The 72,089-nt window shown below is 32.2% G+C and overlaps 4 protein-coding genes across 4 annotated transcripts in view; 1 reads left to right on the top strand and 3 right to left on the bottom strand.

The window, feature by feature from the left end:
• LOC137925795 (uncharacterized) overlaps positions 1–2,638 on the bottom strand; it is a 9,199-nt gene extending 6,561 nt beyond the window's left edge. Inside the window, exon 1 of the mRNA XM_068769254.1 lies at positions 2,523–2,638. Within this exon, the coding sequence (XP_068625355.1) occupies positions 2,523–2,638 (116 nt within the window). The remainder of the gene's footprint in view (positions 1–2,522) is intronic.
• A 10,235-nt stretch (positions 2,639–12,873) lies between these two features.
• On the bottom strand, positions 12,874–15,535 carry LOC137925837 (uncharacterized). Its single transcript, XM_068769298.1, has 2 exons — positions 14,968–15,535; positions 12,874–13,193 (listed from the first exon to the last, which is right to left on the bottom strand). The coding sequence occupies exons 1-2, from the start codon at positions 15,533–15,535 to the stop codon at positions 12,874–12,876; spliced, it is 888 nt and encodes a 295-aa protein (XP_068625399.1).
• A 19,877-nt stretch (positions 15,536–35,412) lies between these two features.
• Positions 35,413–56,256, bottom strand: LOC137926078 (uncharacterized). Its single transcript, XM_068769620.1, has 3 exons — positions 55,854–56,256; positions 50,477–50,604; positions 35,413–35,592 (listed from the first exon to the last, which is right to left on the bottom strand). Exons 1-3 carry the CDS (start codon positions 56,254–56,256, stop codon positions 35,413–35,415), a joined length of 711 nt encoding a protein of 236 aa, XP_068625721.1.
• A 14,725-nt stretch (positions 56,257–70,981) lies between these two features.
• On the top strand, positions 70,982–71,749 carry LOC137926062 (uncharacterized). Its single transcript, XM_068769601.1, has one exon. The coding sequence runs from the start codon at positions 70,982–70,984 to the stop codon at positions 71,747–71,749; it is 768 nt and encodes a 255-aa protein (XP_068625702.1).
• The last annotated feature ends 340 nt before the right edge of the window (positions 71,750–72,089 follow it).

The following is a 72,089-nucleotide window of genomic DNA, read 5'->3' as shown; positions in this document are numbered from 1 at the left end:
AATATTAACTTATTACTTTAAATTTAGTAAGGTTGATTATGTAAGGTGATCCACCTTAAAGTACATGGATAGTAATTAATATTATCCGGTTGTGTATGGGCGAGCTATTCGAAATATAATGTTTTTTTTTCCGCAAAAACCTTCAAAATTATTTAAAAAAAAACACAGTGATAGACATGATGTTTATACAAGGTCTTAAAATCAGCTGTATACACCTAATTTTCAATTAAAAAATAATAAATCATATATATATAATCACAAGGTATACCCATACATAATAAATTTCCGCAATCGATTTCAGATATGCCACCGTAGTATTGGAATATTATTGAAAAAAGTATATTATTTTATCCAAGAAATACTCTATATTTATCGTAATGCGTGGAATTAAACACTGTCAATGTTTATTCAGGAAGTTAATTATTGTCGAGAACTAGCATAAATTTATTTTTGTTAAGAGCAACTGTTGAGTTTCTCGTCGGTTCTTTTCATCAGAACTGCCTTTTGAGCCGGTAGTGGTTCACTGTTGGGATAACAATGCCCACATTGAATACTGATAGACGATTCTAAAGTGCTTATAAGAAACAGCCTCTTTGAATAAAAAAATTAAGACGTTGATTTTGATTAGTTTATATTCGATAGAGGCGTTGCATGAAATTTCTTACATTTCTTCCAGCAAGAATATTTTCCGAAGTTGCAGTAGTGCTATTAACCAAGCAGCGACCTATTGAACCTCGATTCGGGTTTTCCGGGACCTAGGTGTTGGAATGTTAAGCGGGTGTTAAGGAAGAGTTACAGCCGAAGCTGAGGTCCTCTTGACTCTAGTCACTCTAAGGAGCGTCCATGTACGTCATGAGTTAGTCATTTAAAAATAGGCAAAAAACCTAACATCATCATTCGAATTTCAAAGATAACCTATCTATTTTTAGAAATAAATGCCTGGTAATTTGCCTAACAATTTTTGCTATTAAAAACTCTCAATGTTTAATATTATCGGTGAAAATAAAATGATGTATCAGCTAATATACAATATTTGTAATATATTAGTGTATATTCCGTTCTTTTATTTGTTAAATACATTACTTTCGTTATGTTGATGTAGCGTTTATTTAAGAACGATTCGTACTACTGGCCACTACGGCCACAATACTTTGTTTCAAATAATTCTTGCGAGTTCAAAATCAGATACGAATAAGGATTTAAATTCGGACACCGCCACTAATTCTACAGTCCTATGCATTTGGGCTAATTTTTAAGGAGCAAATATGTAAACGGGTAGCAGATTTCTAACAACCGCCAAACGCATATATGTATTATATACTGAACATGAACAATTTGATATCATCTGTGCTATTATATTTGTAACTTTATTCTTAGCAGCTTTGTTCAGATTTATTATATACTTGCGTTTCATGTTTCTCAATTAACATGTTATAAATTAGTAATTATTATTAAATTAATAATACAACAAAAGCATATTGTATTATAAAAAGATATATTAAGTGATAATAGTTTTGTAAATAAATGGCTCTATTACTGTAATTTTAAAAATGATAATCAAAAAAAGCATTTTCATGTGTAGTCGAACTCCAGCTTTAAGTTGAATGCTGCTATAATAGAGGATCTCAATCTGTGATTCGTTTGTAACAAACTGGGTTCCATTGGCATTGTTCTCATGAGGTACACGAGTGAACACTAAACAATCTTAAGTCGATAATAAACAATATAGAATAATCTAGTAATTTCATTGGCTATTTTGTTAGTTTGTCGATAGGTGTACTTCTTGTTCAAAAGAGTACTGTCAATCAACTATGGTTAACATTGCGTTTAATACAATTTGCTTATTGAAAAGTAATCAAGTAAAGAGTTGCTCGTTACTTGATTACTTTTCAATAAAAATTTATGGCTGTTCATTACAAGATGGTAAGGTATGTTATATATATTGAATATAATAAATTGAAACTACTTCGATTCTGACGAAAAGACTTGCAATTGTTTTTTATTTAGACGTTATATATTTTTTAGTTATTATGCTACGAATAATTTTATTGTATTATTGAACACAAATATTTTAAAAAATAAAACGTGTAATATAAATATATAATTACAGGTACACAAAATGTTATCTTTAAAAATAATTCTTTTTTTTCCATTTTCACCACACAAACTTCTTTTTTCAAAAAACAAAAATTATTAATCATGTCTGTCTAACCTAACTTGGTTTTGCAACAGTTTTGATTAAAATATTTCAGATAATGAATTTTTGTCTCAAAATTGAACACGATAATTAATTCTGATTTTTAATTTTTTAATTACTACTGACACTATTTTTATGCTGTAAATGTTACTAAACCATATGGATTTGCGTTGTGTCGTTGTTGAGTTAATATTATAACTAAAACCTCTTTTGGTAATCACTCAAAAAAAATACAAAAAAAAAATGTAAGCCCGTGTTCCATTTTCAAAGTAACCCGTTAAGAACCGTTACGATATATTAAAATGTGAGAATTACAAAAACTTACCGTTCTATGGCCACACCGGAAAATAACTCGACTCTGCCATCTTCCTCGGTGCCTGGACCAGGTGCAGCGCTACACGCCACCACGGCGATAATAAGAATTGTAAACAATACCTTCATTTTGTGCGTTATTTATGCTATATATATATGACTGGTCGGTTGATCCTTCCAAAACTGTGGCCAAAGATCAAGTGCGACCCGCCCGGGACACTCACGCTTATATATTCGAACTGGGAAGACGGATCAATTCTGTGATGCTTAGATGCAATAGGTTTGGTTCCGTAAAATACGAGGTGTGCGTTATTTTGATACTTGAAATTAACTTTATTTAATTTTAATATTTATTTGTTATTCATTTTTTTCTTTAATAGAATTAGATAAATGAAATTAATAAAAATTTACGAGTAACCATAGTTTTTTTTACCACATATCTGTTAAATAATATATCATTTATAATAAAATATTATGATATTTTTCAACAAATTAATAATATCAATAGTACACACGATTGTTTAAATGGTGAAATGATTATGAAAATAAAAATTCATTTAAAAATCTATCATATTATATTCTAGTGGATTTAAAAGTATCAAGATGATGAGAACTTCGTTGTAGGTCTCCCATTCATATATATCAAAATATATCGAGCGACTTTGGAGGCGTGACATTTTGATAAAAACGTATCCTATATTTGTCATTACTTAAGATGCTTTTTTTGTATGGAGTCAGTAAATTTGAGGTATACTATTCCACGTATATTCATATATATAAAGTTTGACATGAAATATTTGTTGCCGCATTGAAAAAATTTAAATTTGCTCAATGTAAGTTGGTATCCTATCTGTGTAATGTAATGTTGACTATATATTTTCTAGTGATATGGCGTGACATGTCACTTAAACAAATAAGACATTTAGAGATACTTGAATGTGAAAACAGATGTGCGATCATGAACCAGTTTATTTTGTTACTGTTTCAGAAGGTCACTCTAGTTTTACGTCGTTGCAGTGGATATTGAAATAAAGATGTGGAGGTGATTTCAGAGTTTTGACTTCCTGGGTTTGACTTTGACTTTAAACAAGGATAAGATCACCATTGACTTACTTTGAGTCAAACATAAAACGAACTGTGCACGTATGAAGAATTTTTTTTATAAACCCATCGTGATACTTGGCAAACGAAATGTAATTCATACATTCTGTGCCATCAAACAAATCAAACTTTCACTATGTATTTATTTATTCTTACGTGTGTTTGTGATAGGGACCTTTATTTTGAAATTATATCAGTAACCATCGCGGGCTGTTTCTGACTCAGAACAGAAATAACTTAGATTAGGCTAGGAACGAACTATAATAAATGCTAGAAGGAATTTTGATTAACAAAAACATGGCATTACTTACAGTATTAAGAGCAGCTGAATCAATTCGAATATTAGTAAATAAAAAAATCTTGCAAAAATTTACTGATTATTGTAATTATAATTTTGATACACAACATTGTTAGTTTTATTTCCTGTTGCGTAAATAAACAATGTTGGAGCTCTTCCAACACGAGAACAAACGAAATATAATTGGCTATGAGAAATACATAGATTTGCTTTGAGACATGTATGGACTTTGCAAATACGAGTCGCATTGTAAATTATATTATTTTTCATGAGACACTTCTATAAAGTATAATAAAACTTAAAAAAAGTATTACCGTCAACGTTGCCATTCGATAACCAACCGGTCGGGTACGAAACGATCGTATATCACAGGGTTCCCCAATACTCCGATCAAGTTAGAAGCGTTGCTGGAGATTCTTCCGACACTTCTTTCAGCGCTAACACTTACCAAAGTTGTAGTAGTAATAATAGCGAGCCATCAGCAACTAATCAAGCCGAGGGTCTGCCCTCTGGGGGGCCCTTTTGGCGGAATAATTACCGGCTATTATTGACGAATGACAGTTCAACCCCATTTCCCTTAGTGGAGCCTTTCGGCGTAGTCATTCAACGGAGTGTCCGCCGAAGCGATCTAAAAGCTTCACAGCATTCAATCCGGTAAAACAGTACGCTTCCCTGGGAATTCCCGAGCTTAGCTACCTTGAAAGAGGTCTTACGCAAAACGCCGTTTACGCACTGTCAACTTGAACCTGCGGAATCTTCAAATGCTATTTGGGCCAATGAGAGTCCGATATAAAAAAACGGAGAAATATCTTGAAATTGGTGTACCATTGAGGTATCATGCACAATTATTCAGATAGCTGATATAGTTTACTTCATTCTTCATTACGTATTGACTGACTTTATTTCTTTAATAACTTTATATTTCTTTGAAGTTCGTTTATGATCAGACACTATAAAATAAAGTACAACGACCTCGAGCCTAAGTCGTTGCACTAAGAGTAATATTGAAAGATGTCGATTCAACTTTTCTCATCTCACAAACGTGTCAAGGACGTCCTCCTACTTTCTCTGGAACATAAAGGCGTGTTCACACTTATTAATAAAAAAGCTAGTAATACTTTAGTAAAAACAAACTGTTTTATAATCAGAGATTGCATATTCGGATGTAATTACATAAAACGATATATTGGCTTTTTATGGAAAGCACTTTAGTGGATCTTGGGATGCGAACAAACAAGAGAAGCTTTGTGCTTTATGTGCGAGTGAGACAAAAGACTATACTAGTAACAAAAATAGCTACTTTTTAAATTAATTTATTAGTAAAGCATAGAAGCTATTCGTAATTTATTAACTAGGAAAACAAATTTTTGTGATTTTTGTGTATAATTAGTAATAAATATATCATTTATTATGATCATAAAGTGACCTGACCATGAGTAACTAAAAAAATGTTTACTTACTGAGCCTTATGTTCGAATGCGGACAAATAAGGGTATCAATAGGATAATTATATTTTTTACTAGTAGATAATTTATTTTATTAAATACTTTCTAAACTGATGTCCTTTATATGCCAGTAAAGAATTTTTTATTAAAATAAAAAACGTCCAAAATCTTTTTCACATTTTTTTCCTGGGAATTATTGCCGAAATGTACACCGCCCCTTACAGCAGATCAACAACAGTCCCTGCTCAAGGTCACAATGGACCAAGTCATAGCCAAAGCCTTACTTTCTATTCGAATTCCCCGTGTTTCATCTACGATGATTGTGTTGGAATATAAACATTTGGACTATTTTTCAAATGTTACTTCCCTGGAGAAATCGAGTGTTTATTGACATGTATAAGGGCCTACCTCGGTAAGCTTTTTCGCCGTCTGTTATATTCAAAGTTTACTAGCCAAGTAAAACTATTGTTAGGATTGAAATGTGATGTTTAGCTTATTTACTTAGAAAGTCTTTTAAAACTATCAATTCATATATAACTGAATATATACTTACACACAAGATACACCGAGAAGATCCGCAGAAAACCAAGGTCATTGACCTAGCGCAAAGAATTGTTTGTCTAAAGTGGCAGTGAGTGGCACATCGCTCTGGCAAGTGGCGACCATGACCCGGTAGACGCGGCGTAGGTAGGCCCCCTACTAAGTAAACCGACGATATACTTAAGCTCGCTGGAAGTCAGCGCTTGAAGCGCAAGACCGGTCATCTAGGCGATCTTTGTTGAAAGATACCATGCAGTGGGCGTCTATTACCTGTCAATTACGAGGTACACATTATTATCAGTCCATCAGGCCAAATTGAGTTGAAAAGAAAAGAAAAGTATTGTAAATATTATAGAAAAGCTATTTTGGTACATAAATACTTCGTACTTATGTTGCAAAGTTTTAATAAAAAATATTGTTGTTCTTCTGATTAAGGATTGAACGACGAAAAAAATGCTGTATTGTACAAATAACATAATACATATGATAAATGCATTTATAAATTTTATTGTTTAGTCAATGTGTAGCATTTATTTATAAGACGATTGGTTATAGGTATAAAAGTTTTATAATGGTAAATATCAATTTGATGTAAATTAATGTTAAAAAATCAATGGTAAACGTAATGATAAAAAAGAAATAGTGTTTTATGTAGTAATTTTCGGATATAAAAATTATTTATTGTTTTCTATTTATCTGTACAGAGTTTGTACTGCTAGAAGTTAGGCCTGATCACTTGATACAGGTTGTTCGTGTATAGGTATAAGAGTTTTAAAGATTTTTGCTGTTAATTTTTCTGTACATTCACCCCTTTAAAGTTTTTATACCTTTTTAATCACTTCGTGTATAAAAATGAATCTATCTTTCCATTGGTCACACTATAATTTCATAACAAATTTACTTAATTTAATTTTTGTTTATATTTTCTAATAATTCATAAAAGATTTTTATAGACAAAAAATTTGCTGTGGCTTGCATTTGTAATGTCAATAAATGAAATCGTTGAGCTATAGCTATATTCGATTGGTGCTGGAAGTTGTTAGCCGTTTTGGTTGTTGCAAACAAAAAAATTAATACAAAAATATGAGTACAATCTTCTTCCTCTTTTGTAAATTGCCAGCACATTCTTCTTCATTCATGGATAAATCTTTACCACACTGTCCTTTCAATTGAGGAATGGGTTACCGCTGAATATAAGACGTGCTAAGTCATTTCGGATTTTTTATTAGGTTAAAAAATTCACTAGACTATTGATTATTAAACCTTTAATTCAAATTTTTCTTTCTGTGCTTATTCTTTCCTGTGCGGTTTCAGTTAGTTAAATGTTTATATTTGTTAGTATAATGTATTTTTAAAGGATATATTGATAAACGCATACATACATACATACATACATATATATATATATATATATATATTATATATATATTATTATATTTTTTATTATATTACGTTATTTATAACAGAAATATTATATATGGTTGTCTAGAAGAAATTGCCACATGTGTCATGATAAGTGTAAATATTTTTATATTTTCTAGCGTATACAATAAAGAAATTTAAATAAAATAAATAAATCTCATGACACGGGTATTGTCATCATCATTTAAGCATTTGGAATTCCGCTACAGGACATAGATCTTCGAAGATTTTTAATAGAGACGTTTCTAAGCGATCTGCATCCAGCGTCTGCCGATATATTGATGGATTGACGACCATATTCTTATTTGTCAAACAGTTTAGAATAAAACACATATCAACAATTAATTATAATATTTTATGTTTACACTAAGCATTTTTATAACATAGCAAGGCGCCCACTTAGAACGTGAACAATTTAGTTAGTTAAGGTCGTTGGAAGATGATCGATGCAGACCCCTTCGACCTGGTCCTATTGGATTTCCATGCGAGAGGCTTATGCCCAGCAGGCACATACGAGGGTCAAACTGAAAGTTCTTAGAAAATCAAAAACTAAGCATTCTAGCAAGTTATTAGTTTTATTATAACTTTTCAAAATAGCGTCCATTTACATCAATACATCGCTGCATTCGATGGAACCATTGAGAAAAGCACCTTGCCCACTCGGCCTTAGGGGTCTCTTCGACGGCGTTTTGAAACGCAGCCACTGCTTCTTCGGCGCCCATAAAATGTTTTCCTCGAAGTTTTTCTTTTATTTACGGGAATAAATATAAATCGCAGGGTGCGAGGTCGGGGCTATACGGCGGGTGACCCAGTAATTCCACGTCTGAGGTCGCCAAATAGTCGATCGTTTGCCTGGCGGTGTGCGACGAGGCATTGTCGTGATGAAGGAGGATCCTGCTGCGAGGTCGTTTCTCTCGAACTTTTTCCAAGACAAGTGGCAAACAGTTGTTAGTGTACCACTCTGCATTAACCGTTTTCTGATCCTCTAAGACAACTGTCGCGTAATGACCTGTCTTTCCGAAGAACGAGGCCACCATCTTTTTTCCAACACTTCGACCTCTCTTCACTTTAGTTGGCAACTCTTCGGAAGGAAACACCCACTGAGCAGACTGTCTTTTGGTTTCCGGATCATAACAGTAAATCCAGCTTTCGTCACCCGTTAGTATGTCGAACACAGCATTTGAGTCACCTCCGTTAAATTTTTGGATCATTTCTCGGCACCAATCAACACGGCGGAGTTTTTGAGCCTCGGTCAAATTATGCGGTATCCAGCGGGCACAAAGCTTCCTGACCGCTAAATGTTCATGGAGGATTTTGTGCACTTGACTCATACCTATGCCTAGACTTGTCCGAATCTGCTGATAGGTCACTCTTTTGTCAGTCTCTATCATACGCCCCACAACACTGATATTGTCTTCAGTCGTCGCTGTAGAAGGCCGTCCCTCACGCAAATCATCGGTGAGATTAGTTCGACCACGTTTGAATTCATTAAACCAGTTGTAAACTGTGGCACGAGATGGGGCTTCATCGTGAAAAGCCAATCGAAGTCTATCATAACTTTCTTGTTGACTTATATGACATCGAAAGTCATAAAAAATCATTGCACGAAAATTTTCTCGGCTTGAATTCATTCTGACGTGCACAGACAATTTTCAATTTGCCGCCAAATCGTAAAACAAATGACAAATGAATGAAATGTATACTCAATATTATTGGTAAAGAGTTCTATTTTCAAAATTTTAACTTATTTTTTTAATATAATGCTTTTAAGTTGCCAGTTCTAAAAACTTTCAGTTTGGCCCTCGTATAACAGGTATATATAAACTACAATTGAACACTTGTGTAGACTTACACCTCTTGACTAACATTGTCGTATTATTCCATCGTGGTCATCGTAATAAATGTTTCCGATGATTTATGACGGAATTCGAATGACTTTCAACATCGTATTGCCATTGTCATTCCGATTCAGGTATCCCCTTGAATGAACGAACATACCTTTAAAACTGATCATCGATGCAAGAGTTGTATAGAAGAAACCCATCACGAAACCTGTTTAAAAACAATCGCATTAGTATTGCTTCTTATATTTTATTAAATATGTCTAGCAAAATATTTTGTCATTTTTCGGATAGTTACTGATTTTTTTTATCATAATAATGTCAGGCGATACATGCCAACTGCAAGGTGTAGGCTTCAACCCAAGACCAGCCTAACTATGCCTGTGTCAGGCGACATTCCGTGACATTCGTCCACTTTGTGGGAGGCCGTCGTTTTAGTCCATACACGCCCGCTACGAGGTATAGGCCTCCACCAAAGCTATCTATGGGAGATATACTATAACCGCTACATTATACAGGAGGGGTATGCGGGTGTGGTACGCAGAGGACTTTGCTGCTTATTCTCTGGAAACTTATATGAGAGCAGTGGCAATCCTATAGAATTAATACCCAAAGTGAATTATAGCGGACTGTATCCCGGGAGATATATATATATATATATATATATATATATATATATATATATATATATATATATATATATATATATATATAAATATATACTCGCACTCTGTTCTATCGCTGAAATATAATTAATTTTTATTTTATTATGCATTAAAAACGTATTAAATATTGATGGTTATACTGGCTTGTTCTCGCCTGCTTCACTAGGTCCGTACTACCTTTTTGCTAAAAGCAAAATTAAATATCTTTAAGAGTTCTAGTAAAAAGTATGAATTTTTAATGATATTGGTAAAAATTAAACTTTGACTGAATGTGTTTTAATTTTATGCGGTTAGCAAACAACCTGTCACATAAACATTATAAAGTATTAAATGAATAAATCTCTAATAAATACTTATATATTTGCGGCATTTATATCAACGGTAACGACATTTGGTGGAAAGAGCAGTGTATACTAAATCAAAATCTTGTATCGAATACGGTTCGAAGACATGCAAAATGCTATCAAAAAATGAATAGTCAACATACCTTTAGCAAAAATTATAAAAAAAAGTTTCGGTATATATAACATGGTTTTAACTGCCAGTATTCCTAAAGTTATTGGAAGCATATATTTAGTTAAAGTCTTATATTTATTTTTTCTGTTCCTCTTTTTATATTTCTTCAACATTTTTAAAAACCATTTTGTTAACTTTTCGTTCGGTTTTTTCTTTTTTAATTTTTTTCCGGGTATTTTGTCTTTTTTCGTATTATTCTCTCTTGATTTGGTTTTTGTGATTGTTGTAGATATTTTTCCTGTCGATTTGTAATTAGCGTTATTAAAACAACTATTAACAAATATAATGAACCAATTTATGCTAACCTTTTATTCATTACCTTGTATTCTTCTTCCTTCGTAAGATGCTGGTGTAAATATCAAAGGCAATATCTCATTTTGTCTGTGTCCCGAATTTAAAAAAAATGGCTCTTTTGGTACAGTGTGACCACGAATAGTGTCTGTTTTTACTACACTAAAATTACTGACACTAGTTAGAGTCACCATTTCCGTTTCATTACAAAATTCATTAATTGTTTATACGTAAATAGTTTTAGTTACATATGAACTGACTTTAGAATTACTATATGTATTAGGAGATGATTTCCTTAAAACTCATGACTGCTAACTAAACCACCATGCCTTGTTGACATAGTTTTATTTCGTTTTATCTAGATCACTGTGGGCCATCGAGCATTACGATTTTGTTTATGATACGTGATTTTACCTTAAATTGCCAATTAGAGTCGCTAATGTAGCCTTCATTGGGAGTAATGCTATCGTGTTACAAGTTTAAAGCAATTATTTTATGCTCAATGAGTCTGGTAATGTAACAATTAATTAAGTTAATACTAATCCACGTATGAGAACGTTTTAAAGATTTTCATTTAATTTTTTTTTGTATTATAATTGATATGTATGCGGAGCACCCTCGGATATTTACTCCGTGTGGTGTTTGAGTCCACTTTGAAGATTTGTACCACTCCTGTTCTGGAGTATCATTAAAGATGAGTAATAGTATCCTGTACCGTGATAGTACCATGCCTGGATGCAAAAGGACGATCGTTGATCAGCGAGAGTAAACCAAACTGTTATACTTGATGATCGGCACAGGGGCGACTATGAATTACCCTGACAGCTTCGTTGCTGATTATAGCACAAAGCTGCTACGGGAGCCCAAGTAGTGAAATATTGTTTAAGCTTTGTTTAAGCTCCTTGGAGGAAGACACGATCCACAGCAACAAGGATTATGAGCAAAAAGAAATAAATAATAATATAAATAAATATATGTGTATATATATATATATATATATATATATATATACTCGTTACAACAGTTATGTGGAAAAAATGACCGTTTTGCGATAAGACTGCCTATTAAATATCAATTAAAATAAAATTATTTTACAGAATTTATGACAAATAACGTATTTACGAACGATAAAATGTATTAAATAAAGACCTGATTATAACAATTTTTTTTAATAATCTGCTTAATATGAGAAATATGTTCATGGAGATGTAGTTGTATTTTAAAAAGCAGATTTTAAAGTTAGAGTAAACTAAACTATAATTTTTCAATGAGGTATTATAAAAGGTCTTTAAAAACATTGTAATTATGAGATACGACCGTTTTTTGTAAAAATCAGTATTCTTTCTTTAAACTTTAAACTCTGATATGTTGATCATTGCAATATATCTTCAAGGTTTATATAAAAAAAACCTTAATACCTCTAGAGAAAGCAATTCATACAAACATAAAGTTCTAAGTAAAGAATTTTTTTTTGATAAGTTAACCTAACCTTATGTCGCAAACGATCTATTTTTTTGTGGAAGTCAATATTTCTTCTTTGAACCGCAGAAATCAATCTCATTAATGCCTACGATGAAATGAATCAAAGTGAGCTATTGGGTGTAGCCTTCCATTATTTATAGTTATTTATTTCTTCACGGTCATCGTCTTCTTAATGTTCTATAATTTTGATATTGTTTCACTTTGTTAAGGCGAGGTTTTATCTTAATTTTAAAATGCGTTATTACTATCTTAATTTCTAATATTTTTAATATGCATTTAAACTCAAGGCCTAATAAATAGAAGTAAGGACTTTTGGTCTACCGTTCATGGAGATGTTTTAAATAACGAGCACATATTTAATACCTAAAAATAAATAAATATAAAAAACAAGTAACCAGGTAAAAACGAAACACAATACCAATCTGAAAACGATTATATTTTTGATATATTAGTGTAATAAATAAATATCGGATATCAATGGTAACTACATTAACTAATTCCTACTTTATTTCATTACACATGTAAACTAAATATAAATAACTTAATTGTTAAACGTTCAACGTTACAAATATTTACAATAGCGATTGAAATGTTGTTCTTTTCATTACTTTACTTTAATTAAAAAGTTAGGAAATGAAAGATGAACCGAATGGATGAAAATACAAATAGTTTGATGGACATAGTTATGAGACAGTTGTGGAAATTTTCTATCTAACTAATCTGAAATGGCATCTGCGAACACCCGTCGACCTTATTTATTTTATCAGTAGCCGCCTCCTTTTTGTAATCCCATCACCGCAGCGAACAGGGCAAAGAAGAATCCAGCGAGTCCTGTCGCACCTATTAACAATATTAGGCCTGCTATCATCACTGGTACCAGCGCGAAATATTTCAGCTTGTACGCCAACAGCAATGGCATCATGTACTTGGTCACCTTCTTCGACTTCTTCTTCAGTTTATTTTTAATATGGCTGTAATGCGGGTGTGAATTCTTGTTACCATCTACTTCTCCGACATCGTATTCCCCTTCTTCTTCCTCCTCTTCATCCGGTTCATCTTCTTCGTCCTCAGCTCCTAAGACATCTGGAAATATATTTAAAAACCATGCTTAATCAAAACTTTAATTCTTATTGGTTTAGACATTGCACTAATCAAACTTATTAACTTTTGTTAGCGTCTGAATGTATAACACAAAATTTTTCTTTGAACTTAAGACGTTCACTAAGACAGGAAAAAGATGTCTTTGTTGAGCTTTGCGAAAAAGGCTCTAACCAGAAAAACGATAATGGTGACTTTAATTATGATATTTGTTTCTACTTTTCCAAATAAATAATTAACCAATAGACCAACAAGTATAGCAAGAATCAACAAATCCTTTTCAATTTAAACGTTTTATTTCAGTTAATTTCTTGTGTACACGCCGAGTCAAATAATTTTGATTCAACAATTCAACAATCGTTGAATAATGATATATTGCTTCATAGCACGCACAAACTTGATCATGATATAGTTTACATCGACTCTAGTTTTAATAAGTAATTAATCATAAATGTAGCGCAATGAAGTAATCTTCTATTATAGTATGACATGATATTTTCTCTTGGCAATTTAAATGTGTATAAATTAAAAAAAAAACTTTGAGCTACTTGTAAATGTTTATTTCATAAGATGTTCCGAAAATTGTACAAAGAAAATACATGATTCGTAACAATTAAAACTGATTAATTTCTTGTTATATTTCATATTCATCTTTATTAATAAGGTGATAGTAGACTGCGGAAACAATAAACAGTAGTAATGTTCTGTGCCTCGAATATCATGAGGTTCATTGTATCATGGCGTGACAATGTCATTTCTCCGACCACGCGATACTGTTATAGCTCGTAGATATTTACATTTTGCAGTCCACAAGCGGAAAAGATTATAAGTTGTATTATCGATGAAATTTAGGGTCTCAGGAGAAGGACGACAGCCGGGCGCTCGACGGTGACGTCGTAACTGTGCATAATGATAGAGTGAAATTCACTTGTACACTCCTATTTTCGAAATTGTTTTGAATTAATAGGCAATTTTATTTTTACTGCTTTCGTTTGAAGTCATTCTTTATAAATCTTGATTTAGTAATCATTTTAATAGGTTAATAATGTAGCGTATAGACGGACATACTAATTTGGTTTTGTAACATTTATCTTTTTGGCTCATATTAAAAACGAATGTATGTTTATTGGGTCTTGAGAATTTTTTACAGATATACATGTTTATAGTCCCACGACAGGTAATGATAATAATTACAATATTTCGTCCTTTTATATTGACAGTCAATCTACAATTATTGCAACGTAGTAGAAACAAACAAATCTTAATATTTCATATAAAAGAAGTCATTAATAGATGAATAAATAAGTTAAATATCTACATAATTTGAAATTTGTTTCTTAATAATTTAATTATATTAAATGTCTAAGTTGCAAATTTCGAAGTAAGGGCAAGGTTTTATTTTAGCGCCTTTTTGAATTGTTATATGACGATTATATCACTAACATTATTTATTTATTCATTTTGATTGTAAAAGATATAATATATCTTGTAAAATGGAGCACGGTGACATTATTTAATCAAAAATGTTTATTGTATATCGCTTTGATATGTACCTTTCTTATTCAGAGTTTATTTAAAAATTTTGAATTTTATTTACGTATTTATGTTACTTTGAATGTTAAATACCAGGTAAAAATAACTAAGTGTTGATATTTATAAAAAAAAATATTTAAAAAATTACAGCTAGGGGAAGATATATTGGAAGCTATAGCATTATTAAACAGCCTTAAACCAAATTAATTAAGGATTTTTTACTCACATGATAATGATCTCCTTGACGCAGTTTGCTCTGAAACTTCTTCAGGTTTCTCTAAACTGAGTTCTTCATCTTCATTTAGTGATCTCCCGTGAAACTCTGGATTCCAAATCAATGGTATAGCTCCCGGATGAAAAGTAGCATCAGTAAAAGCGTTGTACGGGGATTCATTCACAACGTTCTCAGTACCTTTCAATTTGGCAATTTGAAGATAATTACCAGGGAAAGGTATTTCTGATTTGTACTTGTCGTTCAAATTATGTGAATGATAAATGTTCCTTTCAACTTGTTGATTTTCTCGGAGAGGTATTGCACGGGGCTTGAATCCATACATGAGGTCGGAAGGTGATCCTTTTAAATCCTTCGTTTTTCGCACGGAACCGATTTTTCTGTCACCATAGTTTGTTGATATAAAAGCTGATGGACTGTTTACAATTACTGATCCATCAATTTTTGATGCACTGGATAAGGACCATGGTTTCGTCAAGTTGTCATCGTAGCCTTCATCAGCCGTCGACAGCGCAACCAAGCATGACATAAATATGAATTGGCTTGATGCTAATCTCTTCATATTGCTGGTTATAATTGTCGCTGTAGAAGCCAGTGAGCTGTCACTGATTACACAATGCCTGACACTTCACTTTCTTCTTTATCGATATTTCGGCCCTCACCCCGTTCCTATCATCATTTTGTTGCAAGCAATCGCGCAAAACTGAATCACTGTTGTTGGACGACGTTATATTTATACACGTGTAAGTATAAACTTGCGTTTTTCCCGACTATTCACGGTCGGACGGTCTCGCGGAACCTGCTATTGCTTGGTTGCAATTCCGATATGGACGAAATGTTGAACAGCCCAAAACAAAAACCGAATGCTTCGCATGAATTTGTGGAAACATTACGCGCCGCTTCTTCCGCTAATGATTCCCGACTCAAATCATACGATCAATTTTCTTGGGAGCTCCTCTGTACTGTTAAAGTAATTTGTCGTGTCGTTACAATTTACAAATTATTTGTTCTCATTGTCTTGTCATGGTACCCACTTAACATAGATATTTTCATTGAAATCTTTACTTAAACGAATTTTAACAATAGATATCTTACATCGACAGAATGAAAAAAAAATTAAGCATATTTTTATCATCCTCTATCAGTATGCTAGATGTTATTAATAGTATACAAATAGCTAAAGATAGTATCATAAAGATACTGTGATAATATAAGAGCACAGTCATTACAGATGTTTAGCGAAGTTAATGTCTATGAAATAATAGTCATAATATGCTTAATTCTGTTATTAAACTTATTAGATGGGTTTAAAATATGCACAACCTATCGTACTAGTCAGAGAAGATATTAGAAAATAAAGCATTTTTGAGTATAAAATTTCAGTTTCGTATGAGACATACAAAATTCGAATATACCAAAAAAATGTAAAGTACGTGGAAAAACAATTTTGTTAAGGATTTAGATAATGAATATAAGTACATGTCGCAAATGACTATTAATTAAACGTGGTCTGTTTGTGTTAATTCTTCTCCTTTAATAATTTCTTTGATTCAACGTAGAATCTTCATACTTATCGTGTGTTTTCTCGTTATTTTTAACTTAAAGGCTACAGGTACATGTAAATAGGTTTAAAACTGATTATTACAAAAAAATATATATCTTTCTATCTTGCCATACATCTGGTGAAAATTTTTGTTATTATTTTCGATGTCTCTAAGACTAAGCAAATAGCAAAAAATGACTTTGAGTTCGCTAGAAGGATTACTGGTATTTAAAGAAGCTTCTTATTTATGCGAATTATTTCGAGTAGTGAAATAATCTTGTTCGCAAAACATTATTTGACTACTATTTGCAAAATTAAAAGTAAATTGATGGAAAGGTTTATTATTCAATAAACGAATACTTAAATGACAAGAGTCCTTGGCAATGATATCGCTTCATTACTTTGATTTCATTTAGGTTATATCTAGTGAAGTGTATGTGTATAAATCTGTTTTGTTAAACTATTAAAAAAGGTATTGTTGTGCAGTTTCGCCCTGCTTCTTCTTTACTACTTTTACACCTTGCGGAGCAGAATAGAGTCATAAATAAAATAGATTAGAAAAAGTTGACAACAAATAAGAGTTCTGTTAAAAGTTCCAATGCTAAATAAATTATTTTTATCTTTATATTTATTTTGTACGATATTATCGTGACATAAGTAACAGTTACATCAGTTGAGGGGATGTTTTATCACGGCAATTGCTTACTGTGGACAAAACTCTAATGTATTAAGGCCGATTAAAGGAAGAGTTGTATTACTTAAAATTTCATATATAACGGAATTTAGGTAGTTATTATATATTCTTTTGAATATCGAAAAAAATAGTTATTTGCTACAATTTAATTTGTTTGATCAGTTGACTATTAAAATAGTGATCTTATCTTTCGATAAACGATATTATGATTGTTACAGTTTGTATTTGTTGACTAAAACTTATTACCTTCTATATGAAAGAAGCCAGAGCAGATAATGTTTATGATTTTGGAGGATAATAAAAAATTATTGAGTTCAGAACTATTATGTCTATAGCCTATATTGTCTGACACTGACAGAATTCTTCTTTTTCATTTCAGTCGTACACTTTTGTCATGTCATGATCATGCCTCGGTGGGTTCTGATGCTTCTGCTGCTCTGGCTATGTGTCGCCAAGGAGTTCGGTGTCTGGCGCATTGAGAGCATTCATTTACCGAATTTTTAGTGACAGTTTTAATGAGATTTGTCCATCTCGTTGAAGAGTGTTCACGAGATTTCTTACCTTCCATTTTGCCTTGCTCTACCAAATGTTCCATTGAGTTCTCATCACAGGTGCTATGTATAAAAAACTTAAGGATTTGTGTTTTCACACCCGACTGTAAATTCCCTTTTATTTTGAGTTCTTTGAATGTAGAAACAGAATTAACCGAGTCTTTTGTTCTCTGATTGCCTAGTTCATAATGATTGAATTCTATTTTACCTTTATTATTGCATTTTTACCTGTTTTATTAATTCGACTGGACGTTGACAGTCGCGGAGGTTTAGTTACAGGGTTTTGTACCAATAATTGATCTTTTTGGTTCTTACGTACAACCAATTATTTCAACGAGTCGACTTTGTAGCTATTTTCAGGAATCGACGGTGCAACCAAGCATGATATAAATATTAATTAATAAATTTTACTTCTAAATTTCGTCTTAAAAAGTTGACAAACCTTCATAGGTCCGAGTATAATAAAGTTTCACAAAATATTTTAGAACTTCCTTTTTTAGTTTTAGAAATGCTTGGAACGTGGTAGGAACTTGTTGACTAATTTCCATTAGTATGATATTGTAATATAGACATTTAAATTTGTTAAATTATTAAAAATAGCAACTTGAATTTCTGGCCAGCTCTGTGCTGGTAGTAGCTTTCTACTTATATTGTTAAAATAACAGACAGTTTAAATGTGCGTGTAAATGCCTACTTGAACTTAAATTTAAAAGTAATATTGAAGATGTGTTAGGATCAAACAATGATAAAAAATATGTCTATAGATAACAATAAATAAAATTAATTTAATACATTTAAAAATGGCCGCAGTGAATAATGAAAGTAAACGTTGTAAAATAAGTACTCCGACTTGCGATCGTAGGTCGCGGATTCGATTCTCGGGATAAAATTTTATATAATTCACACTTTGTGCATTAATTATGTAGAATTTCCATAGCCCAGAAACAAGTTTCCAGATGATGAATACCATTATACCACATTGTATTATTACTTGATTTTGAGTTCTTTACAGGGAGTTCATATTAATAGCAAAATCCGATCCTCGTATTGCAAAAACATATTCGGTCAGACTTTATGTAGAACACAGTTTAATGACTTCCGTAAAAACATAAATTTCGTTCCGTCATGATTTATGTCTACTTACTTACATATTAACTTTTCATCGACCAATAATCCGAGTAATTATATATATTTTTAATTGTATATTGTAATGTCTGATTGTTCATAGTGAGTGGTTGGTATGTGACCTGAAATAATTATAGTAATAAAGTTATTTATTTTAAATGGAAATTTAAAGTGGGTGGAGCAAATAGCTCATGCAACCGATGGCCGTTGGGGCTGAAAGTTTCACGTAAGCTTCCTACTAGGTTGAGGTTCAGGAAAGTCACTAGATAAGGCTGTGCAAGATCGGACAACGTGGCGGTCTTTGGGGGAGGCCTATACCTTGCAGTGGGCGTATATCAGATGACATGAATGAGTGATGTGGTGGTAGTGTTGATAAAAACAGTTATTATATTTCAAATATTAATTCTATATGCAAAAAATATGTGTCTTCATCATTTTCTTTGACAGTCTTTGGACAGAATTGGAAATTGTTTTTTTTTGTTTTTATTAAACTTTCAAGTAAACAACTGCGCACCTATAAAGTTAATTACGTATTAAATCATAGAAAATAAAAAGAATTCAACGAGTTTTTTTATGATATGTTGATAACTTGAAGTAGCCTTCGCCTTATCTACGTATTACTGACAATAGTGATACGTTTCAAAACAAAATTCTACAATTTAATTTTTAAATGTTTCAAAACTGATTACTGCAGATGTTATAATGAAAAAAAATCGTCTCGAAAAAGATGTTTAGTGTGGGTAATTCTGTTGTCTTACAAAGCTGCCTTCTTATATTAATTCCTATTGCTAATCCGATCCTTAAATTTTGCTTTACAGTTATTAAACGTGTACTTAGTTCACGAATTGCATATGTGTACGTATCCCGTACGCACACAGGTATTTTTCAAGATTAGTGCAGCATATTCATATCACATCTCGCCTTCATTATCGCGATAAAATATTCAACTAAACAAATATTTCGGTACAAATCATACAAATTTTCTAATTAGTGCTCTTGTTTCGCGTTGTCAAGACATGCAGTGTAGCCATCGAATGTTTTAAGCTGTATATCCAATGTCGAGAAAATACTTTTAGTCGTTCTTTCATTTTTTATTTTTAATATACCATGTACGACGGGTGGCCAAGGTTCTTTGGCAATCCGATCCGTTTTTAAAATTTTACCTGAAACTATTTTTAAATTTTGGAGAATAATTATTTGTTGCCAGTATTTTTTTATTTGTAATATATATAATAATGAAAATATTTTTATTTAAAAGGATAAAAATTAAATTCGGATATATTTAACAAGAAATACAAATAATCCTTTGAAATATCGCATGTGGCTCGCAAACCGCAGGCTGACCACCCCTGTCGAAAGTCTAAGTGCTAGCTTAATATGGAAAACATTTTTGTTTCACATGGACTTAAGAGTGTAAAGGATTTTTTAGTGATATAACATTAAAAGCTTGGGAAGGAATTGCTTTAAATACTATTGTATGGTCGTTCATGAAAACGACCGCAAAAACAGATTGTGTCTGTTGTGGGGTATTTATAATTTTTAATCATAATAAAAGAAAAAAATAATAAAATTTATAATCAGCACGCGTTTGCGACCATTGTTTAATTTAAACTAAGATAATGAAGGAAATTTAGCTTATAATTTTATTTTAGGTTCAATTAAATCTGACTCTTTTGTTAGTCTCCTCTTGACATACAAGTTGTCACTATAAATAATTCAAGTTTGAAAAATATATGGATAAATGAATATTCCTAATCCACACTGACAAGACAACATTCACAATTTATTCTACATTTTTAATAAATTGTCAATGTAGTAATCTTAATTGGTAAATTCTATTGAATTTAATTAATATTTATTATTAATTAATTTAATTTTAAATTATTTATTCAGGGTATATTTGGGTAAAAGCATCCTGTAATATATTACATGTATATATTTGCAACGCAATTAGCTCACTAGTGTAACAACACCTTTTAATATTTCACAAGCCGTTGAACGATACATGACTTTAATAGCTGATATATTAGACGTATTTGTATATAAATTACATATTTTTTTAATAATTGTATGATTTTGTTTCCTTGTATTACTTTAGATTGATTATTTCAAAGTGAATACTTTATTCATTGAAACAAATCAATTGTGAAAACGATTAATGCTGATTGCTTCCGTTAATAAAAGATGTCTTAAATTTATAGCAAGTGACGAAGCACAAAGTGAAAATTATTCAACTTGTTAAGTTTCGGCAAACTGACGAATGCGCAGTTTTAATAGACAATCGTCGTTGCTTCAGCCGATAGACGCCCGCTGCAAGGCATAGGTCTCCAAGAAAGATGTATTGACATCGTTTTGGGGGATATAAAATAATCGCCATGCTTGGCAAGTAGTTTGGCGATGGCAGTGTGGTATTATGGTACGCAGAGGACGCTACGGCTTATCATCTGGAAACTAGTGAGCAATGGCATTCTCATATAATTAATGAACCAAGTGTGAATTATATAAAATTGAATCCCGGGCATCGAACCCGCGACTTACGATCGAAAGCCTCCGCCCTCTACCGCCGGTCGACCACTGCTCATTACTGCTCACCACTGCTCGTCATATAATTTACTAATTATTCTGTCATTTTTTTAAGAGCAATAAAATTATTCTACTGCATGATAATGACAGATTTTATTATGCCAAACCGGTTAATACTTATATGGAAACACTCCAATAACATATCCTACTCCAAATGTATATTTATCATATATTGTGATTTCTTTGGATATTTACAATACAGTAATCATTATATTTTGTATTTTAAGTTCTACGAAATTTATTTCATTTTTTTCCTTGTTATAACCTTCCATAGAGTATTAGAAATCTTATAAAGAAAGGCGATTGAAATAGGTCGGTCTCAAGATATACCGTTACAAACGGACACATGGATACATTTTTATATAATTTTTATTTGTTTATTTTGCACAAGTTTGGATATTTCAATGTATGTTTTTATGTACCTAGAGATGACGAGGTAAGCTAAATATTTCGTCGTTGATTCAACCTATAGATGCCCACTGTAAGGTATTCTTCATTCTTCGATAAAGGTATCTGTGCAGGGATATATCATAATCGCTACGCTTGACAAACAGGTTGGCGATTGTAGTATATAGTACGCAGAGGACACTGCTGCCCAATCTCAAGAAACTTGTCTGTGAATAGTGGCAATGCAATATGATTATTTTGCAATATTTATATAGGTTTGTATCGTGGACATCGAACCCGCGACTTACAATTGCAAGTCTCACTCCTATACCGCTGAGTTACCATTGCAAGAGCTAAATTTTTACTTGATGGCAAATGAGATTCTTGATCCTCCCATGCTCCCTAGAGCAGCGAACCTACTCGCGTACCCCTGGGACCTAAGGTTTCACAGCAGAGCGCAGAAAGACTAACAGCTGCAATCACCAATCGATGTAAGTCCTTGCGGGCATTCTCCCAAAGGCAATCTAATAAAATTCTTCGCAAATCGCTATAGCTATAGGTAATTTATTTATTACTACATATATGTTAATTACTACATACATATTAGTATTTTGACTAGCTACGTCATTTTTTATGTTATGTATAATGCAATAATGAAATGTAATATAAAAACGTAATCTTTTAACGTATAAAATTCTCGTGTCACGATGTGTGTGATTGAACTCCTTCGAAACGGCTTGACCGATTGTCGTGAATCTTAGCGTACACATCGGCCAGGGCGGAGAATCGGACAACATCTATTTTTCATCCCCCTAAATATTAAGGGTGGTCCACCCCTAATTTTTTTTATGATACAGCATACAAAAATACATGCAACGCAAAATTTTCACCCCTCTACGATCAACACTTATTTTTTATTTGTTAATTAAAAACTTTATTTTTTTTTTGCTTAACAACGTTTGCGGGTGCTGCTAGTAATATATAAGTGTTGTATAGGAGTAGCACCCTACTGGGCTACCCATCTCGGATCGCCGAGGTTCCTCTCCGAGATCAAGTTTCTGCTGGGATTTCTCGGGGAATTGGGTTGGTACGAATAGTCCGTAGTGCAAGACAAGACAAAACAAGTATTGGGTTGTTTACTTAGTTGCTGCAATTTATATTATTTTTACGACAAGAGATAAATAACACCAAATGAAGTATTATTGTGCAAGGCCAGTCTGGTCTAGTTTATCGCCGGCAAGACCCAGGTGGTATATTTACCGCAAAACCGTTTTAACTGTCTCTGACTTTCCAGGATACATTATTACTAAGTATCTACAAAGGTTTTGTCAAATGTATTTTGTAAATTCCTTTATCGGTAATATCTATGCTATTGATATCTGTTTTATTAAAAAAAAAAAAAAAACTTTGAAGCGTTTTGATTCGCTTATTGGGAAGTGATCCTTTCTGAGTTTCAGCAATTTTTAAATATGTTATTAAATACTGTTCACTGTCTTGTGTATACTTAAAAAAACAATTCTTTAATGCCTTCCATGTTCAAAGAGCTCTAAAAATAAAACAATCAACTTAATTACATGATTAGCTGCCCTGATTGAATTCGTAATGTCATATGTTGTTATACTTAGTCTTGCCCTAAATATTGTTACAAAGGAAAACATTTATTACTATAACAATGTTTATATTTTAGTACATTATTTTAAAACATAGAAAAATATAAGAAGCTTATTCAGAGAGGTCCACATTCGCTGTGGTACAGTCCTTTAAACGTAGTGGCCAGTTATCAACAACAACACACATTCTTTAAATGGAAAAATTCTTCGCTCTCAATCGTATAGTTTTTTTTTTTTGGATTTCGAATTATCAAGACGTTTAAAACAAGCCATACTCTGTAAAATGGGCTAAAAATCATAATGCAGTAGAAAGATCAGGACCAGATAACGGCCAGTCTTCAGCTCGGTTCGGAACGTTCGTTTCTAACCAAGATTCGGTAGATAGAGCTTCATAACTCGGCGCCGTCTTGGTGAAAGGACCATCCTTGATTATTGAACATGGTTAACGATACCCTTATGCCGATGTTTTGATACCTTTTTCACAAAAATATGATTCGGTCACTCCTTCATAACTAACACCTTACCAAACCATCACTGAAGACATAATATACACGTTGTACTCTGTTTACTAATTGAAAAAAAAAAAATCTCACCCGGAAACAACACTTTTCTGTAATTTCCTTTTGCTTAAGCACTCTATTGTTTTAGCTTTTGGCTAGACTAAGGACTTTTAGCTTAGAAGCTAAAGTCCTTAGTCTTTTCTTAAAGTACTGCTATTGTCATCTCTCGAGATAAAATCTTTTACTGACACACATTATTTCTTTGAATGCTTGCCCTTACTGCTTTGATCGCTTTTTTCCTACAGACACTACATGGACGGCCAAATTTTTTTCTGTCACAAACGGTGGAGGTTTTATTGTACCAATATATAGTCCAGTACGCAAACATTTGACTAATACTACTGTCTATTTTAATATCATTAATTATTATACAACGTATTGGTGCGAAAATAAAGAAAACACAATGAACAATCGCATAAAAGTGACAGATTCCATATTCAAAAGTAATATTTTATTTTAACTTTAACAGTATTCATGGCCAGACAGTATATTGCTTGTCAGTCTAATATTTGTATTATATATGATACGGAAAATGATTTCAAGTGTCTAATAATAAACGACTACTTGAAAAATAATTTGCGTTTCGCAAACTAAAGTCTCTAGTAATCATATTGCTTTTTTATATTGTTCACAGGCAAAGCATTCGATGCCTGTCTTGCCTGTTACTAAGCGATGACAAGTTTTACAACGGTACTTGCTTGTTTAGAAGATACCTATTCACTTTTGACTTCAAGATTTCCAAGTTACAGCTACCTGAAAACAAGAACGCTGGTAGGTTGTTTCATACCTTGGCTGGTCGCATTATAAAAGTAACAGTAAAACGCTTAGTGAAGGTTGAAAGGGTTTTGACCGTGTAAGGATGTCGGAAATCCGTGCGTATTATATATATATATATATTATAATATGATTATATTTTCATTGTATTCTACTTTTTTATAACATCCTAGCAATTTTTTTCATTTACAATTGACGTGAAATATTGACAGCTATAACATAATAAGGGTTACCTTGTTTGTGTATGATATGTTTTTCTTCACAAACCTTCTTTTCCATATCACCGGACCCACCAAACAAAACGACAATTGCTTTTATTATTTTTATCGGCATATCGAATATTTGCAATCGAGGTGTTCCTGGTCAATTTTCTTCATAATTTTCCGGCAAAAAATGGCAGAGATAGGCAAAGTTATCTTTTATTTCCTCCGAATAAACAAGTACAAATAAGAAAAAAAGATTATACAGGCACGCTAAGAATAGATACAGTTATGTTCTTATAAATATTTTCACTGCTTTGCCAAAAATTGTCAGATATAACCAATATTAAGTTTTACGTCTCCTTAAAAGATGCAATTTTGGACTAATTGTTTTATTCAGCGGGGCGGCGATGTAAATGAAAGAAACTCAAAGAAAATAACTGAATTTATCGCATCGTCTCTTAGTTAGCTTAGCAACAAATTAGGCGATTCATTTTTTATGTACATAATATATAAACGGTTTGGAATCATATATATTTTATAGTCGAAAAGCTGTAATTTTTTTTTAAAGTTTTGTTTAATTTTTATGTTTACACGCTGTGCAAATGTCGATAGGAAAAACAATTGAACATCGCGGAAAGATCGTGCGTATACATAACTCGATCGCGTGCCGAACTCGACGGAAATATTGCTTCCAGAAAATGCAAGTGCATGGATTGTCGTATGTATTAGTAGCTTTTACTGGCGATTATGATTATGAATTCTTAATGATATTTGTTATTGTTTATTTTGCTGTTTTAATATTCTTTATTGTACACGCTACAATACATTTAAATAGTTTCATAATAATAAACAAAAAGTACAACGGGCGGTTTTATAATACGACGCCATCTCTTACAGACAACCATAATATGGAAACAGTAGAAGTATAAATAAGGGGTAGTTAGCTTGTACAAAACATATTTATAAAAACATAAAACGTAAAAAAATCAAACTGATTTGAATCGCGCTTGCCTCGGAAAGAAAGAAAGTAAGAGAGGAAGAGAAAGAAATGAATTAACGGAGAAATAATCATAGGTCTAATGAATAGTTCTTAACTATATTTTTTAAAATAGGTAGTGACAAATTTAGAAATAAAGTAGTAGGTAATAATTAAACTAGACTTAGAATACAATACGATTTTAGTTTTATTTGATTTAAATGTAATGTAAAATTACATCAGACAAAAAACATTAAATAACTATTATTATACTATATTGATTATTTTGGAACATCCCCAGGACACGTATGTTAAAAATAGCCGTATGAAAAATACCAATAAACAACATTGAAATAGGAAAATGGTCGTTCATAAGAAGATACACCTGGCTTACAACTTTAGACACCCAAAGAGTTCTTGAAAATGACTACTGGTTGTGATTTTTATGCTTAAAACTTTACTTTTAGAATACTTTATAAGCACATATGTACAATGTTCAAACCGTATAGATATGCAAATACATTTGAGAATTATGTGTATCATAAGTATCCTTCAAATAAATTGTCGTGTTAGGTGTAAAAACAATTTCTCAATATGTTTATTTAAAAAAAATGAAATACAATTGTGTAGAAATACGTAAATACTGGTAAATAATGTATTATTAAAAGCTCATCGTTGCTATATATATATTTTTTCGCAACTTTCTGACAGAGCTCAAATATCATTACGATGATGATGTTCATCTTTAGAAGCTATCTACAAACCAAGCCATTTTGATGTCTTCATAACAAAAACATTGCTCATCGGACAACAGGCTATCGAAAGGAACAAATAATAATCAGATTGCGTAATTTCTGGGGAATATATCGTTTGGGGTAGGAACATATTCTATTTGCGTATACCTACAGTTTAATTACTTTGGCAAACTATCATACAGTAGAATTCATTTTTGCGCTTTAATATGTAAAACGAATGCCAAGTGACAAAATTGTAAATTGTCTGATGGTAAGTATCAACGAGAAGTGGTAGCCCAGTGGTAGAGGATTGATACTAGCGATCGTAGTCCACGAGTTCGATTCCTAGAATACAATCTTGTATAATTTACACTTTGTTAATTAATTATATAGGATTGCCTCTGCTCACAAACAAGTTTTCAGAGGTTGGGTATCAGCGTCCTTTGCGTACCATAGTACCACACTCCGATCGGCAACCCGCCTGCCAAACGTGGCGATTATGGTATATCACCCCATAGATATAATTGGGGGAGGTCTATGCCTTATAGTTGTTGTCTTTGGGCAGAAACGACGAAGTATTAACTACCTCATAACAATGTGTTTTGATACTAGATTTTCTAATATAACAGTCAAGTCTTCGTTTGTGACCTATTTAACTTGATAAGTAATAATATAACCAACCTACACAACATTGTCGGGAATTATATTAAAGAACAAGACTGTATCAATCGAAACATATCTTGTATTCGTAAAAAAAAAAACTCTAAGAACATCTATCACGCGTGCAAACACAATGCAATATGAAATTTCCGTTGTTTTTGTCAAAAATACCTATTCTTTATACTCCTATTTAAAGTTTTTCTATTCTTATTTTGAATTGCATATTGTAGCTAGTGCCGTATTATGTATTTTTCTTTATAAATATGCTATTTTCTGCCACTATGTATCCTTAAAACTAATCACATAAAAACAGTTTAATTCTTTATAAGTTTTGGAAGTACAGATGTTTTGTTTTTTAAAAAAATATTTATTTATGTAAAAACACTTTTCATATATTTTATGCCTTACGGCGAACTTAAAACCGGAGGCATTCTCGACCAGTTAACTTGTTTCATTATCATATATTAACTTGTAATATAATTAAAGACGAAAATAAAATGAAAAAGTATCAATTTGAGAGGTAAAATAATCACAGGAAAGCACTTTATGTAAAAATAATAATGGCTACTACTTAATATAATTATATATAAATATATCATAATATTTATATTAACAAATCTACTTGTACTATTTATATAAATATAATATTATTTTTCCCGTACACTACTTACTATTTTATTTTAATAATAGTATAGCATGAAGGATAATCTACGAAAAATTAACTGCGGATCTCATTGCATGATTTAATGTTAATAATTAAATTTAGATTACATAAATTTTTGGACAATTTCACATAATTAATGATGTAAAAATAATTATATCAGTGTAGCATTATTGTTAACGTACGTAACGTTACGTAAATTTCAACAACAATCATAGATGGCAGTATTTTCAAGCAGAAAAGTAAGTTTCATCGAACGAAATACGCTTCAGTGTTGCGTCGTAGTACAATAGACATTTCTCTTTCAGTTTATTTGTATTAGAAATAAAAAATAAGAAATATCTTTTAGCGTTTAGTCAGTTAATTATCACTCGAGTACGTATTTCTATCTTTTTAAAGACGAAATTACCGGTACACACTATAAGCAGGCCACTACCATCCGTGCATGTATTTGTTCCTTAAAAATGGATACACATGCAATCCACGTATCACTGACGGTATAAAATCGTGGGAATTCAAATCCGCGAAATCGGAATCGTAAACCGCGAACTTTAGAATTTGAATTCGAACGTGCAATGATAATCATCATAAACAAAATGTATTGTGGTCGTAGTGGCCTGTAATATAAAGCTTTCTTAAGTGACGGTATATGTATAATTATAAATATATTATTTTTAGACTCAATGTTTAATTGCACTACTTTTGGAAAGCGACGATTTTAGACCAGTTTCATATTAGTTAATAATTATTTTTAATACTTTTTACCGTTGTAAGATATTGCTTGTAGGTCACGAAAACAATCCTCTATGGGTAATGGCTTTGACATGGGTTTCAAGAAGATCTAGGTTCAATTTTGTTCGTATCAGTTGTCCTTGTTTAATGTGACCGAAATTCCTTTGCATAACCACTCTTGCGCTACGATGTTCCTTAATCATCGCTATATGGCATGGCTCCGGGAACGTTTTCATGTATCCCCAGCCGTCGCAGGCGTGAAAAATCTTACTAAGTAAAGGTGTATATTATATCTGTTGACGTCAACGCAGCAAGTAAGAGGTAGTGTAAGCTTTTGCAGCTTAAAAAGAAATGATCTTCTGAGTGTTCAGCGAACTAAAAATAAAAACTACCTTCATTTCGCCAGTTGAAGAAAGATGTTCGCAAAAAGGCCAGACTATATAATACTATACGTGTATTAGTGTATAGGGTAACGAGAATGAACGTAAAAGTTCTTCGTAATATATCGCACGTTATTTTTCGGCATTTCAGATCTTACAGGCACTTGTGTATTTTTTACTTTTCATATAATTGATTCTTTTTCCAATAGTCATAATATTGATTAAGTCTATGTTTTCTTTTTCTTTTTTTCAGCCGATGGACGCCCACTGCAAGGTAAAGGCCTCCGCCAAAGATCGTCACGATGACCGGTCCTGCGCTGCCAGTATCTACTTCCGTGAAATTAAATATCTCGTTGGTCCACTTAGCCTTTGACCACGCCTCGTCTACGGGCTCGTGGTCATCAGTCTGTTCTTTAAAATATTGCTTATCTGATCTCATAAATTACTTGTTGATAGACCACTGTATTAGAAAATATTCGTGAAGAGATACCTCGTATTATAAGATGGTTACCCCCGCGATTGTTATAAGTATTACTGAATTAATGTAACGAGTGACGAATTTTAATTTATATGTCTTTTTTCATTCTTGTGGTTAGTACAAATATAAACATGAGTGGTATCTAGTGCTTCTATCAAGTATTGTAAATATTAATTATAATAATAACAAAATGTAAAGTAAAATATTTTACCTGAATATACTACAAAAATATGTAAAAATATCATATTGTATATTTACGATCTGTTATACGTATATTTAGTAAACAATGTTACATTAGAAGCCAGAGGGTTTAAGGGTATTAAGCCTGCACAACAATCTCATTATACAGACTTACCGCTGCAGTAGCGGCTTGCGTCAGCATTATGCAATGTTTTCTGATGTGAAAATATTACTATACTATATGTACTCCATTAATTGATGAATACATTTTTAAGTCATTTATTGTCGTCCAGTTTTAAATCTAGTGTATGAAATGATGAAAATAAGCGGTGACCGCCATGAGTTTTTAATAATTTATTTTTTAATCGTTAAATGCTTCGTGGTTGGCATTTGATCTATTGCTACAGAGAATTTATGTACAAATGTCATTGTAATTTCTTATGAATTTCGCAAGTAAATAATTACTACGTATGTGTACTGAAAATAGGTAAATTAATTATATTTATGGCCCTCACTGCCGAAGCGAGCCGATTATTTTTGATAATATGAATAAGCCCGGTCTAGAATACGTCACCGAACTATCCTTCTGGATATGGTTTTTCATACGTGGACATTATAAGTGTCCAGTCAGGAGCTGCTTCAAGAACAGAAGAATGTTTTTGTTTGTTATAATTATATGATGCATTATACTAAATAGCAATATATACCAGAAAATAAAATCGTACTGGATAAATCTTCCATTGATTACCAAAAAAAAAAAAACCGGTAGGAAGGGGCCTGAATCTAGCGTTTTGATGACCGTCTAATGTCTATGCCAATTATAAAAATAAGTAGCTAATGAAGTATTTATAACGAAATTATTATTCTTATTTAGCTTAACGTCAGAGCAATGGAGAGGGCTATGATCGGAGTTTACGAGATCGAATTAAAAATGAGGAGATCCGCAAAAAGGTCCCATCGCTGTCGATGACCGTTGGGGCTGAAAGTTTACTGATAGTAACCATAAGCCGGTAGACGCGGGGTGGGTGGGTCTCTAGCTAGGAGGATCGAAGACATAGTTGATGTCGCGGGACGTTACTTTATACGGACAGCGCAGGACTGGTCATATGCCTTTCAGTGGGCATCCGTCGGCTGAAAAAGAAGACGAAGATTGGAAAACAGACAAACCCATCTTTATTTTTTATTAAGTGCTTTTGTGGTTTTCTTTTTGATAAGCATAGCTTTTAAACTAGGTAGGCGTTAATATCTACGACCCAGATCTAAACTGGTGTAGATATTACGGGAACATTTGTATTGTAATGTCTTGTATTTTATTTATTACTAGTGCTCGAGACTTCGTCTTCTTGGAATTTAACATTAACATTTTTTTATTTAAAAATTATTCTAAAATAGAAGTAGCTTAAGTTACCAGTATAAGTCCCGTCAAATTCGGGCTAGCCGTTTCAGAGATTAGCAGCCGGAACAAACACACAGACAAAGAAAAAAAATATTTTTAATATATGCACCATATTTATGTTCATATGTAGTAAAAAGCGGTGATTTTAATATTATAGACACTCAAACTTTATTTAATTTTATAGTTGTTTATTGTACATACATGTAAATACAATTGTACTGTATTCATTATATCTATTGTACTTGTATTGTATACATAAAACCTATTCAATGAAGTTTAATTAGTATAATATTGTTTAGTTTTAAATTACTTTGTGTCATTTAAACTTTTATTCATATTATTATCTACACACACATTCAAAATAACCTCTTGTGTACGTCATGTGAGAATGCCAAAATAGAAAAATTTGACAGAAACTAGAATCAAATTGAGAATTCCAAACGCACCTTGATCTGAGGATAGTTCGCGACTAATTTAAACGTGTTCATTTTTTTAGTCAATATATTAATATCTTATTCGTAGCAGAGCAATTCATTCTCAAGCTTTATTTTTACTAAAAAATCATTTACAATGTAATTTAAAAGCAACTATTACATACGTTTTTGTTTGATATATTTCTTAAATTTCTTCTTATTCTTTTTTAGTTGATGGCCTATTGCAAGGCACAAGACTCCCTTAAAGATAGCCACGCCGGTCTTGCGCAGTCCGCATTCAGCGATTTATCGCTAATTAAGTTATTGGTCCACCTAATATAGGCCTGCCCACATCGCGTCTTCTGGCTACCGTCGTCACTCTAGAGCCTTTTGGTCCCAACGGCCATCAGTTGTCGGATGTGCTCCGTGTACTGCCATTTCAGAAGAGCAATTCTTCGAGCTACGTCGGTGAAGTAGGTTTTTTTTCGCCGCGAAATTCCGAGTATTCTTAAATTTAATTCAATATAATTCAAAGAATTTACTCATCAGCTTATTGTAATACCGTAAACACTTGTCTACAAATTATTTATTAATTAAAGCCTATTAAGACTTATATAGTATATTCAAGATGAGTGTTCAATATTACTGAATAATTATATAACGGAATATATTTCTAAGAATAATTTTATAAGAATATTATCAATATAACTAAGTTATATTAGGGTATTATGACATAACCATGAACCTGTATAGAAAGGTTGTGTGGTCATCCATCAAATAAAATGACGCAAAGAATATTTCGCAACACGTTCTGAAAGCAACCTTTATATAGAGCGATAAGATAATGATAGTTTTTATATTATACATACCTTTATATTTCCGATCGAAGAGGTAGTGATTGGTTACTTAAGTAAATGACTCCTACTTAAATCAAAAAGTATGTTTGCGAGTTATTATTTTTAGTGATGTCCTATATATAGTTAGTGTGAGCCCTTTTACATTATACTATTCGATCTCATATTCACGAATCAGGAATTAGTTATAATCCCGAGTTTATTTCGGAGATATTGTGGGTATTTCAATACGAAACAACTTGTATCGAGCTTCTTTCGACAAGATCTTGTATCCATCTGTTATTTGATATATAAATACATGTAATAAATAAATCAGGGTGTTGAAATATACCTTTATATAATGTTTATAAAGCATCACAATTGTTCACGTCAATACACGCATAATTTTATCATGTACGTATTCATTTGAATTTTAAATTTCATGTTAATGGGGTCGACGTCGACATTGTGTCCCGTCCGATTTATTTAACGCTTGTTACTGGTCTGATAAGAGCATAATCAGTCGGTTTTATGTGATAATTTTCACTATATCTTTATAATGCTGGTTAGATAAATTCATTCACAAACTGTATTTACATTTAATAATTATTTGCATTGTTGTAAGATTTTAATTAGTTGTTCGATAAACCTTTTACATTATTAGTGATGGTAGTATTTTCATGAATAAACAACAAACATCAGATAGTTCATGGTTGTCATCATCAGATAGCCCTCTGCAAGGCAAAGGCTTCCCACAAAGATGGTAACGATTACATGCTGATTAACGGTCTCATGCTGTCCATATCCTTGCTGGAACTTCTCGAGACCATAACTATGTACCTATGTTTGTGGCTACGCCGCGTCTACTGGCTTTTATTCTTCTTCTTCTCAGCCGAACGCCCACTGCCTTCCCCAAATGTCTCCGTGATGACCAGTCTTGCCCTGTCCGCATTCAGCGATCTCTTGCGAATTAAGTCCGAGAGTGTTCGTCAGTCCACTTAGTGAGGTGCTTACCCACTATACGTCTGCCGGCTCTTTGTCGCCAATTGACGACTTTTCGGCCGCAACAAATACTGGCTTTAAATATTGCTTGATACTTTGAAGGTATTATTACAAGGGAGATGTTATCAAACATTTATTAGTACTGTAACGTTGTACTTTTATAATAAACTGAAATTTAATGAAATATTATAGGAGGAATGTTATAAATAAACAGATAAAAGATTACAAACGAAAATTTTTAATAAATTATTAAAGCGCATACACAAATCAGTTTTATAAAAGATATTGTTTTAATATAAAGTACTTTTAATTGTCCACCATTTTTGGACAATGATATTATTTTAATAATAAATTAACTTACAAAATCTAAACATTATTATATATTTAGTATGGATTTCTTAGACAAAATTGATGTGAAGTATTGTTAAGCGACTTTTGGCTATAAAATCATACGAAGTGTATGTATAATATTGTGACCATATAAGTGAATTTAAATGAATGGTAGCAATCGATATTGGACCTTGAATTCTAAAGTGGGGCTACAGACCTGCCCTGACCCGGTCCAGACTGGACCCGGACAGACGACCTTCTTAAGATCGTCAACTGACTTTAGACGCAGGCCACTTTCTACTGTTCCTAATTAAAATCTAAAGTAGGCCTATCTCCAGCAGTGGAAGTCCTAGGGCTGAACTGATAAAGATATAAATTTGGATAATTCCATGTTATTGGCTGTTTTATTTAACAAATCAAATCGCTTAACAATACATCGTTCTAAAACAACATATCAAAATTTAATATGTACTGTTTATCTTGCTTAGTTTGAACTGCATAGCAAGATAAATTGACATTCACATATATTGTAATGCAATATTAGCTTTGTTATATGTTGTATAAACATAATCTTAATTTAAGTAACATTTACTTAACATAAAGCCTTTTAAATATATCAAAAAAGTAAATAAAAAACTATTATTGTTTTTGACAATAAAAATGTTACAATGTACTTAATGATATAGGAAATAATATATTGCCTATATACATTAGTTTTAATTAGAAACAGTTTATCTGTTATAAAAATTTTAAAGAGAAACTTTCAGCAATTCCCAAAATAAGGAGCGTGCATCGACAGAAAGTTATATTGTTATATAAATGTTTGTTTCTGAATATCAATATCAAATCGGTTATTGAAAATAAAGCGAAGAAATGAAAATACTAAATATCACTTGCCAAGTACAATCATCAATACTTTTTTGAGTTGATTTATTATTGATTGCACTTGTAATTCAAATTCAAACGCAGATTTAAATTTGGGTGTTAAAATCGACCAAAACAATCAAACACCATGGCGGCATTATTTGAATGCTAGCGTTCGAAGTCCAGTTGGCGTTCAAATATTAATTCAACTCAGCAATATAACTGTATAGCTGACCGTAGTGGCCAGCAATTTCAGCGTCTCATTTAAAAACTATATTGATGTAAAAATTTATAGCCTTGTATCAAGTATCGGAATTAAGCCTAGATTCCACTGATTAAATCTTTATCTCGTACAAAATCAGAATCCTAGACACATCCTTTGAAATAATTTAGATATTAATATTAAAATAAATATAAAAATAAATTTAACGTGTTAATAATCTGTAGTAATTTTAAATTATTACATAACATGTAATTATAAATACGTAACAATATTAAAATTATTTAAGCTACATTTAACACCCTCATTTATTGTCAGCCACAATTTTGCAATATATTGCAACAATTGTTATCAGATTTAAAATATTTAACGTTATTAAAAAGGATCTGCTTTACATTACTATCAAGGAATCGGTATGAATTTTTTAGAAGTTTACCGTCACGTATACCAACGGATTTGTATGGTCAAATGTGTGTATGGAATTGTATTAAAACATACATGGACAATTTGTATGACAAGTATTTTTCAAAGAATATGTTATTACTAAAATCTAATCAGTCTTATAGGCCGAGTAAGCTAGGTCTGATACGTCGTTGTATGACCTTCGGTCCCATCCGCCGCTACCTCCACCGCCGCCGGACGACCAGCCGTGACTTTCGTGACCACCTCCACTGTTCTTCTGTGCTATTATCTTCTTAAGTGCGATGATTCCAGCTAGAAGAAGCGCGATCTGGAAAACGGATTTTTTTATAAATTACCATTCTTGTGATTTCAACAATAGGTTGTCCACACCTGGTATTTAGTTTGTTATTGTACCTCGATTATCTTTCTTGATGAGGGCTTTCTCTATATAATATTAAAAAAAAATATTTCAGAGTATTCTATTTATTTATGGCATAATGACACGTGTTATTTGACTAGTAACATATGCAGATGAGAGTCCATATATCATTTTACTAAATTAATTCATTTCATTCATTCATAAAAGTAAGGACAACTTGAATATTTTCAATTGACACTTTTTATTATCATAGAATATAAACATAGTAAAAATAGCGAACTACTTCACGAGAGAATAAAGGCGAGAAAAAATCACAAACATGTACATTTTTACACCGTAATTAAAGAACTTTGTCGCCCTTGACACTGAGATAGAATGCTTCTGAATAGAATCGAATGAATAGAGTTGATTTCATTGTTTAGTCGACGATAGATCGAAAATAGATTAAAGGGAAATGTTGATCAATACATCTACATTTTGCCATTATTAAAGTTTTATTATACATTTTAATAAAACAATAACAAAGGTTAATGAACTTTTATAGTTTAAATAAAGAATTACACAATTATAGTAGATAATAAACAAGTTTTAATTGCCTGTAGGTAACTGTAAATGACAACAAAATTATCTCAGACTCTGATATAGAAACGAGGAAACATTATATCAGAACGGGAAAACCAAACATTAGATATTTCGAAATCAAGTGTTATCTAGAACAACCAGGTGTTCTTATATTTTAATTCGTTCATTTAAAATTCTTGTATTAAACTTTATAAGGCAATCACAGGGTTATCATTAGTTGGATATGACACATTGTGTTTATTTTGGTATCGTATAGCTAAACAAATAAAAAATTGAAAGTCAATGTTCAAATAATTATTGTTAAATTACTTATATCATAAAATGTGTAGTAAACACAAATTAAACAATAAATATATATTCCTAAGTAATAAAGTTCAGAACAAAAATGGCTAAACAACATACATTGCAGCGTATACGAAATAACCTAAAAACATCATGTTGCACGTGGCGTCGTTGAGTATTCATTCAATATCAAGTGAAGTAAATCCCGTGCGGCTTAAAAATAATGGAAAATAAGCCGCACGAGATTTACTTTAAGCGAAATTGAAACAATCTGTTTTCTTTCTTCAAGTTTTAAAATGCGCGGGAAAGTCGATGACGGCCGATGCTCACGACCGACGCGAGTGAAGGCGGGAACAATACTGTCAGATGGACGTTAAATAGTTTCTGAACGATAAATAAAAAAAAAACGGCCAAAAGCAACGTTTTATCAGCCAATGGGGCTTCGCAACTGCAGTGAACATTGTTTTTAAACTGTTTGCTATGTGACTACACGATTTGTAAAATAGTTGATGGCCTTGCTTCACTATTACGTCAGATATTGGTTTCGATCCGTACAGAGTATAAATATTCTTGTTGTATATTAACATTTTTACATAGCTTAGTGTGATTTTTTATTGTTATAATGTTTGAAAACTCTGGAATATCGAATTCTAGAATAATTTTTTAAATTAATAAAATTCGTAAATAGAAATATAATTTAAAATGAATTTTTTTTCTTTTTCATTTTAAATAAACGTGGATGAGGTTGACCGACGACATAGTTAATGTCTTAAAAAAGTCGCTGAATACTGGCAGTGCAAGGTCGTGGCATTCTTTGGGAAAGGTTTATGCCTTGTACTGGTTTTTTATCGATAGATATGATGATGATGATGATGTAAAGCATATACACCTTCTACTGGCTACAGCGACGACATAGCCAAGTCACGGGAAGTGGAAGGGTCTATGATGATTTAATACTTTTAATTCATAAACCGTAAATCTTTTCGATTCACTTCTTATTTGAGTTCTTTAAGGAAGTCAAAAGGAAACACGATTTCCGAACGATCACAGTCTATACATATTAAAATATTGCTATCGTATCGAATTACCAGTAGACATATTTATATGAGTGAAGGACAAGTGTTACTTAATATTCTCAACGAGACGCAAGCAGCGAGCGTATTATATATATACATATAACATTTCTCTAAGCTGTGTACAATGTCGTTAAATAGTAGTCGTTTCAGCTTATAAGCGCCCCCCGAAAGGAATAGGCCTCCCCCAAAAATATTTACACGGGATATATCGGAATCGTCACGCTTAGCAGGAGGCTTGGCGACTCAGTGTTACTGTAGTACACAGAGGACGCTGCTGCCCATCCTTTGGAAACTTGTTTGTGAGTAGCTGCAATTCTATATAATTAATGCACGAATTGTGAATTATATACGATTGTATCCCGGGAATCGAACCCGGGATCTGCTGTCGCAAGTCTCAGTCCTCTATAGCTGGTCTGCCAATGCTCAATGATTGTCGCACTAGTCTTTAAATGCGAAACAGTAATTCTAAATTTAAATTTACATATTCAGAGTATGAATTTTTAGTGAATCTTTCTATACCATACATTATGTAGCACGAGGTTTCTTTCACTATTATCAGTTGCTTATTAGCATATTGTTTTAACTACAAAGGTCATCATGGTAAATATCGCTGGTAATGCTTCAAGAACGTTTAACTAAAGTACAATATTCTTCTACAGACTTTAATTGTTCTTTATACGATATACTATTTTTTTACTTTATGTTCTTTTAGTTGACTGCATTCGTTTTATAAAAGTTTGTTTAGTACGATAAAATTATATTTGTACAAAGTTTATAGGTATGTCTTGTAGATTGTAAGGTAGTTTGATTAACTGGATACGTCTAGGATTATTACTGTGTTACAGTTATAGAACGCCATACCATTCGAAATACTGGTGGCGAAAATGATAATTATATAAATATGAATTACAAAGCCTTTGTACAGAGCATTTTTTTATTTTCATTCATGATTTGTGGTAAAATTAATACGTTCTTTACTATGAGAGTAAGGCTTTATTTGTCTAATCAGCTTATGATAAATAAATTATCTGTTTATTGTATGAGCGTCTTTTAAATTATTGAACATAATAAGTTGATACATACCACCAAATCATTATTAAAAGATTACGGTATATTTTTAATTATTTTTTACTGTTTGTATGTAATAAATCATCATTTTTACAAGACAAAAAAGTAAAAGCGTTCAAATGTTAAATTGTACGGGACAATCACATACAGCTCATTACATGAGTATTCAAAGAATACATACGTATTCTTTCATAAAGTGTTTAGTGTTTAAATCACATCTAAAATATATTACAATACGAAATTCTAAGAAATATTTTCATGAAATATGAGTCTTACTGATATTGTATTCCGTACATAATAAAATTATGCGGGATCAATAGGTTGGTCCCAGATGGATTTATCAAAGTATATGGTTTATTGCTTACTAGAAAATGGCGCATCTGTTTCGAACAGAATAAATATAAATATAATAAAAATAGTTGCGCATTTAAAGCGAAGGTTCCAAAACCGATACTTGAGTAGCTGACGGAATCATAACGACAGCTGGAGTTTATTATTTATTGTTTTTATATTAATAGTATATGTAGGTAATTATATACATATATATAATGATATATTTACATATAATTATATTACGAATAGGCATTTTATATGAGTTTTAATGTGTTTTTCCCCTTTCTCAATTTAACTTTATTATTCTATTTCTGGTATTTTATGATATTACCTAGTTTCACCTACCTTATCAATTTATCTCTGCATCCCCAAAACGGCACTGGCTAAGAATCCCTTCGGTACTAACTTCACCGTTACACGAATTTGTATAAAAAGTTTTTTAAATAAATGTATAAATATGTCAAATTCGCCGGGGAAATCGACGAGAAAATGCACGATAACTTAATATCACCTAGTCTCGAGCACAAACCGTAGACATTAGACAGAGATTCTAACTTGTTTAACCTAAGTAAAGGTTAACTTTGTAAAAGCGCGATGGGCAAGAATCATAGCTACTTTCTATCAATGGTTACATTCTTAATTTAAATACACAAGTAATATCATTTTAAGAAAAAAACTATCGAAGTATTAGCGATTATAACTATACTAAATCAATTTTATTAAAAAAAATGCTTTTAATGTTAAGGAGATAATAAAGTTTTTATTTTTAATATCGTGTCTAATGTTTTTATTACATTATTGATGACATTACATTATTGATATGATTATAATATTTATCTGATCATATATCACGACCGACTTCTAACTATTGCATCCAGCGTCTTCCGACGATCTTAACATGGTAGTCGGTCTACCAAGCGGGTCGACATATTACGCTATGCTTGTCGTTCCGTTTTGTTAATACCGGGACCTTAAAGCCTTTTCGGCAATCTATTCTGCATGCTGCAAAGCAGGGGTGGCCAACCCACGGCTCGTGAGTCACATGCGGCTTATTAAAGGATTATTTGTGGCTTGCGATAAATATAACCGAGTTCACTTTTCATTTTTATGTAGTTATATTTTAAAATTGATTTCGCTTCATAAATTCCAATTTTTTTAAGATACTGTATGTATTATTTAATTTCAATGCATATATTAATTATTTAATAGCTTAAATGTGTTCTATTATTCTCTATGTCACGCCATAATTTGATCTATTTAATATTTTTTTAAGTTAGGTTAGGGTACATATTACTTGGTAGAAAATTTTGAAAGAAAAAGAAATATAGAAGAATAGGTAAAATTATATTATAACTTTTTTTGGAGATTGACAGTTCACGCGTTTGATTGTTAGTTTTGAACTTAACATATTTGACAGTTCGAACGACCCATATTACATGTGTTTAACAACTGCTTTGATCAGCATTTATTTCGTATTTAAAACTTTTTTCTTTTCAGAATGCGGTGGGCATTTAATTTGTAGCAAAAATTATTAAAATTCTTTAGCAAATATAATCACATAGGTTAAATATAATAATGAATGCATAGTTTAATTTAATCGTAATACAAAATATTAAATAAATCAAGTCGTAATTAGCATGCCATTTGCATATGCAGATGTAGAAAAGGAATTCTAAATGCTTAGACGTAGAGAAATGATCGGTTCTGAAGATAAATTGAATGTTTTAGAACACGCGAAAGTAGACGTTAATTACATTTAATGAAGAGCATTATTTGCAATAATCGATTCGCAATAAATATGCAGCAGGCAATATCAACGAGCGCAACATAATTTTACTATTTATTTACGTTCTTTAATCACGAATATATAGTATTATTTGAATTTAGCGTATGCATCTTTTATGCTATCGGTCTTATTGGAAATATGCAGTGACTTTGACATCTACTCCTGGATATAATCATCCTTCATAGATACCCTATAAAAAAAATTGGAAGCCACCTGCATCTAGTGTCTTTGGACGATCATATAATATTTTAGTACAAATTGAAAATATTAAGTGTATCACTTTTAAAACCTTTTAAGCTGTTCAATAGATGTTATCTAATAAACGGGTAATGATTTACCAAATACAGTGGTACCTCGACATACGAGTTTAATTCGTTCCGCAACCTTGCTCGTATCTTGAATTACTCGTATCTCGAAGCAAATTTCCCCATACAAAACAATTGAACTACCATTAATCCGTTCCAACCTCCAAAATGTCACCCCAGTTATTTTTGTTACGTGGTTTTGAACAATAAAAACGTGTTTATAAATAACAAATATTTATTGCACAAAAACAAAAAAGAGAATGTAAAGAAATAAATTAGATATCCTCACTGGTCTTTGCCTTTTTCGCTACATTTTTCTCGCTTTCACCTATAGGCCGTTTAGTAAAAAACATGTTCAAGGAGGTTTGTTTCTTCCTCCCTCTCAGAATGTTCCGGAAATGAATTAGGCAAGTGTCATTAAAAAGGACAGATGCGACTGTTGCAACTTTTTCTGGATGTTTTTTTTCCCACGAACTGTGAAACTCTCTCCCACATTCCTAAGATCTCCTTTATCTCACTTGTAGAAATAACCTCCTCCTCTGACTCCTCAAAACCAATTTCTTGCATAACCTCAGAATGCTGCTATGACTGTAACTCTTGTATCTTGTGTTACTACCGAACCAAACTCGTATCTCGAATTTCGCTCGTAACTCAAAGCAAAAAATCACTTGCATGTCGGCTCGTATCTCGAAATACTCGTATGTTGGGGCACTCGTATGTCGAGGTACCACTGTATAAACATATATAACTAATTTTAATACCCGGTATCTGATTTGGCACGTCAGAAATATTAAGGTTTCATAAATATAGCCTTTTACCCATGTACGTGCCGATTCTCGTAACGCATGGCATGCGGGTTAGAATTTATTGGATGAATACCGGTTCTATTGAAATTCTATGGACTAAGTCTTTATAAAGTAGGTGACGAGTTACGTCTGAAACGATAATAAAAATTATTTATATAGCAATATATTTAACTAATCTGTACATAAAATTTACATGTGTACATTAAATTATATTTTTATATTTTTAGAGATAGTGGTTAAAACCAATTCATATTATCAATTATTAAATTCCCCGATGAAAGATTTTTGCAAGGAGCCTTAATAGAGGCTGGTTTTTGCGAGAAATTTTATTATCATATTAAAGATCTTTAATATAATGAGATAAAAGTCGAGAAAATTTTTATTTATATTTAATTCATAATTTTATGTTACTAATTCTTGATAGATTAAAACTATTATATTTTTTTAATTTTAAAATCGGCAAATATTAGTTAATAATTTTTAATTTCTGAAACTTTACGAAAGTTTAAAACACTGTATTAGTATAGATAGTAATATGTCACCTTTGTATTTCCATTGTATACGTTGATAAGTTCAAGCAGTGGTAGCCCAGCGGTAGAAGACCGTGATTCGCGATCGCGGGTCACAGTCCGGTCTTGTTTTTACGGGGTTTAACAATAATCGCCACGTTTGGCATGCGGGTTGGCGATCGTATTATAAAAAACAGAGTACGCTAATTCCAATTCTCTGGAAACTTTTTTGTGAGCAGTGGCAATCCTTTATAATTATACGGAAATCTAAATTATGAAAAATTTAATCCGAGGAATCGAACCCGTGACCTACTGCTTGTTATAAATGGTGTACGAAATATTATTTTAGATATATATTATCAAATTATTTACTTCTATAACTTTTATACTCGTTCGTAGAATTGCGTCGTATTAAAATATTTCACAAGGAATTATCAATTTCTTTGAAAAAATTAAGAATGTTAAATCCTAATCCTATCCTAGAATCAGCTCCTGATTGGACATTTATGAAAAGACATATGAGAAACTATAAAGAATGCTTAAGGATATGGACGTTGGAATATGTAAGAACTTTTTGTTTTTTGCAAAAAATATATCATGCCACTAAGTTAAAAAACTTAGAGGAATAATTACGAATAACATCTCTGTACATCGAAAAACTATAGCAAAAAAGTTGACGGATTTAGGTGAACAGGTTACAAAAGCATAATACATTGTTATAAACATTTCGAATGTAAGGTTGCAAGAAGGCCTCACACGACAGGGCGACAGCTCTGAGCATCATACTAGGCACCCCTCTCTCTGCAATGTGAGAGACCTAATATCTCCAACATGAAATCCATAGAAAGCTAAGAAATTACGTCTCTAGGCTACAGAAACGGTATTGTTGAATAATGGCATCTCAAATTCAAAGGTCACTCTGATTACCGTATGACCTTCTAATATTGCGTGTTTGTAGGAGAGAATAAATCTTCATTCGTCAGTAATTTTTGGTAGAAAGTTAATGTGACCCAGTAATCTTCAATGATCTTTGTTGATTGCATCTTGATTAGGCCAATGACTCTTATTTTGAACTTCATTTATATCTTTAGTCTTCGTTATAATAAATATAGTATTAATTGTCAAATTATTTTGACATTGAAAATTATTGGTGTATTTGGGAAAGTTCACCTGTATTTTCTTTTTCAAAGGACGTTTCGGTCTTAACAGAAATATCTAATAGATTCAGGCGTTACTTTACGGAAGTCCATCCTAAGTAAGAAAAGGACTAATATATAGCTACTTCCGCTATGCATCAGTAGTCGTGCAATAAATTGCACCGCCCGCTGATAAATGCTAAACGTTTTGAGCTGCCACCCGATGTAATTTGGTTAATTTGATGTACAAACGCGTCTGTTCAGTTACCCATGCTGATCTTAAATATCTAATAGATTCAGGCGTTACTTTGCTGAAGTCCATCCTAAGTAAGAATGCGATGATAATGCATTTATCAGCGGGCTGGCGGGCGGTGCACTTTATTGCACGACTACTGCTACATAGCGGAAGTAGCTAAATATTAGTCCTTTTCTTATTTAACAGAAGTACTAGAAAGGAAAAAATGTTCTCGACCCTGTTAACAGTTAAAATATGTTTAATTAATACAGGCTTTCTGCCAGACATAAAACAAAAAATTTAAATCTTATATGTCGGCAATAGGAATGTGAAACGGAAGTTATTAAAGACATTTGAATAAATCGTAATGAAGAAATTGCAGAATATTTGTAAACAATAAAGTATTAGCGGAACGGAAGCGTAGACCAAAGGCCTGAGGTTTTTGAGGCCAAAAGGTTTTAAGAGACCACGGACTAGTAAACGCAGCCTTAGCAGATTATCCACCAACAAGGTAGACAGATGACTTTGTTCATAAGGTGCTGGACGCAGGCCGATCCTATTAGAAATCTGTGGGCCAATCTTATGTCGTATAGTGACGATGGTGAAAGTGTTAGTTCTTTTGAAATTATTCTCAATTCTCAGTAAATTTTAGTTAAACTGAAACTTGTTCTAGGTAAATAGACGTGTCAAGGGTGTAGCTTAGTATAGAAGCAAAACTTGTAAGGTCTTGAACATATGACCGACATTGAACCCGTTTTGCTGCAACATTTATACATTTCTCCTCAAGATATGCATCTAAAAGACAGGTATTTTTACGAATAATTAACAGTCTTAACAAGGGTAATTATAATTACAAAATTTTACATGTAATCTAATAAAAAAATTGAAATATTCAAAACTTTTTAAGAACGGTTATGAAGATCAAAGGATGTTTATACATATGTTCTGATGGAATTAATGATTCAAATTTCTATTCACTTGTATTTTTAATCCTATTAATCACTATTTACAAATCGTCTCACGATATCGGTTGATCTATTAAAATTATACGTAAAAAACAATCCTCGTCTACAGCCCCATTAGCGCAAAAACCTTTACGTCAATACTCGCCAACACGAGTGCGACATTCTCATTATTGTACCACATTTCTTGTCACTCTTAAACTGTGTCATACATCATCGGAAAATCAATGTCATTGGCATTAAGAACGTGAATGCATATATCATGCAATATACATACATATAAGTGTTGGTATATATTTACGTATAAGTAAAATATATCTTTTAGTATTTTCTTAAAACTTTAATTTAAAAATGTCTTCGAATGTCTATATCTAGGTTTGTACCTATTATTAAATTATTCAAAATTATTTCTCGGAAATCGGAAGTTTATTCTATCGTAACTGTCTTAATGTTTTAGTACTTTAAATGAATTAATAAGGTCCTCGAGCAGTACACACATTGTAATATATAATTTATTGTTATGTAACATTCTGATGTGTGTACTTATACTACAATAAATGTAGGTAAAATCTAAATATTAAATAAAATTAGATGCATCTGCATGTTTAATAAATAATAAATAAAACAAAAATAGCTCTTATCAAGAAATTTGGCAATAGCGTATTAATTTATGATGATTCAATTAAATTATTTTTCTTCTAAACTGATCTTAACTATAAACCATTTATTACAAAGGTTGATCTACAATCGCACGGACAAAGCCAGAGGTAAAAGCTAGTCTATGGAATAGAGTACATTTGTTTCCGTAGTACAGTGAGTCTTGTTTTTGCTGTAGATCATTAGTGACCTGTCTCCTTTGTATATGTGGGATTGAGTTGTTAGTGTCTACATCGTCTTGAGTGAGAGATTTTTTCCACGAAATGTCTATCGAATTAATGTCAAGTGCACTTTTGTTGGCATCTTCACTATAACTTAGAAAGTAACTTAAGTTAGAAAGCATTTAAATGGGAAACTCGAGTCAATTTATTTATTGTTGAGTCAATAAACAGTATTTTATGTAGACAATTAGACAATGCGTATAAGAGGTTGAGAAACATAACATGAACAAATTGAAATTGAAATTGCGAAAAAAATTCCCGCCTTATATTTAACCAAATTTATCGTAAAACACGAAACCGTGTGACTGCACTGTTATAGCTTCTGCAATAATAGAGTTGTTGACATATAGGCATCTCTAGTTCAACCCTCTCACGAAAATTTTAAAATTTAGGAAAATTAGGTTGCAAAGTTTGGGACAAGACATAATATAAAACAGGTACGAATATTACATCATCTCAAATAACTTTGTTTTCTACACAAATGGTATGATATTTAGATTACCTAAAGTTTCAATATAATATCGTCTGAAGTTTGTGCAGTGAAGACCACAGAGTGGCTAGCGTAGTGATAGTTGTTCACCCACAACGTGGACAGATGATCTTTTTAAGGTTATTCGCGACGAATGATTGCACGCTGCTTATAACCAGTGTTATTGAATATAAATTTAAATTAAAAGCGTGATATAGATAACAAGAAAATAAATAAGATATTAACAATAAATAATTTGTTAAACAAATGTACAGAGTGAGCTAAAAGGATAATAAAGCTAAAGAATATATAAATAAAAATAATAAATTTTAAATTTTAGAAACCCACAGGGAAGGCGAAGGAAGTGAGACTATGAATGGAAGGAAAGTATGTAAAGGAAGAAAAGACATCGAGGAGGACGAAATATAAGTATGGAACTAAAAAAAAGGAAAATTAATGTGAAAAAATTGTTACGTAAATAAAGACCCTATCCATCCATGATAGGGATTGAACACAAGGCCCAAAATTGGGGTCCTTAAAAATAAAAAAAGTATTATTAGAAATCTACGTGGGATGCTAATGTCCAGCAGTGGGCATCAGCTGTAAGACGTTATGCTTAATGCTGTTGATGATGATGAAACCGTCGCTCGTCTTATGACGAGAAATTTATAAGACCAACAATAAGAGGCTTGTGTTCCAACTATGAGAACAATACAAAGCCAACTATATGATTTTATCATCGCCAGTTATATACTTAATTAGATTAAAGTGTTTACATTGAAAGCGAAATGTCGTACAGGTAAGATCGTGACTTCAGTGTTCTAGAAATAAAATGGGACGCGGTTGTTTCTACCTGTAATTGCATTTTCTTTAAAGTACAGTCAGTAGGAAAATATAATATCTTTTATACATTTATTTAACCTTTAAATGTGGAAATGAAACAGCGTTTATCCTACATTTAACTTTTTTTAAGTTAGTGGGGGAAACGTTTCGCATTTTTTTTAAATGAATTGTTATTATGTTACTATTTGACACTATGTGCTTATAATGGTATGTTTATTTAAACGCTTTTTAAACTGTCGGTTAGGTTATAAGTTTATTATGTTTGCGCGCATCGATGGTAAATATAGAATCTTTAATAAGATCGGTCTAGACAGCTTTTTACAAGAGATCCATAACTATTTGCCTGTTTCTTTATCTTCCATGAATATCTTTAAGTCATTTTTGTGTCACTGTTGTTAGCGAAAAAAATATTATTCAAGTTAATTACATTCTGTTTTTAAACTGATGAAGTATAATTCACACAGAATAAATTAAAAAAAAACTACGTCGTACATATAAACATAAATACTTGTTTCTCTCGATCATGTCATAACTTAAGAACGACTTAATCGATTTCATTAATTTTATTTATAGGTTTCTTAATACTATTTGGAGAGTTTTATGGATAGAAAATAGAAAATTGCGAAGAAAATTAAAACGAATCAGAACTAATTTAACAGTTCGCTTTGAACTTCGCCTTTTCTTTATTCTTCATTATTTGTCACTCATAAAGTTTATATACTTATTTAAAATTTAATCAACAAATAAACTGATCTAGTGAAATATTTTGAATAATTTATTTTAATTTTTTATACTGGCCGTACATAGTTATCGGAACAATTAGTACGAGATATAATCGTAGCGAATATAGCAAAACAAAAGCTGAGATCTACGAAAATATTTAACGCTCTACGAAAGTTTCTCTGCATACGTTACTTCGCGGGTATCTTGACATCCAACCGGCGTTGATAAGTGCAGCGGACCCCGCACGACCGCCTTATCATTTCCCAAGTGTGTCAAAAGGCTTAGCTTCTGCCCCGCGTGCATACTTGACATCATTCGCATACACGAGGCCATTACCCGCTCTGTGTCGTTTTGATACACTACGAGGCGAATTAAATTTTTCACGCTCTTATGACTTGTTAAAGCTATACAACACTTAATCGTAGATTTTTGTTGTCATTATGCTCTTTATTTTTTCAAGTATCACATAATTATTAAAACAATGTTTATCTATAGACTAAGAACATTTGAATACTTATTAAAAAATTTGAAAGGTCCGCGTCTTGATATGGTGAACTTTTACTCAATCAATATTATTTTCCAAACTCACAGTCATTAAAAAAACTGTGGAGTGGCCCATGTTTTGGATTTCTCTACGACGTCTATTTAAAAATAAGGAGATCCACAGATGATTGAAAATTACCGATATAGCCTAGTGAATTGACTGATTGAAGTGACATGGGGCTGGACTACACGTAGCGCACAGAACGGATTGCTATTGGGCCCTTAGGGTTCTGGAGTAAAGACCAGTGTAGAACGTCTGCCCATAAAATGGACATAGGACCTGGTTACAACCGATCTTATTAAATCTATGGGTTCTCCGATGTCCTATGTCAAATAGTGGATATCCCATGGCTGATTTAAAAAAGGATGATAATGAGATGAGTATTTCTATTGATTAGACGTGTCGGTCTTTGTTCGTATAGTTCATTTAGTTCTCTGCAAGTAGAGTTTGTACAAAACTGAAAGTATGCGAAAAATCACGGTAAAGTTTTAGCAAATAAAACACCATATTAAAGAGACATCCGTCGTTAAATCCACTCACGTATCATAAGAACGTAGGTCGTTTGAGTAATCTTGACATAAATCAAAACATTGAAAATGTAAACCGTTATCCTATTAGATGATTCTCACGTTGTTCTTGGTACGTTGGAATTATACTATATCACTCATCCATGAAATGTTTAAAACCTTACCACGTCCTATATATGCATCTATTGTGGCAGGTGAATCAACGTTGAAAGAATTTCATTCGCTGAATAATTGCCCCGAAATTAGAAATAATTTTAATTGCCTTATTAGTGTAGTTGACATTAAGAAAATGTAAGACGAGAAACGATTTTAATAGAAACGTTTGGGAAATTAAAAATTATTTTTTAACCATTTTATCTTTAATAACACAAAGCAATTTGAAAGACAGCCGCGTTATGCACTTGAATTGTCATTGAATAAATATAAAAACTGTTTTAATCATAGATAAGAAATTCCTTTTAGCAACAGTGTAAAGGATTTTTTAAATGATAATAAAAACTTGGAAATAAATTTCTCTGACTATTGTTTTATAGATATTTATTAAAGTGATCACAATAAATACAGTTTGGTTTTCTCAGATTATAGCCACGTATTTAAAGTTGAAAGGTGCAATTTACGGGCAGCATTTGATTATAGTTTTTTCGTCAAATATGAATGGGCTCTTTTTGCAATTTTTTCAAAAATGAGCAAAGTGAGTAGTAAAATAAAATAAAAATACACTAGCGTAAAAGCTAAAAAATTACCCTTTGGAAAAATTATTTTATTAATAAATAATTCCAAAGTTCTGATATATATCTAGAAATAAGTTTAACGTTTTTAACTTTTAATTGCTTATAAACTTATGCCAATGCCTTCGTGTTAAAATACAATTAATAGCATATGTTTACTTAAAACCCCGGCATGCAATTTAAGTCTTGAATTGCATGCAACATTTTTTGCGTTAGTTTTATTGCAAATTTTAAGACCATAAAAAACAGTTTCCTGTATATATTATGTTTGTAATTAAAAGTTTTAACAAGTATCCGATTCGTCGAACTTTGTTCCGGCTAGCTTAATGACTCCTCATTCATAAAGTTATTTAGGTTCTACAAATTTACTAAAAATTATTTAGTTCAATTTTACATGATTATTATATGGTTATTGATACAGGCAATTTGGCTGATATTCTTGTTAATATTTTTTAACACGCATGCGTCATTTTTATTCGTATTATCACAAAATTTATCGTCGTATTATCACAAAAATCATAAAAATAGTTTTAGCTGTGCTCTTATTATAAATAATAGTTGCATGAATTTGTTTTATTTTTATGTATCTTTATAATTTTGTTTTAATTTTAACTTATGTCTCGATTAGTTGGCAGTCAAACCTAAATAAAAATCACTATTGTGTACTATCTGTCCCTGTAGACTGTACTGCCAGAAGTTATTGGCCTGTCGCATTTCAAAAATACAAATAAATGTAATATATTTAAGAGGGATCACTTTATACACGGTTATTGGAAAGAGATGTAAAAGCTTTCAAGAATTCTGCGGATTAATAAGCTGTATATTCATCCCTTTCAAAATTTTCACGCCTTTAACCAATTACAGTGTTGTAGTTTTCAAGATAACAATTGTATTTCATATATTTTGTTTACGAAATGTGCTAATGTGTTAAATAAACGGATGATAAATAAACTTAAAGGAACCTTTGATTAAAATTTAAAGGTAAGAAAGTATTCTGCTTCAGATGCGAAATAAAAGGCTTTAAAAAATTTAAGAAATTACCTTGGACACTATCAATGCCTTCCCTGCCAAAATAAAGAGTCCAGCGATGGCCAATGGTATCATGGCTGCGAGTTTCATCGCTCCGCCCATCATCATCATACCCATCATCTTCTTCATCTTGCCTCGACCTGAAAATGTTTTATGAATCAATTAAAATAATTTCAAATTTGTTGATAGAGTTCTTGACAGCTTAATCCGTCTACGGCTTTTTAAGCCGGATTGTATAATTTATAAAAAACGCGAGTGTAAAATTACACACAGAATAAAGCGATATCATTAAATATGTGTTAAATTTACACATTTATAAGTAGAATCTGTCTTCTATTTCTAGTAGGTATGAAAATAATAATATCTTATATATATGTTTATAGAAGTATATATATGTAGACATGTGTGTGTATAACAGAAATTATTAATTTTTTGTTGGTTATAGGCAAAGCATTTGGTTTCTGTTTCGCCTGATGTCAAGCAGCGACGAGGTCTACAATGGTACGTGCTTGTCTAGAATATATCTATTCACACTTGTCTTGAAGACTACCAAGTTACAACTAATATACATATTTATGTAAACATGCTTTTGTACATCTTCCTCTTTGTCAAGCTTTTTTATATTTTCTAGACGGTTTGTTTTAAAAAAAGTTAAGAATTATGAAAAAATTGAAAATAAAATAAACATTGTGCATCTGATAGTTCGCTTTTAATTTCGCACTATGCAAATTTAGAAGTGTCGCACTTTATTAATAAATAAATATTTAATTTATTCACCTAAAAAAATTAAAACTTATTTTTACGGATTTCATCAGTTTTTTTGTTTTCTGTTTCCAATGTTTCCACTGTTTTGTAGCATGTATGATGACAGGTGGATGAATTAAAAAGAAGGTGTTGGACGTTTATATATCATATTTCTTACAGGGTACCTATAAACTACGCCTACATATATATTCCGTTTTATGAATAATGATTGCGTGAATCTAAGAAGTAATATCTTTTAATCTGGTTACACTTGCAATATTAGTCTAGTGGTAAAGGAGTATGACTAGGGCGCTTCGGTTGCAGGTTTTATTCCCAGATGCCATTCAATGTTATAAATAACTAGCTGATCCCGAAAACGTTGATTTGAAAAAAATTAAAGGGTTGATGGTAGAGTGGTGAAAATTTAGGGTTGTATGTTTTTTTAATGCCACGTTATAAAAAAATACAAACAAAAAACTACGTCAAAAATTAAAAAAAAATAAATTAAGAGTGTATAACCCTTATCACTTAGGGGTATGGAAAGTAGATAGTAGCCGATTCTCAGACCTACTGAATACGCATATAAAATTTGGTAAAAATCGGTCAAGCCGTTTCAGAGGAGTACGGTAACTAACATTGTGACATGGAAATTATATATATTAGATTAGCTACCACCGGCTATGAATCTGCTGAGAAGAGCCAGGCGGAAACTCAGCAGTTGCTCTTTTTATGTGAAATTTTTCAGTTTTCGATAGGATATTAAAATATAAACCATTTAAATGTTTGATCAGTGGTAGCTCAGCGGTAGACGACAGACATGCGATCGTAGGTCGCGGGTTCGGTTCTGGGGTACAATCGTATACAATTCATACTTTGTGTATTAATTATTTAACATTTCCACTGCTCAAATACGTTTACAGGGGATGGGCAGCAGCGTCCTCTGCGTGCCGTAATACAATATGATGATATAATAGTACAATATGTACAATATGTGATCGCCAACCCATATAATAGAGGTATATTCCTCCATAGACATCTACGAGGGTGGCCGTCTAAGTATGTCGTGGAATTTTATTATATATGCGTATACTCTATTATTGCGTATTTATTACAAGTAATGAAGAGAAACATCCACCAACAGTGGCATATCTTAAGAAGTAAATTCGAAAATATATATGAAATAAGCTAAACAGTGGAGCACTCGCGTTACCCTAAGATTAGACTAGACCCCCGGACACCTAGTTTTTATGATAAAGACATTTGACTATATACATGATATTATTTATTTTAAGATAAATAGCAGTATATGTATGGATATTACTAAAAATAGAGATAAGCTCGTTTTAGCTTTCTTATTTTTCATAAAACATTGTACGATGTTACAATATATTACTATGTAACATTAATTGTCATGCTATAAATTTCAGAAGTTTATTAAAGTGACGTGAACTTGCTAGAAATCGCTAAGCTAGAATCTAAGCTAAGAAGTGAATCGCTTTACTACTGTATTGAAGATGTTTTTAAATTGATTACAAAAGAAACCAATATGAGTTTTATGTGTACTCTTCGCAAATTAGGGCGCGTTTGGAACACTGGTAGCTTTGAATTGAAGTATGTCATTACAGGAGAGTTCAAAGAGATACTAGTTTCCTAATAATAATATAAATATTTTTTAATTATTTGTCTTTTTATTTTTTTAATCCGTCACACGAATTTAAGAAAAGACCGTTTATAAAATCGGTTTACATATCATTCTGTAAAATTTAAAGCTTCTGTTACGTGCAAAAATTGATTTAAAGATTTTAATTCCAAAATAATATTAGGCTTCGCTTATATTTTTGTCCTAAAAATATATAATACAGCTTTCTTTTACTTTGTCAAAACTTTGGGAATTAATGAATATAGTAATCTATCTAAATGGCATTCACTAATTTACGTATAACGTTTGTGTATATATCTGCCACTTAGTCTATATGTGGTTTGTATTAAAACCTTTTCGATAAATTTAAATCGAAAATAATTTAAAAAAAGAACACAAAATTTCAAAGCATAATATGGAGAAATGAAAAAATAAACGCGATCTATATATAATAGCAAAATCAAGTACGACTCGCTAATCATTTATCTAAAAAGGCAATTTCATGTGTTATTTTCTATCTAACATGAATAAATGATGCACCCATATATCACCGCGGAGAAGAACCGTTAGTGAAGGGTATAACTTCAAGTATGGTAAGCCATTAAAACTTTCTACATTGAACGAATGACTACTTTTGGAATCAAAAACATATTGAACACTTACATTGGAGAGCGCTTCAAATGTACATCCATCATTTAAAAAACCTTGTCTATCATTAAACACAAATTATTTAGTTAAAAATTTATTTAATTGTAATAGTTTGGTTCGATTAAATCGTTGGATATATCGAATGCGACAAATGACATCCGTTATAAAGAGCATTGTCATTTAATTTTATGGGATTTTCAGTATCTATCGTGACTATGCGACAACGTTTTAAATTATGAGAAAATTCGCTGTTAGAAATGAACCAGTGAGTCTATGATTACCGTGGAATAAGACCATCGAAGACAATATCACAGACACACTTTGCGGCCATTTTACACAATGGGTGCTCATTTAGTTTTTCCTTTCGAAATAGTCTTGTGGTTTTTACTGCGTTTATCTACAGTTGATGATGGAATGAATTGATATTTTATAATAATGGATTCATACTTGTACACTTTTATTGTGGTTGAACAATGTAAAAATATAAGGTAACGATATTCAAAATGAAGGAGTTTTTAATCGCTCTAATAAAACGCCAATCTAATTTTTCGATATCAAACGTTATTTATATATCAAATATGATTTTGATAAAGTGGCCACAAAGAAAACCTGTCTGTGTTTGTTATGGGCTCTTCTCTGATCAGGAAATATTTTCAATCTTTGATTCTAGCTTATATCAAATTAAACTTAAAGAATAAATCTGATGACTTATTCAAGTCAACACTGAATGATTCTATGTATAAATAATGTATGTTTATGTAAAAGTTACGTTTTAAAAATATTGTTCCTGTTTACAAAAGAAAAAAAGGTTTTATCTTATCATAGTTTTAATCATAATATATAAGTTGTTAAAAGGCGATTGTAAGGTTGTCCACACATTTATACATAAGTCATGAATGGGCTTTAAGATTCAATTACTGGAAGTCGAGGCGAGAGAAACATTTATGAAACTGGGGAGAGCAAGATCATTTATAATTCAACTTGGTCAATAGAACTATTGCCTAGCTTTCACTGAAGTTCCTTTTAAGCTGCGATGCGAAAACTGGGAGATTTGTGCATTTAAGTTATGCATTGGTAAATTATATGTCTTCGATATCATGCTTTAGTCCATAGATGCCCACTGTCAGTCATAGGTGTTCCTCAAAGACATAGGGGGATATACCATAATGTATGGCAGAGAGTTAGCTATCTTAGTGTGGTATTAAGGTAAAAAGAGAATGCTGCTGCTCGTACTCTGGAAACTTGTTTGAGAGTAGTGGCAATCCCAAATAATAAATGCACAAAGTATGAATTATCCCGGAAATCGAATCAGCGACCTACGATCGCGAGTCTCAGTCGCTAGACTACTGCTGCCTTCGTTATATTTATTTACAAATCTCAAAAAGTATAAATTTATTGAAATAACAGGAATATACAAACTTCTTAGGTGTCCGAGGTTCCCGATTAGTCAGTCTGACTAAGCTAATCTAAATTGTGATACTCAAAATATCTACTCAGGAGTACTTAGTTACGTAGGTTATGAATCTAGTATATGTTTACGTTAAGCCTAGATTAAGTTAAAAATTATAATAGATAGTATGACAGTGAGAATTAGACGAAAAGAGAAATAATTGTCTGAAATAATATCCAAATATCAAAAAGCACAATTTAAAAATTAAACTGTGCTTAAAAGTGTAGTCTTACGCGCTAATACTTACTACGATTATAGTATTTTTTTTAATTAAAAATTATAGGTTGTAAATAGTTAAAAATGCTACGAAATTATATCAAAATTTACGTATATGATTCATTGAATCAAGTGTGTATTATACAGGCTGATTAGTAATAGACGTATAGCTCATTTGTTGTCTATTAATATTATATATGGTTCAATCTAAACAAAACTTATTGTTTTCAGAAATAATAAATAATGTTAGCATGACATGGTAAGAAAAATCGTTTTCAAAATTCGAATATTTGTATAAAACGAAGTAAAATTAATACATATTTACTATAAAGGCATAAACTGAAGGCATTGTGCTGCCAGAAGTTGTTAGCCTGTCGCTTAACATATTTCAGAGTAATTGCTTTATTACAGATGAAAGGAAATAGATGTAAAAGCTTTTAAGCTTTTTGCTGACAATTAAGTTGTGTATACATTCGCCCTTTTATAGCTGGTACTAATATAACCGATCTTTCAATGTATAAAGGTTAAAATTTTAAAACTTAATACAGAATTATTAAAGCAAATATAATTACGCTGAAAATAAATTGCCTTTTTATAGTGATTGATTAAGCAGTTTAAAAGAGAATGTTTTACTTACCGTTGCGTTTAAAATAAAGATGTGATAAGGAATTCAAATTTCCAGAATGACTTACCCTCTTCAACACCTCGGTTGAGCTCTTCACCCGTCATAGTTGGCAGTGAAAACTGTATTGTTCTTGAGTTGGCGAAGGACGCAATTTTATCCCATAACATTGCTGAAAGCATTTCGTTCTTACTACCTAACCCCCTTGGTAGATTAGTGTCTATCTCATTTTCATTAATAGGTGTTATCTTCGACCCTGTAGCCTTTACAATATCGATGCCGTTGTATATTGGAATTGATTCCATTGTCGCAGCACGATCAAAGAACACAATCGCTTTTTTCTTTAGACACGGAAGCATCCCTTCTCCTCGTTGACAATCTTCATATATGTTCATAATATATTTCAACCCTAGGTCACATTTTACTTCTAATACACCCATTAGCAGAACAACGATGAAAATTGTTCTAATCATTTTGTTCTGTTCTTCCTCGCGGATTGGGTTAGTAAAAAAGACTGTAGGTCCGCACGTGAGCGCCCACCGTATTTATAGCCTATGTAGTCTATAGAGTCGTGCCTCTTGGATCGGGGGTACGGTTTCTACGGTGACTGTACACTGAAGCAGGTACGAATGTCTCGGTACTTCTAATGCAACTGTTAGGTAAGCCGTTGTACCGCTTACTACAAGTGTGTAAGACCCCTTTACTTCGTTGGTTTGTGTGAGTGAGTGGTGAAATGGGAAATTGTCATTGTAGTTGTGTAAATGTTTATCAGATTGCTCGATTCGTTAAACGGTGAAGGTATGCATGATCTTTGATATGGTAATTTGAATAAAATCAATTAAATGAATGTACATAGTTTTTTACGTCTTACACATTGATGACAAAGGAACGGATATCTGCAACAAAACTATATTATAGAACAGCAAATTTAGTAATACAACCTCTTATTATTATTACGTAATGGGTTTTATTGTCATTCAATTGTTTTTAAATTTTCAAATTGAAGCAATTTTGTTTTTATATTCTGAAAAATTAGTAAGCATTAGAACATATCATTTAAACACTTTTTTGTAAATAGTAATAAAAAATTCTCATTATTTGTAAAATATCGAATGAAAATAATATATAATTTAAAAATATTTAAAGAAAAACCTAACCAGTACTTACATTATTAGAACCATTTTTGAATGTTTTATATAATCAGTTGCTTAAGTTATAAATATAATTGTAAACAAAATAAATATATTTTGTCAATTAATTCAACAAATGAAAACCCAATGAAAAATTTTCTGGCAAATAGTTAAAAGTCGATTGTTTTACTCATTGCTTACATATACTCATTGCAAAAGTTTGATTTGGTGATTAAAATAGGTGAAGAATTAACTGCGTTTGCCGTTAGAGCTGAGTATGGTAAAAATATTCATGATCTATCAGCAACCGCATCTCCAGAATATATTCGATATAAAAAAAATTATGTTCGCCAAGCGTGGTGAGAATTGATTCATACCATGGGTTATAGTAGATCATTAAATCTTTATGGAATGCCTATGTCTATATTTGGACGTCCAACACTTGAAATGATGACGACATGAATATTTATTGTGATTACTTATCTTCGAGCTAATCGGTGATAAATATTTTTGTATCATTAAAATGGAGTCGGGTGATAAAGACGACCGAATTGCTCAAATAGCATCACACAAAGAAGGTATGAAGTTATTGTTAGAAATACAACATGAGCTTTGTTAAGAAAAAAAAAATTCAAATTTTCTTCGTGTAATTTGAATTGATTAAGGAATTTCAAATTTTTCTAGTTCCATTGCATTAATGATATATAGGATTTTAACGTATACAATGCAATTAAAAAACGTAACGTTTGGTATTTTGTTATTTTTATATCCTGTCATCGTTCACTGCACTTCCTCCCTCTATGACTTATATACTATATCTTCACACGATAACAATATGATAGTTTTAACCCTTAATAGCCTAGAGTTTCAATTTTGATGCAATTCTTTTAAACCGAATGTTCACATTACTATTGGACTTTTTTATAGGTTGGCTGTACGAACGAAATTAAAAAAAAATCTATTTTTTCGTTCATCTAGACCCACAAGCAAACACAGTAATATTAAAAAAGAAATCACGTTCGTTAATCAGGCTATTAAGGGTTAAGTATATATTATGCTCTACAAATAATTTATAGGGAAAAACAAAGTCTGCCGGGCCTGCTAGCGTGTATATAAAATCATCACAGTAATACAAAATATATGTATACAAGTACAATATACACATCCGAAGTACGAATTATAATAAAATGTTATTTAATACTATACGCATTTCCTATCTACATTGAAAATTGTATCTAATCAATAGGTCCATGCAACAACAACTTTGCATGTATTCGACACGGAATTAATACGTAATTAATAAATGTGTTTTAATTGGACGATGGTTAACGCTTCCGTGTGCTTTACCGAATGAGTTTGACAGTTACAAGACTGTGATTATTATGATTGGAAAATAAAAATCGCATTCTGTGTGCGACAGTTTCTATTTTAGTATTTAATGAGTTTATTGCCTGAATGCTAGGCTAGCCTGAGTTGATTTTTTTTATTTTTATTTTTATGTTACTCTTATAATTCTCTTCCATCAAATGGGAGGGATCAGATTACAATAATACAATAGATATACTATTTACACTTACGTATAATCAAAGAAGACAAATTTTTTCTGCAATAGGTTTTACGTATATGATTTAGGTTATTTACAACGCTTTGGTAAGGATTGATGTTAATTCTATATCTTAGTGTCATTAAGGGGCTGTTTGATTTTTATTTTTATGTTTATTAGTTTTCTTTTTCCGCTTCACTTAAAGGGTTAAAAGTTTTTTTTTCTTTCACACGCTTTCATACCTTTACGGTCAATAGGAAGAGACTTTTTGTATAAAAGATAATTTTTTCAGTTTGCTTTTTAATTGCGTATTACCTAGTAACCTAATTACATAGTAACCTATTCTATTTCTTATTTTCCTAGATTAATCGGCTCTTAACGTCTTTAGTACCAAGGAGCGCCGTCGCGCTCCTATAGGTAATCATGAAAAATGCCAGCGTCGCTATAGCGCTCCTTTTGATAGATCACTTTTGGCGCGCACGTGTGTAAAAAAGGACTCCACGGTTTTTGAGTAGAGAGACACGTTTGTAAACAAATCTTGTTCATTTTCATCATATTTTATTGTAATTTCTTTGTCAATAAACATGTTTTTTTATTTTATTTACTTTCTGTGTTTTTTCTATCATAGTATAAAATCTTCTGAAAAGAATATTAAAAAATTATGAATGCATTATAACGGAAATCATGAATATTTTTCTTGTTCATGTAAATTATCTATAAAAATGCACTTTTTTACTGGCGTCTTTTAGCGTATATTTTTTAAATTTACTTGGCACTAACAGGATTAAGCTCCACTTTATTATTTTATATAATATCTTCACTTGGTCTAATTGTATTGTTTTAATAGTAAGTACTTATGTTAACTTATTATATATATTACTTTTCTTCTTCTCTTTGCTTGCTTCCCACTCTACTGTGGAAAACCTTACGGCTTCTCTATTTACTTAATTTTATTCAGTAACCCAATCTAACTTTTAACAGTACAATTTAAATCTATTACTTTTTTTATTTCTGCTATGTGTGCATGACATCTATTCAGGGTTAAACAGGGCAACGATGGAAGTGATACTACAATCACAAGGAGAAAGTTTGGGACCCGCGGTTTGGCTATCATCACCAGGGATAGTATTAGCCTATGACATTTCTTTCGAACCACTGTATCAATGATATACAGGATGGAATTTTTTAACGCCACCTGGAGGAAAAGTACTGTATATACTGGAGATGGACAATTTTACTCAAAGGAAACAATCCTTTATTTTTAAAATGAAACAGAACTGCATTCACAGAGTTTCGAAACGCGTAAAATTCGAAAAAATAACACCTTGCACTTTTACGGCATCGTTCGATAGGGACAATCATAAGGATCACATCTCTCTGACAAACATGTTAAATTAAACACAAGAAAAACCTTTAAAACTAAACTTATAAATTTAACAGGATAAGATAAAACATTTTTACCCAGCGTTGGGTTTAAAAAAATTCACCTTGTATATATCTCATTTAATAATGCACTTTTAAAATACTCAAATTATATCGCTTCTACATTAAAAATATTTTTATAACATAATTATGTCTTAAGTTTCATGCAATAAATATACAATATGACTATTTAAAATAAATATATAAAATAACATATTTTTTACAGGCTAAATTGGTAGTGTTAGGTAAACTTACTCAAGAAAATGACGTTAATATCTTTTGCATGACGTATACGTTCGTAAGAACTCTTAGATACTTGTAATAAATAGTTAGAAATTATCTATCTAGTATCTATATACTGCTGTGATTTTATTTTAATTTTCTAATTATGTTAGTATGGAGATCTATTGAATATTTGATTTGGATAACACTGAGTTAATGTCGAAGTTGTAGACAATCATATGTACATTATATGGTCACGTATATATATATATATATATATATATATATATATATATATATATATATATATATATATATATATATATATATATATATATATACACATATGTATGTATATATATATATATATATATGAATATATGTTTTTTTTTTTTTTATAGAGGTTTAAAAATACGTTTACGTATCATAAGGCCTGATGTTGGTGCCCCGTATGTCGGACTCGATCTAGATCAATACCGACCAAAAACAATCCTCTCTCTTCGGTATCCCTGGTCCCCACGGCATGGCCGTTAGGCATTACTTCGCGGGGGGGATTTAGCCGCAGCTTTCTCTGATGGAGTGGCTGTTCAGGCCAACTTCCTCCGCTCTTGCTCTATTTTACGCAACTCCTTTAGCACCGTCGTACAGTACGCGCTCGTAAGTTCCCAGGCCGAAGGCGAGGATAGCATTGTAGCTATCAGAGTTTCAGGATAGATTTTGCATCCTACACCTTCTTCCCAAGACCTCCTGGCTTCGTTAAATCGGGGGCAGACGAAAAAGACATGCTCTGCATCTTCAATCATTCCGACACAATTAGGACAGTCAGGGGAATCTTCGTATTTGAACCTATGGAGATACGCTCGATAACAGCCGTGGCCGGATATCATCTGAGTCAGGTAGTAGTTCAACTCTCCATGATCTCGGTTCACCCATGACTCTAGGTTTGGTATAAGCTTACGCGTCCATTTTCCTTTCGTCGACTTATCCCAGGACGATTGCCACTGTTGCAAGCTTTTCAGTCTTCCCCGAATTCTAAGTTCAGCTGAAGTTGGGTCTGATTTGCTTTTTTTGCTACGGTACAGATCAGTTCTTTCGTCTGCAAGAAGCGCAACAGGAACCATACCTGCTATCACGCATGCTGCATCCTCCGATACTGTACGAAAGGCGCTAGCTACCCGTAGAGTGCTGACTCTATAAACAGAGGCGATTTTCCGTCGGGACTCCTGTTTGCTCAGTGCGTCGGACCATATGGGTACTCCGTACATAAGCACTGACGTAGTCACCGACGCTAATAACTTCCTTCTGTTTTGCTTGGGACCTCCGACATTAGGCATGAGTCGGCAGAGTTTAGCTGTCACCAGAGACGCTTTCGCTGCTGCTCTCTCAGCCTGATCTTTAAAGTTTAGCCTATGGTCGATCATTACTCCTAGGTACCGTATAGCTGGTTGAGTTGCGATTTCACAGCTGCCGACATTGAGTGTGATGGTCTCCGCAACTCTCCTGCCAGTAATGAGCACTGCTTCCGTCTTCTGCTCAGCCAGTTCTAGTCCGACTGACCTCATCCACAGGGTGATTACTTGGAAGGATCTTTCAAATGCCCACTTCACTTCCTCCACGTGTTTCGCTACTATAACGACTGCTAGATCATCAGCGAATGCGACGAGTTTAGTTTCGCTGGGTAGATGTTTCTTTAGGAGTCCATCGTACATAGCGTTCCACAAAAGTGGCCCTAGTACTGACCCCTGTGGGACGCCTCCGGTGACTTTGTACTCCTCCGTCCCGATTTCCGTAGTGTATATGAGGACCCTATCAGAGAAGTAACTAGCGACTATTTTACGTAGGTATAGAGGTACATTCAGTGAGCTAAGTGCCCCCATGATGACCTCCCATTTTGCTGAGTTAAAGGCGTTTTTAATGTCCAAGGTGGCAACCAGGCAGTATTTTATCGAGCCTCTCTTCCATCTTTTCCCAGACACTGCTAGTTTTGCTATATTGACTACTTGCTCTATAGCGTCCAGCGTAGACCGGCCTTTTCTGAACCCATACTGTGAGTTAGCTAGGTGGGGTTCAACTGCTGCTTCGATCCTGCTGTGGATAATACGTTCTAGTATTTTCCCCGCAGTATCCAGCATACAGAGGGGCCGGTATGATGATGGCTCGTCTGGTGGCTTCTTACCTTTAGGGAGAAGTACCAGTCTCTGTCGTTTCCACGCGGTAGGAAAGGTGCCTTCCAGTAAGCAGCCATTGTAGGCCTCCAAGAAGACTCCTGGTGTTGCTACAATAGCTACAATAATTGTATTGTATATGAATATATGTATATACATATGTATGCATGTATGTATATACATATACATATGTACGAGTATATAGTATATATATACATAAATGTGTATATATATATATATACACATTTATGTACTATATATATTTTTATAAGTATGTTTGTGTATATATATGTGTATATAGTAATGTATGTAAACCATAAACAGACTTCTTCATGTCTATCATCTTCATCCAAAGGTTGTCTGGTAGACAGACTGGTAGAACAATAAGACCGCTTCTTGTAACTCTACATAAATATCACACGTAGATTTATTGTTTAAATATTGCATAAACATACATTTTACTTGTCTATGGTGTACAATAAAGTGCAATTAATTATTAATATAATAAATAAACAATAATAACATGTTACTATTATTTGTAGAGTTTGACTAAATAGTATCAACGATTTGTTAAAGAGATTTGCCATCAGTAAAGTGTTGTTACCAGGTGATTGTTTATAGCCATTAAACCTTCAAAGAGCTGAATGCGTTGTTCATTAGTCAGCAAAAGCCTTAAAGGCTTTAACACCTAATTCAAATCAATATGTATGAGGAAATCTTTAAAATAAGTATTTTGTCCATAAGAATACGGGAGGCAAATAACGTAGGACCAAACAATTTTTTTTTTCATTCGACTTTTAAAAATATTATTTATTATTTCTGTAACCATTAATTTATAATTTTCTGCATTAACCGACAGAAAGTTATCTAAACAATCATGCCTTTAAAGTTTTCAGACTTATTTCCCATCATCCTGTATACACGTCAAGCTATTTAGATAAGAAACTGTTTGTTGAAAACTTAAATGTTCACATTCAAATGTTAATTTAACTCAATTAGAATACTAAATAATGTTCAAAAATGTACGGTAATGCATGCGTTATTAACCCAGAAATTACGTAGCAAATTCAACCTTGGGCTATTATAATAAGAGATACAGATTTAACAACATCGTGCCTAAAGTTCGTAATTGTATTTTCAATTGCGGATCGTGTAATGTACAAGTGTTTTTAATTTCTCCAACATATGTATGAATGTTTCAACAGCGCTTTCTCTGGTAAGATGATACTTAGATGTAATTGCGGGTACTACCGTCTATATAAACAGATTTACTGCGTTTTTAGATAAGAACACCAGACGAGATAAAAGCAAAAGCCTATGTCAGGTATACAGGCAATTTTTAACACTATTTCTGACATAATTTTGTGTAATTATGTTTAGAACAAAAGGTTTTTTTAACACCTTTGCGTTTGAATGCAAATAACTATAACAATAAAAACTATATAACTATAACATAAAAAAGATGCAAAAAATATTTCCTTATTCTTTACAACACTTTTTGCAGATAGATTGTTGCTCCACTAAGCACTTTCCGCATGTATGTTTTATACAATGGGAAAAAATTTCAGTTGTTACTTGAGCAACATTTTCCTTAGCACTTTTTTTCTCTTCTTGAAAAGGAAGTGATTTTACATAAGGCTGCTGAAAATATAGCTGTATTTGTTGTTTATCATGCCTTTCTTTACACTCAGCTGCAAGTTATTCTCCTAGCTAAGACAAAAAATCTTTCCGTGAAATATTATTACCTGTTCTTTCTTTGTAGAGAACTCTTGCGTTTATTCCAATTTATTCAATAGCACTTACACGTCACACTATATTTTATCATTTTGAATTTTTTTGCTCATTTGCACGTACATACAAAATACCTGTATATTCATCCAATTTATCTCGGAACAAACTCTATTCTCTTTTCATAACTCTTTGTGCTTTCAATTCCGTGCATTTCATAATGATAAGATATGGTTGTCAAATAGTAAATGAAATGCTGTGTTTACCAGTAACCAGTTGGACCAGATACATCTTTGAAAATAGCAAGGTATGAGGTCTTCCAGCACAGGAACCTATTTCGGTTTTTTCTTCAAATTATACTATCAATAGCAATTTTAATATACTCCTGTTCATTATTTTCTTCACTGTTGTGTTCAGAATCTGTTATCGTCCTCATTCTCTTTCGTCTTCTAATTACACTAAAAATATTTTCCACTTTTTCTTCAGTATTTGACAAGTAATTTTCATATTCGCTATCGATTTCATAGATACTTTAAAAAAATTCATCCGGCTCATCTCTCGAAATCTCACTATCTCCTCTTTCAGGTTATGAGAGTTCGTCAATTTCAGAGCATTCTTCACGCATTTTATTTATTTCTTGCAATAACTGTTTAAATTCTGGACATCCTTAGAAATAGATACAAATTAGACTAAACTAAAAAAATAACGATTAAGTTAGACAATGTTGTAAAATCGTTAAGGTGTCAAAAGACACTTGTTGAAATAGGTATATCATGTACATATATATAGATACAAAGCAAACTAGAGGCAAATGATAACGCTAAATAAATATAATAATTATTATACGAAAAGTCAAAACATTAACTGAGAAAAAAATATTACACTTTGAAATTCATTTCAAGTTAAAATTTGAAAAGGTGTCTTTTGAGATTTTCTGAAGGAATAGAGTTTAGAGAATGTTTCCCTATCTAATCTATAATAAGACTTTTCTATTCTATTACCGATCTCGTTACACTGGATTGCTTTTCCATATTACATTTCCCGGTACATGCATTTTTAAACCGACTTACTCTTTTCAATTATTACTTTGATTTTATTTTGAAATGCGTTTTAGTTTTGAATGGTATAAAAGTAAGACAAAATTTTTTGGAAAAAGGTTGTTATTACTATTTTTTTAGTAATTCCTAAATTTATATTGTCTGCGTACCATAATACTATACCAATACCATAAGGGGATCACCAGCCAAGATTATGATATATGGGGGACATAGATATCATTAGTGCTTTTCAGTTGGCGTCCATGGGTTGAAAAGACGAAGATGAATAACCATTTACTTTTCCGTTTTCCAATTCTTTTTCATTTTTAATTAGGGTATAACAAATGGCAGATATGACTATCTCAAGTGTTAAAATAAAATCACTCCGTGGTTTATATTTACAAGTAAAATTTAATATCTATAATCATTATTTCTAAACATAAAAAAACAATAACGGAATAATATTTTATGAAAATAATTAAAGTTGTACTTGTGATGTTTATTACATTTGGACGACATTACACGCTCTACAAATAATTTAAAAACATTATACCGTGATCTTCGCCTTGCTTTGTGTAAGTTTAACTACAGAGATTTGCTGAACCGTGATTAAGTCGTGAACAAGTGTGTCTTGCTTGTTTATACCATTGTTTAAAAATTACACTAAATGATCCATTGTAATTCTCTCTCGTTGTAAATAGTGTATTACTTAGACTTAACTATGATAAAAAAAGGATATATTATACGCTACAAATACAGCCTTTATGTAATTTATATAAATATGAACTCAAGCAGAGGTAGCGCAGTGGTAGTGGACTGAAACTTGCGATCGTAGGTCACGTGTTCGATTTTCGGAAAACAATCTTATATAATAAACAAGTTATGCATTAATTATAAAGAATTGCTACTGCACATAAACAGGTTTCTAGATGATTCTGCGATCGCCAACTAGCCTGTCAATCATGGCAATTATGGTAACTCCCTATAGATATCTCCATTTGGAGGCTTATAAAATAAGAAAACGATAAACTGATAAAAAAGTAAAAGATGTATAGAAAGTAAAATTGTAAACAAAACATTAGTATAAATAAAATTAAATGTGATACCAACTGCGATCATATCTATAAATTTAATTTTAGTAAAAATGGTTTAAGCACTAAGTAAGTAGTGGAAAAAATTAAAAACCCAATGCATGTGATATTTGAGAAGTAATGAGAAGGATTAAAGGTGATGAAAATAAAGAAACTAAAAATGGGTGATTATGCAAGATCATATGAAGTATGTTAGAAGACCGAATGAATGCTCTTAAAAGACTGAGATAGTAGTAAAGAAATAAAAAGTAGGACCTGAAATAATTAAGCACAAATTGTAAGTTCCCTGACCCTAAATGAGAAAGGGAAGAACGTGAGGCCCTAATAAAAGGGGCCATTAAAGAAGTTATTCTGAATAATATATAAGTAAAAATGTTAATAAAAATAAAAAGCACAGTATTAAGTAATCATTAAAATTTTCGTCAGTCAAACTACTTGCGAGGTATCAAGATATAAACAAGCGTGACATTAATAAAAAAAAAGATAACTTAGAAGTTGTGTTGGAGGTTTTACCATAAGCAATTATCCACAAAAAGGTTTTTTAACATTAATAATCTTATATTCTTTATGTTAGTCTTTTATTATATTTAATTTGTTACTGACTAGTATATTAACACTGTACAAGTTTAATTAGATAAATTTTAATAACACATTATTTATGCACCATAATTTAAGATCTTATATAATAATGCAGCCACGTGATAAATATATGAAATAAAAATTAACTCGTACCGCCTAAATTTCGTTTATAAAAATTTAACAAAACCTTCATGGTTCTAAGTTTGCAAATATATCATAAAATTCCACAAGACATCGTAGACTTTTATTTGTATTAAATCTGAAATTAAAAGTACATTATTAAATAAATCCTATTTACATTAAAAAGTTCTTAGTTAAACTTGGTTTCTTGACTTATTTATACATTTTTTTTTACGATTGATATTATAATGCACACTGCAGCTGTTGAGCTTTAGGCCAGATTTTCTCATCAGATCAGCATTCGGGACCGGTGGTAGCTTGCTATATGTAATGTTATAATAATCGAAGAATAAAAATGTAAATGCCTACTTAAATAAACAAATTTGAATTTGAAATTATGCATGGTCTTAAACGTGGGTGTGTCTATTTATATAAATTAATGAACCAACTGTTCAGATATATGCCTGTGTATTTTATTACAAATTTATCATCTTTGTTTCAGAAATAAAAACATCACAATGCTGACTAGAATGAAAATAAGAGAGAACACTTTCAGAAACCTGTAATCAGTTAACAAGCGTGTGTCGTTTAATTATTGTTGCTAAGCCGACGTTGCCGTCTCTGGCACGTGAATGATTAATGTTTACCTTATTACTCATACAGTCAGTGATTATGTGTAAAATTATCAACGTTTTTGGTCTAATTAGACGTTGTCTGTGTAGAAATCTGTCGAAATATATGGCGTTTAAGCACACATATATATTTACTTGTTTAGCACACGCAGCAATCTTTTTATTTTTTGGCTGAAATGTTAGCAGATAAAAAAGTTTGGTTGGTAATATACGAATAGATTTAAAAAAAACCTAAAACAAGTATTTGTTTAAAATTCAATATCTGTATAAATTTTTACACCTACTCCCAATCAGCCCATATAGGATGATCACTCAGAAGTAGGATACCATTATTAAATTTTACTCTTGTAATTTGACAGGCCAATACTAGAAGGTATTTTATTACAAGAGTTTCTCGGGGATAATTGTTCATATACTTATATCGGAAACAATCTTTGAGGATATAGCGGTGACTTCTTCTAGAACAGACTTGTTCTTTTTTTCAAGAACTGTTAGTATTACTCGAACTTTGTAAACAATGAGGCAAATATATATTCTTTTGAATAGGCTTTGCATTGGATCGCAGTATCGTATTAGGTTACGCAGATTACGTTGCTGCCCAAACTCTAGAAAATTGTTTGTAAGCAATGGCAATCCTATATAATTAATGCACGAAATATATATAGTCTTATATATATCCCGTGAATCGAACCCGTGACCTACAATTGATCGTCGTGCTAATGTAAATAAGTACTGCGATATAGTCAACAAAAAGAAGAGAGCCAAGTCAAACTTTAGCTCCAAGTTCATCTTTACAGATCAATAATATCATTAGCTACGGCATCTTGAAACCATTGGTTTCAAAAAATAATGTATCTTTAATTTATCTATTTAATAAAAATATTAAAATATAGAAGCTCAGGATTTCTCTACGAGATCGAATCAAGAACGGGATGTCCGATGATGAACAAAAGTCACCGACATGGCCCACCGGATCTACAAGTTGAAGTGCCCGTGGGCAAAGAACAGATGGTCGCTGGAACCTCAAGGTTCTGGCGTGGACACCAAGGACAGTCAAGCGAAGCGTAAGACGTACACTAATAAGATTGCTGATCTTGTTAGACATCGAATCTTCACTAATAAACATCATCACTGCTACCAAGAGGTGATGAATATATTTGTAAAGAAATCGTCATATCTTAGCCCAAATCTAAAACATTAATCCAAAAGATGACAGTCAGTTAATTTATTTTTGACAAAATTGTTTCTTTTATATTCATATCTAAAAGTTAGCTCAATGCGTATTTGAAGGTCAAAATTAGCAGTCAGTTATCACAGCTGCTAATGAAATAAGGTGATATTAAAGTTTAACTATCCTAAAATATTAAGAGGAATATATTTATAATGTAGTCGCAATGAACTCGTTGGTCAATCCATTGAGAGTAGATAACACGTTCCTTTTATGTTGCAGGCATTATTTGGATTCTGGTAATAAGCAAAAAAACTTATTTATTAAAGTTTGTACTAAATAGGTAATAAATAAATATACGTTATATTTTTTGCATACTTGATTTATGTCATTGATATTTTTTTACATTTTATTTGAAATTTAAGATCCAAAGTGGTCTTATAACTGATCGTCAAATTGAAAACAAAAATCTTATAATGAAATTGTTCTTGTGTTGAAATGAGTATAAAATTGAATAAAGAAAATTTTCTTTTTTTTTTGACGCCCACTGTGCAGCCAGTATCCAACGACTTCCCGCGATCTTGACTATATCTTCGGTCAAACTAGTCGTGGGCCAAAACTGTCGTCGTCATCGTTTTAGCCCGTAGACGCCCACTACAATGCCTAGATCTCCCTTAAAGGTATCTATGGGGGATATAACATAAGTGCCACGCTTTACAGGCGGATGGACGATCGCAAATAGATATTATGGTACGCAGTGACAATCCTATATAATTAATGCATAAACTATATATGTAGAAGACTGTATCCCACATTCTTCTACTGCTGGACAACCACTCCTTGAGAAAATTGGCACACAATAAAAATCAGTAGGTACCTAAAGGTAAATAAAGGGGTAATATTCTTACCAGTTCAGTATATTATCTGTAAATCCTATAAAGATTATACTAGATGTATCTATATCACGTATAAAGAATACGTAATATCTATGCCTTTGAAAAGCGAATAATTCACTATAGATATTATCATAATTACACAGAAATATATCGCATAGAGATACTCAAAAACATATCAATGTACTTTGCATCCACAGTATGGATACTATAAATAGATAAAATTTATTTATTCATCATTGGAACTTTTAACAGCACACTTATTGATGGTTAACTTTTTATAATTTTGATTCTACTCTGCTTCGAAAGATGTTATAGTTGTGGAAAAGAAGCAGGAAGAAAGTCCATTAGATAAAGCATGTACTGTCGCAAAATGGTATCTAAATTTATGACCTTGCCATACATAGCGACTATCATGCACGACTATGGCATTTTATAATTAGTTTCATATAAAAGATCTGTTTATTTAATTTGCTAATATAAGATCGCAATGATTTCATATTTCTTCTTTTTACTGATTAGTCTTAATTTTCCAATCGTTATTATTTTTAAATGGGATTGGTTGTAGTCCAGCGGCAGAGGAGTGAGACTTGCAACCGTAGGTCATGGGTTCAATTCCTGGGATATAATCACACTTTGTGCGTTGATTATATAAGATTGCCACAGCTCACAAACAAGTTTACAGAGGAGCGTCTTCTGCATACCATGATACCACACTGCAATCGCCAACCTGCTTGTCAAGAGTGGCAATTATGATATATCCTCCGTAGGTACCCTTGGGAGAGGACTTGCAATGGGACAGCATGGGCTGAAACGACGACGAAATATTTTAAAATAAAATCCGATATAATATAACAACATAATACAGAAGAGTTATGCTTACATAGTTTTTCAAATAGTTGTCAAAGCATCTTTAATAACACATGATTTTAAATTCTATAAATTATTTTGTTATTTTTATTTTCACAAAGGAATTATTTTATCGTGTCATTATTATTCCGAAGACATATACTATAAAGGGGTGAATATAACCTTCAATAGCTGTCAATTTGTGTTTGGTACAAATCAATGAATTCTTGTTCATTATCTCTCCGTGAAGACTCTACTGTCAGAAGTTTGAAGACTGTCGCATGAAAGCCAGGTCTAAGTAAATAAATAAATTCCGCAGAAAGTATCAGAAAAGTCGTAAAGCGTATTATCGACCCTGACATTGACCAACCGAATGGCCAACAGCGCCCGCGACACACACCACCAACATCACAAACATGCACATGCACGCCTCAGTGCACGACCATACGATGCAACGATTGCACGCTCTAAAAGATTTATAGATAAATGCGGTTCCCGGTGAAAATAGATAAATGCCAGTGCGCATGTGTTTTCTACACATTTCAATAGGCGCAACCGCACAGACTGGACCCTAGTCCGGTGTTCAAATTCCACAAGCGTTGGCGGTAATCCATTCAAAATGCTGTGCCGCGCTAGCATTGTCCTGTGCTTGTGTGCAACCCTCGCCGCATCCTCCACCGACACCTTCGGAGCGGGCCTGAAGATTCTGCGAAGAATGTACGAGAGCTGCGAAAATTCGCAGGAGATGTTTAAGTGTTTCAAGATCCAAGCGGCAAAGTTGGCGGAGAGGGCCGCTCGGATGGAGTCACTGCCGCTGATGGACGGGGTCTCATTAGTTAAGAGACAGGAGGAAAACCGCGCTTACCCGTCTTCTCTACCGGAAGGTGATTTGAACGCGCTGACTTCGGACGAAGTTGACAAATGTCTTCAACAAGCGACCTCGAAGCTCTTGGAGACTCATCGAGTGATTATATCCCCGCAGAGCATAGGCGACGATGTTGGAAGATCCTTCAGTCAAGCTAGGGGCAAACTGAAGAAAATGATCGGGCCTATAATGGCGGGTGTTGCAATCAAGGGTGGTTTCCTCGCTATGGCATTCCAAGCGATTGCTCTCATAGCAGGAAAAGCTCTTCTTATTGGCAAGATTGCTCTATTACTGTCTGCGATAATTGGGTTAAAGAAATTGGTAGCAGGCGGTGAGTCTCATGAGAAGACGACATACGAGATTGTAAAGCATCCACAAGTGTCCCAAAGCCACACGTATTCATCATCGCATTACGGAAGCGACTTCGATACAACTGGCCCAGGAGGTCACTATAGAAGAAGCGTTGAAGATGAAGCGGCGGCGCAGGATAGAGCTTACCGTGCCTATGCGCAGAAACAGTAAATTTTGTCTAGTGATCAAAATGGCTTACGACTCTTTATAACATTAGCAGCATTCATTAATTCTGCGCATGATGTACACAAAACTTAACAGTTTTGGAATCAGCAAATGGAATTATAAAACTTGAGACCAAATAAAAAAATTAACGACACATTATTTATTTTAGGCATTTTTATTTAAAGCTTAATTTATATTGTTACTGTAACATTAGTATAATTCACTTAATTGCACTGATATTTATAAGTAATTTGTAAATAAGTTTTATTTAATTGTAGCATGATATTAAAGTCATGTAGATTTATATTTTAGTATGAATTTTTTGATGGTAATATTTGTAGTATAT

Source organism: Battus philenor, unplaced genomic scaffold, assembly GCF_028537555.1.
Source record: "Battus philenor isolate CCGP_79_NKW_IND1 unplaced genomic scaffold, ilBatPhil1.0.hap1 SCAF_28, whole genome shotgun sequence".
Classification (NCBI taxonomy): domain Eukaryota; kingdom Metazoa; phylum Arthropoda; class Insecta; order Lepidoptera; family Papilionidae; genus Battus; species Battus philenor.
The sequence above is the reverse complement of the archived record's forward strand: the minus strand, read 5'-3'. Positions and strand labels throughout refer to the sequence as shown.

Excerpts from the sequence above, each read along its gene's own strand:
- LOC137926078 (XM_068769620.1), bottom strand. The coding sequence starts at position 56,256 with ATGATTAGAACAATTTTCATCGTTGTTCTGCTAATGGGTGTATTAGAA. Across the intron at positions 50,605-55,853 it reads CAACCGAGGTGTTGAAGAGG|GTCGAGGCAAGATGAAGAAG; the intron begins GTAAGTCATTCT and ends AAACATTTTCAG. Across the intron at positions 35,593-50,476 it reads AGGCATTGATAGTGTCCAAG|ATCGCGCTTCTTCTAGCTGG; the intron begins GTAATTTCTTAA and ends TCCGTTTTCCAG.
- LOC137926062 (XM_068769601.1), top strand. The coding sequence starts at position 70,982 with ATGCTGTGCCGCGCTAGCATTGTCCTGTGCTTGTGTGCAACCCTCGCC.
- LOC137925837 (XM_068769298.1), bottom strand. The coding sequence starts at position 15,535 with ATGAAGAGATTAGCATCAAGCCAATTCATATTTATGTCATGCTTGGTT. Across the intron at positions 13,194-14,967 it reads GTCAAGGAGATCATTATCAT|ATGTCTTAGGAGCTGAGGAC; the intron begins GTGAGTAAAAAA and ends ATATATTTCCAG.